The sequence below is a fragment of the Symphalangus syndactylus genome, chromosome 8, assembly GCF_028878055.3.
Source record: "Symphalangus syndactylus isolate Jambi chromosome 8, NHGRI_mSymSyn1-v2.1_pri, whole genome shotgun sequence".
NCBI lineage: Eukaryota > Metazoa > Chordata > Mammalia > Primates > Hylobatidae > Symphalangus > Symphalangus syndactylus.
The window spans coordinates 117,291,439-117,352,386 of NC_072430.2; the positions used below are offsets into that span (position 1 = coordinate 117,291,439).

Consider the following 60,948-nt stretch of genomic DNA (forward strand, 5'->3'; position numbering starts at 1 on the left):
GGTTCAAGTGATTCTCCTGCCTCAGCCTCCAGGGTAGCTGGGATTATAAGCACGCACCACCACGCCTGGCTAATCTTTTTGTATTTTTAGTAGAGACTGGGTTTCATCATGTTGCCCAGACTGAACTCCTGACATCAAGTGATCTGCCCACCTCAGCCTCCCAAATTGCTGGGAATACAGGTGTGAACCACTGCGCCCAGCCCCTATACTGAAAAATTTTAAATATCAAAAATTAGCTATAACCATTTTAATTTTTAAAAATTACAAAATATATAAAAGGTATATACCTTATATGAAGATATATGAGAAGATACATGAGGGCTTTATGTGATACCTCCCCTAAATGACACCAACATATCCAGATATATATATATGAGAAGTATATCTTAATACTTAACATACACAAATAATTTCAAAATTTTCTAATCAATTTATATATCTAAATTTTACCAGTTTGAAAATACCTTTTGTACATTTTTGTTATACAAGCCAAATGCAAATGTTAGCAATTTGTCCCATAAATAAGAAAAATTCGGTTTAAAAAGAAAAATATATTGATAATTCAATAGGTTTTATACCCCATCCCCAATTTTAAAACAATTTCTATTTGCATTTCTTTTGAGATTTAAATTTTCTACCTGTTTCCTTTCCCTTTTCCTAAAGAATCATAAATGACTAAAGGCAGGCACAGAATTTGTCATTCGTAACATCAGTTCTTCCAAGGAAACTAGAGAATCTTTTTCTAAGTTCAGATAGAAATTATAAGATACTTGATTTATCCACTAAATATCAGCTGTAGTTTTACTGTTATAGAACTGAGTTTTCAGTGTATCATGCACACAGCAGTAAAGAGTTCAAAAGTTATGTGCAAATAAGCATCTCTTTAGAATTTGCCTGACTTTTTGTAATGTAAGTGATACAACTTTTTTTCTTTCCTTGTCAGGAAACTAGGCACTAGTATTAAGTGCCACATAAATAGCTAATTGGGTGGAATGATCAGAAGATTACATAAACCACTTCTCAGGTAGAAACCTCTGAGACAAGCTACAGAAGAATGTGGGTCAAATGTTTCATTGCCTTCCTCTGTGCATATACAATTAATATCTCTTAACGAATTTCAGATTGTCAGCTTTCAGCTTTCTCATTAAACCACAAATTAAGCCATGATTACAAAACCTGTTACAAGGTTGAGATCACTCTGGTCCCCTTCCTCATGTTGCAGATAAGAAACTAAAATTTAAAAAGGTTAAATGACTTGCTCAAGGTCACATAGTGAAGATCTAGATCTTATGACACCTCATCTGGAACTTTTATCACTGCAGTACATGGGGTGGAGGGGAGGGGCACATGACTTACCAAAGAAGCTCTGGGCACTGTTTATTACTGTTTCTAGGAATGGTACTTGGTAGATTAAAGCATATTCTTATATCCACATAGTATGTCCTAAATTTGATAATGATTTTTATTTGACCCACAATAGAGTAGCTATAATTGCATAAAATAATTTTCCTACAATGAGACATTTTAATTATATAGAAGGTTTCAGAATATTTTCAGATATGGAAGAAGTAAGCCAATGAAGTTTCAGCATTATTAAAATTGTTCTTATAACTTACAATTTTAGAGCAGTTTTGTCTTACATTTTTCTTATATAATTTATCAAATCCAAAAAATTGAAGTTGAACTATGCATATAGATGCTTCTTGATTTATGCTCGGGTTATATCCTGATAAACACGTTGTAAGTTGAAAATACCCTACATTAAAAATGCATTTAGTGCCACTGCACTCCAGCCTGGGCAAAGTGCGAAGACTCCGTCTCAAAAAAAAAAAAAAAAAAACAAACTGCATTTAGTTAAAAATGCGTTTAATACACCTAACCTAGAGAACATCATAGCTTAGCCTAGCCTACCTTAAACATGCTCAAACATTTATGTTAGCCTACAGTTGCACAAAAACATCAAACACAAAGCCTGTTTTATAATAAAATGTTGAACATCTCACGGAACTTATTAAATACATTACTGACAGTGAAAAATAGAATAGTCATATGAGTACTCAAAGGATATTTCTACTGCATGCACATGGCTCTTCCACCATCATAAATTTGAAAAATCCGTAAACGAATCTATCATCATGTCAGGAAGTATCTGTACTGTATATGAACCATTTCTTTTTTTCTCAAAATGTAAAGCCTTCTATAACATAATATATGGAATAGTTGAAGATATATATGAAAATATAATAATAAGAACATAAGTAACAGTCATAAAATACATTGAAAAGGTTTTTAGAGAATATTCTATAACTTTTAACACAGTTATGGTGCTTCTACTAGTGCATTATTTTTCTACAGTTATTAGTAAGGTCTAAATAGTATTTTTAAAGACAGCTCTTTAGTTGCAATTAGTTCAGAATTGAGTTAAGGTATGCTATGCTCAGAATTAATGTTTAATTATTCCTTTAGACCAATACTATTTTCCCATATAGCAGTCACTGATATCTACTGGAATGATTACTTATATAGTAATTAGGTATCTCTATTCTATTCCTATTCTCAAGACTGTACTTTAACAATCACTCTGAGATTTGATAAAATATCCAAGGTAAGACACCTATAATATACTGCCAACAAATTATTAAACTATTAATGAAAACATACGCTGGCTGTGGTTGAGGGTTGTTTTTCTGTACAATGATTATAAACACCATTGTTGTAGTAATTGCACCTCTAGAAATACATATTATGGAAATCAAGAAGTAGTCAAAGATTTGTGAAAAAATTGTTTATTATGGCATTATCTAAAGTAACTGACACATAAAAAAAATCATTGACATTAGAAAATTGTTAGCAAGTAAATCGTGGCAAATAGTTCTACTTTATTCCTTCTGTGTATTTTTCAAGTTTTTTTTAAATGAATACCTATTACTTTTATCATCCTAAATAAAAGCTTTAGAAACGCTTTTTAAATGTCTGAAATTAAAGCTGAAATTAAAGAGATTCACAATGATACATTTGCATTGCCAGAAGCTATGTTGTATTGAATGTATGCTGAGACATTGTAATTTCCAAAGAGGGCCACTGCAATAGAACTCATCTCATAGACTTTTCTTACAATGTGACAGCTAATGGTGAGGTCTAAGTCTCCTCCCTTTGAATTTCAGCTGACATTTGTGAGCACATCCCCTAAAAGAGTATGTTGAAATGATTGCCATGATCAGATCATAAAAATGCCATGCATTTCCATCTTGGTTTTTTGTTTGTTTATTTGTGTTTTGTTTGGTTGGTTGGTTGGTTGGTTAGTATTTTTGAAACATTATTTCTTTGAACACTGCCACTACAGTGTGAAGAGGTCCAATCTTACCCATGTTGGGGTTACCTCATCTCGTTCTGACAAACACTACCAGCTATAGTCCTCCAAATAGTCAACATCAACCCCCAGAAATGTGAGTAAAGAAGTCTAAAAATTAATCCATTCCCCAGCTATCGAATCTTCTCTGAATTTTCTCATTTGAAGCCCCAAACAAGCCATACTTATAGCTACAGTTTGATTGTCTCCTACATAATTCATGTTGAAATTTAATTACAATTGTAACAGTACTAAAAGGTAGGGTCTTTAAGAGGTGATTAGGTCATGAGGCCTCTGCCCTCATGAATGGATTAATGCCATTATCTCTAGAGTGGCTTAAAAGGATGAGTTTGGCCTGATTTCCTCTTTCTGTCTACAATGCTCACTTCCCCTTCTGCCATGTTATGACATAACAAGAAGGCCCTTACCAGCTATGGGCCCTTGATCTTAGACTTCCCAGCCTTCAGAATCATGAGCCAAATACATTTCTTTTTTTAAAAAAAAATTTATCCAGTTTGTGGTACTCTATTATGGCAGCATAGGACCTATTAAGACACTCACTGTACCCTTTCTGAATTTCTGAAACATGTAATCTGTGACCATAAAATGATTATTGTTTATACCACTAAGATGGAGTGGTTTCTTTTACATCAATAAATATTTGGAACACATGCCTCCCCAAGAGAGAAACAGTCACTTTCCACCAGAAGAGAAGAAATAAAAAATCAGTAAGATAATCGGCTGTCCCAATGCCAAAGAAAGCAAATAAAAAGTTTGCAAAAATAATTGAGTTAATAAAAATAAAACTGTGTTAAAAGAGAATCAAATCATCTTGCCTTAAATGCTTAGAATCAAAACTGAATTTTTAGAAAATATTGAATATGTAGCAAATTCTTTACTGCAAAAGGGAAATCACCCAATTTCACTCTAATGGTTGAAAACCTTGATGTCAGCCTCAGTTATCCAAAGCAAAGACTAACAAAATAGGAGAAAGTGGAAAAGATACATTTTTACTTTGAGAATATGTATAGCAGTACAAAAGAAATTGCTACCATGGAATAAAACAAAAATTTTTGAGGCTGGAAATCAATTTTAAAAAGGAAAACAAAACACTTTTGAATATAACTTTAAGCTACATTTCTGATAAGTCACCAGAGTCACAAGGTGGATAAAATGCAACGTTTTTTAGTACTACTGTAGTAAGGAATTGTTTTAACTAATAACTTAGCATCCATCAGATTAATACAGAACAAGCATATCCTTTGCTATGAATGTGTGCCATTTTATACTGTCTGATATGATCTGAGTGTAATTTACTTGTTCCTTTGGGTTTGTGGTTGTTGTCACACCTAGACACATAAACATCACAGGTAGTAGATGAGACTAATTAAATAATTATTTTCTGCATAGAGTTTTAAGCTAAAAAGGTAATTAAATCATTCATTCACACAGTAGGATATTTACTAAAGAGTAAATATAGGGTGCTAAGACACATCTAACAAAGCCTTAGGTTAGGAGTAGGAGGGAAAGGTTTAAGTTAGGTTCCCAAAAAAGGTGGCTGGCTCCTGAATAGCAAATAAAACTGCATCAGATAGAGACAAGTGGTAAGATGTTCTAGGCAGAGTTGCAACCTACACAAAAGCTTAGAGGAGAAGAAGAGTATGACATATTTAGGGAACTCCAAGTAATTCAGTTTGAATGGAGCTGAGGCTATTAGGTGGAGAGTGGCAGTAGATGAGAGTAAAGAGACTAAACAGGGAAGTAGGGACAGAATGTGATGTACCCCACACATGATTTTCTATTCAGGTTTCATGCTATGACTTTGAAGTGTTTTGCATAAGAGAGTGTTATGATGAGATTTCTTTCGTAAAGATCTCTCTCAATGGAAGCAAAAGGATAAAAAGGAGCAAAATAATCAATTAGAAGTTACTTTCTATTAATCAAAGGAAAAGACAGTAGAGGCCTCAAATAAATAGGGACAAAGGAATTGGAGATAAGTGGACAGATAGATTTGAGTGATGTTAAGGTAGCACCATCAATGAAATTTGTTGATTTATTGTTCATAAACCTGAGAAAACGTATTGGAATTGAGAATGTACCAGAATGTCTGACTTGAACAACTAAGATCATGGTGATGCCAATTTTGGAAACAAGAAATATAAGCAGAATGTTTGATTACGATGAGGTTAAGAGAGACATCGATTGATGTTGACTTTCAGATGCCAATGGAACACCCAGGTGGAGAGCTAAAGAGACTCATCTGGAACTCAGGGAAACGATTCATTTTAGAGCTAACGGTTGAAGAACAATAGTTTCTAGATGGTGAGGAAGTGAAATTAACTTCAGAGAGTGTATCAAGTGAGATATACAGAGGATATATAGAGGATTAACTATGTGAAACCAATGTTATTTATAGGTAAAGAAAGAAAGGAAAACATTGAGAAAGTGGCTAAAAAAGAAAAATCATATAGGTAAGAGGAAGTTCAAAAGGGAGTGGAATCACAGAAGCAAAGAAAATAGAAGTGTTTATTTAAAAAGAAGAATGTGTCAACAGTTCAAATGCTGCAGAGAAGTAAGCAAAATGAACACTAGAAAATTTCCATTAAATTTAGACTTTATTTTTGCTAGTCACAAACGTTCAATATGATTTGCCCCATCTATGTCCCCAGGTTTCCAGTAATTTCTGTTTGAGAACCTGTTAAACTATAGGAATCATAAATACAGGGACATTTGAGACAAGTAGGGTTTTTTAAAGAATTATATTTATGCCATTCAAAACCTTTCTATTAGAACAGCACTATGTAACACAAATTTTTTCTAAAATTGCTTCTGTAATTATTATCAAAACACATTTAGTTTAGTAATTATTAATTTGTCACAAGTTCCTACTTTGAAAATAGTTAAACTGAAGCACAGAGACATTTAGTGATCTCCCAAGGTGTCTTAAAGGATAGGAAATCTACAGGGTTTTACGTATTCTGAAACAAAGGAATACATTCTTACGTATTCCTATGTACAAAACTCTAAAATCCATGCAGACAAAGAAAATAATCTTGTTAATTTCCTTTAGAACATTTAAAAAATATCATATTATTCAGCTTTTATTTTTAAATAGAAAGAAACAACTTTATCATTTCATATAATTTTCTCCTCATGTGCGATTCTTTAAAGCCTTAATCAGTTTGTCAATTAACAAATTAAAAACCTTATTTATTCTAGTTATGCCTGGAAGCTGATGTTCCTAATAAAATTCCTCTTACATAAATAAAAGTAAATACCTTAAAGAATTGTCTTTTCCCCAACTCTCAGAATTATAAACTAGTTATTATACATCCTGAGGGCTTTTGATACTTTCTAAGTACAAAGCAGAGAGGGAATTTCCTAATTCCTTCTGCACTATAATATCACTGTGTTTAACCACACTGTACTCTTTCAGTGGGTGGATAGCAATGGTAGACATGCCAACCAAATTGACTCCCACAACTGCTGCGGATATTGGCTATATGTTGTCAAAGGCTTACTCACCACATCCAGCGGAAGATAAATACAAGGCATAGTCAACAAAGTGCTCTCATATGCCACATTTAGGCCTGAGCAACTAGAAGAAATCTGTACATAAGGGAAGGTAGATTTTATTGCTTAAAAGTCCACATGTTTTATTCAACTGAATACAGAAATAAAATAAATCTTATCATCCTACCATCAGTATATGAAATGAGTAGGTAGATGAACCATATAAGTCCACAGCTAAGGATAACTTAAAAATCAATAGTCATCACCACAACAAAAAAGGCAAGAGACAATGATTTAAGAAATTGTTAGTTGCTCATTATTTCAATGGATATGTGCTAAGAGTCTAATCTTAGTGCTAGGCACTAGGAGAAATAGTCATGGTCCTGCCCATGAGAACATTATAAGAACACCAAGTGGGAGAACTGAATTTAAAAAGAAAGAAAGAAAGTTGAAAAGGACTTTGGCATAATACAACACATCAGGAGGCATGGTGTGGCCGCCTACCCAATTGTTACCACCTTTTAAACCCGCCCACCTTTTCTCCCCTGAGATATCTGTTCTCCTATTTCTTGCCACAACTTTAAGGGGTATGAGGCTTAGCCCCAATTACAAAGTGAATAATGATTGGTAGATGTCAGTCATTACATACTGGTTTCCAAATGGGCATGTAATACAATTTTATCCATTAAAATAGAAAAATTCTGCTACGGTCTTTGGGAAAATGCTTCCTCCACAATAATAATGATAGAAACAGAGGAAGTTCCCCTATTCCATTGCATGTTGTATGTCATGATAGGATATCTGGTTCTGCTCTTGCCATTTTATGGTTATTAAGGCTGCTAGCCTAGGAACTAGTAGATGTGTAAACATGCTGAGAATGGTAGGGAAAGGAAAATACACACACACATACACACACACACCAGCTCCTAATGATGTCTTTAAAACACTAACTTCTTGGTGTGATAGATAAGGAATTGTCTATATGGTTAATATGAGTCAGAGTTGTCTGCTCATTACAGCCAAATGCATCCTAACAAATACAAACACTTTTAATTTACAGATGAAGTACTAATAGAGACCCTGAGAGTCACAGAGGTCTGTCATATGTTAAACAATTAGCTATACCTAGTAATCTTAGTAGCCAATCTCCTGATCAATGATCATCAGATTTGAGATGGCTGCTCTGCACCCATGCTAACCTGACCGTGCTGCATTGAGGAAGCAACCCTGTATTCCTGATCCTTTGTCATGGTTTGGAAAGTACCATTCCCACGTTTCCATTATGGCCTACTAGAGTGCTTACAGATTAACCAGAAGTGCATATGATTATTATGTACTAAAACCAAGATATAAGTTGCCATAGAATAATTTCTGATGCATATTGCATGTAACCCGGTGAAGCCATGTGCTGCTTTTTATCACGTCAGCCAGCAAAGGTAATTCCTTGAACTCTAATAATTTGGAGATTTGAAAGCAAGTTTATTTTAATTCTAAAAAATTTTCAGAGTGATTCTTGATCCTTCTAATGTACTATCCCTCTAATGAAAACCATGTTTTCATAGATTTCTTGTACGGTTTGATACACATCAATTGATGCTTAAAAATCACAGTCAATATTCAAGAGTATTTTAAAGTAAACAAAATGTTCCAATAGGTGTAAATTGCAAAGCAAAATTTATTACATGGATGGACTGGCATGTGGTGTCAAAATCTGAGTAGAGTGAGTGGGATGTTAATGTGGAACGATGCTTATTGGGAATCACAGACCAAATATGATGCAAAAGACATGCAAGGGGGGATGGGCATAACTGGCCATAGGAGACTAATTACATACAGGAAAATTGATCAGATAAGTAATATGTTAAAGATAATGGGTATCAGGCTTCTAGCAGGAGGAGAAGAGAATTACAAACCTGGAAAAGGAGAAAACAAGAAAAAACCTTGTGGCAATGTTAGATTGGAATTGGAGCTATTGGTTTTTAGTATACACATAGGTAGAAATGAAAACAGGTATACATGTAAATGTATGTAAACACATATGTTTGTATACATATTTACATACACACATAAATACACACACATATACATAAGTGTGCATAACCATATGGCATACCTCCTAGCTCATCTACTGAGAGGGTCTGGAGCAGTCACACCCCAATTGCACTGAGTACACCTAGCACCCAGATCATAGAAGCAGGACTCCTTGAAGAAATGGTTGATATCAGTGCTGGGCCAAGGAAAGTATAAGATAAACCTGGAATATCTTATTGTGCCAAAAAGTAAGAAAATGCTCAGAGAACTATGAGGACGTCAAAAAGGCCTAAGGACTGGTTTTAGGGCATCCCACTAGTCAATCCTTGGAAATTTGAGCATCAAAATAAATAACTGAATAAACAAGAAACTTATTCCATATTGATATTAATAAATAAGGAAGAAATGGAAAATTTGATGAGGAACATAATATTTACATAGTTACATTGTACTATCCCACAAAAGACTTAACAATTACAAATAAGAAACAAATAACTTCACATTGGAGAACACTGGAAGACATCAACTTAATCAAGCAAAGTCAACATCATCAATAATGGAACAAATCAAAATTGTGCCCCAACTGATAAAATGCAATGAGAATAACAGTGTTATTCCTGTCACATGCCTATGAAAAATGCATAACCTGAATCTAAATATGAGGAGACTGTTTTTAAATTTAAGTTCCATAATTACAGCCATACCTCATTTAATTGCACCTTGCTTTACTGTACTTTGCAGATATTGCAATGTTTTACAAACTGAAGGTTTGCAGCAAGCCTGCATCAAGCAATTCTTTTGGTGCCATTTTTCCAACAGCATGTGCTCACTTCCTGTCTCTGTGTCACATTTTGATAATTCTTGCAATATTTCAAAAATTTATTATTATTATATCTGTTGTGATAATCTGTGATCAGTGATCTTTGACTTTATTATTGTAATTGTCATGGGGCATCACAGCAGTTGCAAGTCAGCAAACTTCAGTGAAAAATATTATGTGTTCTGACCGTTCCACCCACCAGCCATTCCCTTTTCTCTCTCTCTCTCTTTAGGTCTCCCTATCCTTGCGGCACAACAATATTGAAATATGTGCCAAATATGTGCCAATTAATAACCATACAATGGCCTCACATGCTCAAGTAGAATAAAAGAGACGCACATGTCTCACTTTCAATTAAAAGCTAGAAATGATTAAGCTTTGTGAGAAAGTCATGTCAAAAGCCAGCATAGGTGAAAAATTAGGCCTTTCATGCCAGTTAATGAAGTTATGAATGCAAACGAAAAGTTTTTGAGGGAAATTAAAAGTGCTACTACAGGGAGCACACAAATGACAAGAAAACAAAAAAAATCAGCTTTATTGCTGACATGGAGAAAGTGGATAGAACCTCAAATTAGCCACAGCATTCCTTAAGCCAAAACCTAATCCAAAGCAAGGCCCAAAGTCTTCCAATTTTTTGAAAGCTGAGAGGTGAGGAAGCTGCAGAAGAAAAGTTGGAAGCTAGCAACGACTAGTTTGGGAGGTTTAAGGAAAAAATACATCTCCATAAAATAAAATTACAGGGTAAATCAGTAAGTACTGATGTAGAAGCTAAAACAAGTTATCCAGAAGATCTAGCTAAGATTATTGATGAAGGCAACTACACTAAACAACAGATTTTCAATGTAGATGGAAGAGCCTTATGTTGGAAGAAGATGCCATCTATGACTTTCATAGATAGAGGAAGTCAATGCCTAGCTTCAAAGGAAAGGCTGACTCTCAGGAGATAATGTACCTGGTGACTTGAAGTTGAAGCCAATGCTCATTTATCATTCCAAAAATGCTAGAGCACTTAAAAATTATCCTAAATTGGGCTGGGCATGGTGGCTCACACCTGTAATCCCAGCACTTTGGGAGGCCGAGGCAGGCGGATCACCTGAGGTCAGGAGTTCAAGACTTGCCTGGCCAACATGATGAAACCCCATCTCTACTAAAAATACAAAAAATTAGCTGGGCGTGGTGGTGGGCATCTGTAATCCCAGCTACTTGGGAGGCTGAGGCAGGAGAATCACTTGAACCCGGGAGGCAGAGGTTGCAGTGAGTGGAGATCACCGTGCCATTGCACTCCAGCTGGGCAATAAGAGTGAAACTCCATCTCAAAAAAAAAAAAATTATCCTAAATCTACTCTGCCTGTGATCCATAAATGGAACAAAAAAACCTGGATGATAGTACATCTGGTTATAGCATGGTTTACTGAAATTTTGAGCCCACTATTGAGACCCATTGCTCAGAAAAACAGATTTCTTTAATAATATGACTGCTTGTTGACAGTGCACTTGGTTATCCAAAAGCTATAATGGACATGTACAAGCAGATTAATGTTGTTTCATGCCTGCAGCCCAGAGATCAAGGATTAATTTCAACCTTCAACTCTTATTATTTAAGAAATATATTTCATAAGGCTAGAGCTGCCATACATAGGGATTCCTCTGATGGATCTGGGCAAAGGAAATTGAGAACCTTCTGTAAAGGATTCACCAGTCTAGAAACCATTGAGAACATTCTTTATTCATGGGAGGACATCAAAATATCAATATTAACAGGAGTTTGAAAGAAGTTGATCTCATCTTTCATGGATGACTTTGAGGAGTTCAAGACTTTAATATAGAAAGTTATTGCAGATGTGGCAGAGACAAAAAGAGACCCAGAATTAGAAGTGATGCCTGAAGATGTGACTGAATTGCTGTAATCTCATGATAAAATATTAATGAATAGTGAATTGCGTCTTATGGATGAGCAAATACAGTCGGATTTTTGGGAATGAAATCTACCCCTGGTAAAGATGCTATGAACATTCTTGAAATGACAAGAAAAGATATAGAATATTTCATAAACTTAGTTGATAAAACAGCAGCAGGGTTTGATAAGATGGCTCCAATTTTGAAAGAAGTTCATATGATGTGAAAAATGCTATCAAATAGCATCAGATGCTACAGAAAAACCTTTCATGAAAGGAAGAGTCAATTGATATGGCACACTTTATTGTCTTTTTTAAGAAACTGCTGCAGCCACCCCAACTTTCAGCAACCACCATCCTGATCCATCAGCAGCCATGGACATCAAGGCCAGATTCTCCACCAGCAAAACAATTAGGATTAACTAAAGGCTCAGATGGTCATCAGTACTTTTTAGCAATTATGTTTTTTTTTTTTTTTTTTTTTTTTTTTGAGACGGAGTCTCGCTCTGTCACCCAGGCTGGAGTGCAGTGGCGTGATCTCAGCTCACTGCAAGCTCCGCCTCCCGGGTTCACGCCATTCTCCTGCCTCAGCCTCTCCAAGTAGCTGGCACTACAGGCGCCCGCCACTACGCCCGGCTAATTTTTTGTATTTTTAGTAGAGACGGGGTTTCACCGTGGTCTCGATCTCCTGACCTTGTGATCCGCCCGCCTCGGCCTCCCAAAGTGCTGGGATTACAAGCGTGAGCCACTGCGCCCGGCCGCAATTATGTATTTTTAAATTAAGGTATATACTTTTTTAAAAATACATAATGCTATCACACAATAGACTACAGTACAGTGTAAACATTACTTTTATATGCACTGGGAAACCAAAAAAATCATGTGAATTGCTTTATTGTGATATTTGCTTTATTGTGGTTGTCTGGACCAAATCCACAATATCTCTGTGGTACACCTGTATTTAGGTATGGTGAGGCCAACAGATTAAGAGACAAATCATCATTGAATACACAGTTTATTACAGTTCCCAAGAGGAAGGAGCACACCATGTTTTGCAGGGCCACACCAGGGTTGATCAAGAGAGAGAAAGAGCAAGGGAAAAGCATGAGCAGGAGCCTTTATTGTAGTTTCCTTGGAAGAGGCAAAGCAAGGCAGAGTAGGCAGGTTTAGGATTGGCTAATTTGAAGAATTTCAGTAGGCTCAGAGACATAGGGGCATCTCTAGTTTTCTGATACCTGGCCCTGGCATGATTCCTGCAAAGGAATATTGCTTCCTGGCATGTAAGAGCAGAGAAAGGAGGTGCCTGAGGGTCTTTGTTCTGGATAGGCTTATTTGCATATGAAATGCATTCTCTTGCTCTCTAGATTCCTCCTTTCTGGGCAAAGCATCTCTGAAAGAAAGGCAACAGCCCCAGTCAGGGGCTTATAGATAAAACTCCCATCTCCCTGGGACAGAGCACCTGAGGGAAGGGGCGGCTGTGGGCACAGCTTCAGCAGACTTAAACGTTCCTGCCTGCCAGCTCTGAAGAGAGCAGTGGCTGTCCCAGCACAGTGCTCGAGCTCTGATAAGGGACAGACTGCCTCCTCAAGTGGGTCCCTGACTCCCGTGCCTCCTGACTGGGAGACACCTCTCAATAGGGGTCAACAGACACCTCATACAGGAGAGCTCCAGCTGGCATCTAGCGGGTGTCCTTCTGGAACAAAGCTTCTACAGGAAGGAATAGGCAGCAATCGTTGCTGTTCTGCAGCCTCCGCTGGGGTTACCCACTCAAGCAAGGTCTGGAGTGGACCTCCAGCAAACTCCAGCAGACCTGCAGCAGAGGGGCCTGACTGTTAGAAGGAAAACTAACAAACAGAAAGGAATGGCATCGACATCAACAAAAAGGATGTCCACACAGAAACCCCATTTGAAGGTCACCTACATCAAAGACCAAAGGTAGATAAATCCACGAAAATGAGGAAAAACCAGCGCGAAAAGGCTGAAAATTCCAAAAAACAGAACGACTCTTCTCCAAAGGATCACAACTCATCACCAGCAAGGGAATAAAACTGGACAGAGAATTGAGTTTGACGAATTGACAGAAGAAGGCTTCAGAAGGTGGGTAATAACAAACTCCTCCAGGCTAAAGTAGCATGTTCTAACCCAATGCAAAAATAGCTAAGAACCTTGAAAAAAGGTTAGATGAATTGCTAACTAGAATAACCAGTTTAGAGAAGAACATAAATGACCTGATGAAGCTGAAAAACACAGCATGAGAACTTCGTGAAGCATACACAAGTATCAATAGCTGAATTGATCAGTGGAGGAAAGGAGATCAGAGATTGAAGAGCAACTTAATGAAATAAAGCTTGAAGACAAGATTAGAGAAAAAAGAATGAAAAGGAATGAACAAAGCCTCCAAGATATATGGGACTATATGAAAAGACCAAACAAACCTATGTTTGATCGGTGTACCTGAAAGTGACAGACAGAATGGAACCAAGTTGGAAAACACTCTTCAGGATATTATCCAGGAGAACTTCCCCAACCTAGCAAGACAGGCCAACATTCAAATTCAGGAAATACAGAGAACACCACAAAGATACTCCTCGAGAAGAGCAACCCCAAGACACATAATCATCAGATTCACCAAGGTTGAAATGAAGGAAAAAATGTTAAGGGCAACCAGAGAGAAAGGTCAGATTACCCTGTGGGAAGCCCATCAGACTAACAGCAGATCACTCTGCAGAAACTCCATAAGCCAGAAGAGAGTGGGGGGCAATATTCAACATTCTGAAAGAAAATAATTTTCAATCCAGGATTTCATATCCAGCCAAACTAAGCTTCATAAGCAAAGGAGAAATAAAATCCTTTACGGACAAGCAAATGCTGAGAGATTTTGTCACCACCAGGCCTGCCTTACAAGAGCTCCTGAAAGAAGCACTAAATATGGAATGGAAAAACCAGTACCAGCCACTGCAAAAACATAGCAAATTGTAAAGACCATTGACACTATGAAAAAACTGCATCAACTAATGGGCAAAATAACCAGCTAACATCATAATGACGAGATCAAATTCACACATAACAATGCTAACCTTAAATGTAAACAGGCTAAATGCCCCAATTAAAAGACACAGACTGGCAAATTGGATAAAGAGTCAAGACCGGTTGATGTGCTGTATTCAGGAGACCCATCTCACATGCAAAAACACACATAGACTCAAAATAAAGGGATGGAGGAATATTTATCAAGCAAATGGAAGGCAAAAAAAGCAGGAGTTGCAATCCTAGTCTCTGATAAAACAGACTTTAAACCAACAAAGATCAAAAAAGACAAAGAAGGGCATCACATGATGGTAAAGGGATCAATGCAACAAGAAGAGCTAACTATCCTAAATATATATTCATCCAATACAGGGACACCCAGATTAATAAAGCAAGTTCTTAGAGACTTACAAAGAGACTTAGACTCCCACACAATAATAGTGGGGAACTTTAACACCCGACTGTCAATATTAGGTCAAAGACACTGAAAATTAACATGGATATTCAGGATTTCAACTCAGCTCTGGAATGAGTGGACCTAATAGATATCTGCAGAACTCTCCACCCCAAATCAACAGAATGTACATTCTTCTCAGCACCGCATCACACTTATTCTAAACTTGACCACATAATTGGAAGCAAAACACTCCTCAGAAAATGCAAAAGAACAGAAACCATAACAAACAGTCTCTCAGACCATAGTGCAATCAAATTAGAACTCAGAATTAAGAAACTTACTCAAAACCACAGAACTACATGGAAACTGAACAACCTGCTCCTGAATGACTACTGGGTAAATAACAAAATTAAGGCAGAAATAAATAAGTTCTTTGAAACCAATGAGAACAAACACACAATGTACCAGAATCTCTGTGAGACCACTAAAGCAGAGTTAAGAGAGAAATTTATAGCACTAAGTGCCCACAAGAGAAAGCAGGAAAGATCTAAAATTGACACCCTAACATCACAATTAAAAAAACTAGGGAAGCAAGAGCAAACAAATTCAAAAGCTAGCAGAAGACAAGAAATAATTAAGATCAGAGCAGAACTGAAGGAGATAGAGACATGAAAAACCCTTCAAAAAATCAATGAATCTAGGAACAGGTTTTTTGAAAACATTAACAAAATAGATAGACCACTAGCCAGACTAATAAAGAAGAAAAGAGAGAAGAATAAAATAGGGAGAATAAAAAATGATAAAGGGGGTATCCCCACTGATCCCACAGAAATACACACTACCATCACAGAATACTATAAACACCTCTACAAAAATAAACTAGAAAATCTAGAAGAAATGGATAAATTCCTGGACAAATACATCCTCCAAAGACTAAACCAGGAATAAATCGAATCCATGAATAGACCAATAATAAGTTCTGAAATTGAGGCAGTAATTAATAGCCTACCAACCAAAAAAAGCCCAGGACCAGATGGATTCACAGCCGAATTCTACCAGAGGTACAAAGAGGAGCTGGTACCATTCCTTCTGAAACTATTCCAAACTACAGAAAAACAGCAACTTCTCCCTAACTCATTTTATGAGGCCAGCATTTTTCTGATACCACAACCTGGCAGAGACACACACACACACACAAATTTCAGGCCAATATCCCTGATAAACATCGATGCAAAAATCCTCAGTAAGATACTGGCAAACCAAATCTAGCAGCACATCGAAAAGTTTATCCACCACGATCAAGTCAGCTTCATCACTGGGGTGCAAGGCTGGTTCAAGATAGGCATATCAATAAACATAATCCATCACATAAACAGAATCAATGACAAAAAACCACATGATTATCTCAATAGATGCAGAAAAGGCCTTCGATAAAATTCAACACCCTTTCATGCTAAAAACTCTCAATGAACTAGGTATTGATGGGATGTATCTCAAAATAATAAGAGCTATTTCTGACAGTCCCACAGCAAATATCACACTGACTGGGCAAAAGCTGGAAGCATTCCCTTTGCAAACTGGCACAAGACAAGGATGTCCTCTCTCATCACTCCTATTCAACATAGTATTGGAAGTTCTGGCCAGGGCAATCAGACAAGAGAAAGAAATAAAGGGTATTCAAATAGGAAAAGAGGAAGTCAAATTGTCTCTGTTTGCAGATGATGTGATTGTATATTTGGAAAGCCCCATTGTCTCAGCCCAAAATCTCCTTAAGCTGAAAAGCAACTTCAGCAAAGTCTCAGGATACAAAATCAATGTGCAAAAATCACAAGCATTCCTATACACCAATAATAGACAAACCGAGAGCCAAATCATGAGTGAACTGCCATTCACAATTGCTACAAAGATAATAAAATACCTAGGAATACAACTTACAAGAGATATGAAGCACCTCTTCAAGAAGAACTACAAACCACTGTTGAAGGAATTAAGAGAGAACATAAACAAATGAAAAAACATTCCACCTTCATGGATAGGAAGAATCAGTATCGTGAAAATGGCCATACTGCCCAAAGTAATGTATAGATTAAATGCTATCCCCATCAATCTACCATTGACTTTCTTCACAGATTTAGAAAAAACTACCTTAGATTTCATATGGAACCAAAAAAGAGCCTGTATAGCCAAGAGAATCTTAAGCAAAAAGATCAAAGTTGGAGGCATCACACTACCTCACTTCAAACTATACTACAAGTCTACAGTAACCAAAACAGCATGGTACTGGTACTCAAACAGATATATAGACCAATGGAACAGAACAGAGGCCTCAGAAATAATGCCACACATCTACAACCATTTGATCTTTGACAAACCTGACAAAAACAAGCAATGGGAAGAGGATTCCCTATTTAATAAATGGTGTTGGGAAAACAGGCTAGCCATATGCAGAAAACTGAAACTGGACCCCTTCCTAACACCTTATACAAAAATTAACTCAAGATGGATTAAAGACTTAAATGTAAGACCTAAAACCATAAAAACCCTAGAAGAAAACCTGGGCAATAACATTCAGGACATAAGCATGGGCAAAGACTTCATGACTAAAATACCAAAACCAATGGCAACAAAAGCCAAAATTGACAAATGGTATCTAATTAAACTAAAGAGCTTCTGTACACCAAAAGAAACTATCATCAGAGTGAACAGGCAACCTACAGAATGGGAGAAAATTTTTTGCAATCTATCCATCTGACAAAGGGCTAATATCCAGAATCTACGAAGAACTTAAACAAATTTACAAGAAAAAAAATCAACCCCATCAAAAAGTAGGCGAAGGATATGAACAGACACTTCTTGAAAGAAGACATTTATGTGGCCAACAAACATATGAAAAAAAGCTCATCATCACTGTTCATTAGAGAAATGCAAATCAAAACCACAATGAGATACCATCTCATGCCAGTTAGAATGGTGATCATTAAAAAGTCAGGAAACAACAGGTGTTGGAGAGGATGTGGAGAAATAGGAATGCTTTTACACTGTTGGTGGGAGTGTAAATTAGTTCAACCATTGTGGAAGACAGTGTGGCCATTTCTCAAGGATCTAGAACCAGAAATACCATTTGACCCAGCAATCCCATTACTGGGTATATACCCAAAGGATTATAAATTATGCTACTATAAAGACACATGCACATGTACGTTTACTGCAGCACTGTTCATAATAGCAAAGACTTGGAACCAACCCAAATGCCCAACAATGACAGACTGGATTAAAAAAAATAACGTGGCACAGATACATCATGGGATACTATGCAGCCCTAAAAAAGGATGAGTTCATGTCCTTTGCTGGGACATGGATGAAGCTGGAAATCATCATTCTCAGCAAACTAACACAGGAACAGAAAACCAAACACTGCATGTTCTCACTCATAAGTGGGAGCTGAACAATGAGAACACATGGACACAGGGAGGGGAACATCACACACCGGGCCTGTCAGTGGGTTAGGGGCTATGGGAGGGATAGCGCTAGAAGAAATACCTAATGTAGATGACGGGTGCAGCAAACCACCATGGCACGTGTATACCTATGTAACAAACGTGCACGTTCTGCACATGTATCCCAGAACTTAAAGTAAAATTTTTTTTAAAAAAAGCAAGAAATAAATGCATTCTCTCAGGGAGAGTAGCTTGCTATGTCTAAGAATTGGCCAGTTTTGAGACAGGCAGTTTCTGCCCAGTCAGCAAGGCCCCAGATGCCAGAGCATCAAGAATACACAAAATAAGAAAATATTGTTAACACAGAGATTCAGACAAACTGGAATTGAGAAACATTTTTAAAAATACTCAAATTGTTAAGATTATGAAGGTCACAGGAATATGTAGAAACTGTTCCAGATTGAAGGGAAAAAAAAAAACTGACAATTAAATGCAATGTGTGAAGTAGATCCTTTTTGTAAAGGACATACTGGAAAAATTGATGACATCTGAATGGGGTGTGAGCATTATATGGTAGCAGGTTATCAGTTTCTGATTTTTATGGCTGTATTGTGCTTATATAGAAGAATACCCTTGTTTTCAGGAGATTAAATTGTTTATGGGGGCTGGGCGCAGTGGCTCACGCCTGTAATCCCAACACTTTGGGAGGCCGAGGTGGGTGGATCACCTGAGGTCAGGATTTTGAGAGACCAGCCTGGCCAACATGGCAAAACCCTGTCTCTACTAAAATTACAAAAATTAGCTGGGCATGGTGGCTCATGCTTGTAATACCAGCTACTCAGGAGGCTGAGGAAAGCATCTCTTGAACCCGGAAGGCAGAGTTTGCAGTGAGCCAAAATTGCACCACTGCACTCCAGCCTGGGTGACAAAGTGAGATTCCATCTCAAAAAATTAAAAATATAAAAAAAAAATCGTCCCAGGGGATTTTTTTGTAATGTGCTTGCAACTCTTCTGCAAGTGTTAAAAATTTTCAAAAGAAAATATGAGTAAAGAAATATTAAACCAGTATATAAATTTAGTAAATATTCTTATAAGTCATATCTTGAACCTTGAGTTTTTATTATTTACCACTGCTTCACACATATTATCACATTTGTTTTATAGCATGACTACAGGTGCTTCAGTTTCCAGTGTGCAATGACAGGGAAACAAGTTAAGAGAGTGTGGATGGCTGGATCTCAGCCAGGTAGAAATGCTAACCAAGACTCAGGCTGCTCAGGATAAACACCTCAAAAGTTAGTAGCCCAAAATAGGATAAACTGCTTCATTCCACCCAAAAGTAGGCAAAAGAAAGGGACAAAGTGAGAAGCAGGTGTAAACCTCAAGGAAGTTTAGGAATACAGACAAGATCCCACCACTTCCTTGTCACCATGAGATTCTTCTTTTCTTATGTGGACAGAGCCAATCTCTCTTTCACCATCCCAGCCCTGTATTTCCAGGGTTGCAAATTAGCTGTGACTACAGTCTGGCTATGAATTTCCCACCAATCTTCCCACTGCTTTTCCCTTAGTTGGATCATTAAAAAGTACTGGAAAAAGATTTGCCAGTAGGCTGATTTTCACCGATTCCTGAACTGAGGAAGGCCTGGCATCTCTCTGGGCTTTGATATTTGAGACAAGCCTACATTTAGATTGTTTTGCTCTTGGTTTTATCTGAACAAGGTAACAAGCTCCTGTACTAGTTTTCTAGAATGCGTTTCTCTGTATCACCATCCCTTCCTATACCTTATATGCCTGACGATCAGCAAAAATCTTAACTCTTTCCAGAGATATTAAAATATTATAAGCCAGGCCTTCTACTCCAATGGCCTGGACTTAATTTTCGGAGCAGATGGAATTGATCAAGGTAAAGGAATTTCTGCACAGCAATTAATATCATATATTAATTGTGACAGCATAATGCTTTCACTGTTACACATACCCACTTCCTGTAACATAGCACAACACATATCCACTCCTGGAGACCACAGCATTCATTTCTTCAGCAACAATTTCCTGAGCACCTACTACAAGCTCAGCAATACACTAAGGACTTAGGATGTACCAGTGAGCAACAACAGGAATAATAACTGCCCACTTGGTGTCTATATCTAGCATAAGAAACAATTAATAATCAATGAACACAATTAACAAGCAATTATGCAGGAAGGTGATACATGCTATAGCAAAAAAAGAAAAAAAACGGTCAGGCTAAGGGGAATTGGAATTACTGGGTTTGAGACATGCAAATTACCACTTAAAAATCAAACTAATAACAAAAGTGAGTTTTATTTTGTCATGAAAATACAGAGACCAATAGACATATTTTCAAATTATAGTAATATATGACATTGTAAAAAGAAATAGTAGATTTAAATATAAAAGTTGGTTTGTACTCCATCCCCAGAGCCTCCCTAGGCCCAGGGAGGGAAAAATGAAAGGAACTGAGCCAGGGCTAGAGCAAAGCAATCAGTAAAACCTTGCAGAGATAGCACAGGGTTAAGGAGGCTTAGGGAATTGTAGACGAGGAAGAGATGAGGAAGAGACATCCTTGGAGGAGGAATTCCCTCCTGCCATCCAAGGTGAACTCAGAATTGCTTGGTATCCCAAGAGAGAAACGACAGACTTCTTTGGCACCATTCCCTAGAATCCAACAGCCTGCTTGATTGCCTACTAGTAAGATTTTTCTGGAAAAGAACCATGTCATCTTTTCTTACCTTATTTGTCAAGGTGCCTAATGACCTCCAAGTCACCACATCTAATGGCCAATTCTCAGCTCCCATCTCGCCTGACTTCTCTGAAGCATTTGTGTAGGTAATCACTCCCTACCATTAAATACCCTCTACTTACTTGACCTCTAAGTCCCTACTCATTCTCTGCTGCTCTCCAGCTTTTCTGGGCCAAATTCTTTATTGATTCTGCCATACATTCTCAAGCTCAACATGTTACAGTGACCCAGTCCTCCTCTATATCTATACTCACTCCCAAAGAAATTATATCCAGACTCACAGTTTTAAATATCATCTTAGTGATGGTAGTTGACAAGTTCATATCTTTAGCCCAGAACTTGCACTGTCACTCAACATTTGCACTTGGATATCTAATGGATATTTTAAATGGAACTTATCCAAAACTAAACTCTTGATTTTTCCCCCCACACACCAGTCCTCCTCCAGGCTTTCCCATCATAAGGAACTAGATGAACTTTACTCATCTAGTTGCTTAGTCTAAAAACCTTGGAGTCATCCTTGATTCTCCTTAAACATACTAAGAATACTGTCTTCTCAGGAACTTGGCCAGTGCTGACCCCTCTCCTCTCTGTGATATAGTTTATATTCCCTAAATATTTTTGAAATTAATGAACAAGAGAAATGTGATTATATCACATAGATATAAGATGTTTACAGAGTCAGGCTATGTTTCTTTACTGAGATCAACATGGTCCCTGTATGTTGCTATCTAGAAGCTAAACTACTTGAGACTTGTGGGAGATTGAAACAAAAACCATAAATAAAGCTTAAAGAAAGTTGGTGAGCTTTGAGAAAGCTTCTGACTGTAGATCTGTACTGTCCAATATGGTAGCCTTTAACCATTTAATTGAAATTAAATAAAAAATTTAAAATTCAGTTTCTCAGTTACACTCGACACATTTCAAGTGCTCAATAATCACAGGTCTAGGACTACTGTTTGGACATTTTCATCACTGGAAAGTTCCACTGGTCAGCACTGCTATAGATTAACACAACTTTTACCATACCTAAAGTTTACAATAACTTACCTCTTTTCCTTCCTTGCAATTTGCAAATTGTTAAAAAGTCTACTGTTTAGGTATTTCATGGTTTTATTTCTTAGCTGTCACTACCTTTCAAGGAATCCACTTTCATAAGAGTGTGTATGTGTACACAGAAACACACACACGAGTTTTTATTTTGCTCACTTCAATCTGCTACTACCATATATTCTATACAATTTTACTGTTTCACATCAGTAAAACAGTAAAATCGGATGCCTCCTATATTAAGAGCCTTATGTTGGCATTATGGGATAAAGAGTACACAAATAACAATTGAATGTGTATAAATGAATAAAAAAAACAAAAAGGAAAACATCAAATATGAGGATTTTTTTCTTTTCGTGGGCATCAGTACCTTCAAATATTGTCGGTCTATAATTATATCCTCTTCACTTCCCCCAGCCCCATCCCTGGTCAATGTTTGGCCAATTTGCACCAGGTCTCTCTTCCAAGCTTTCATTGTAAATAAACTTTTTATTCATAAGGCTATGGTAGTGAATTCACATAATTTGTCAACTTCTTTTTACAATCTCCTAATTACTCTGACGAACAGAAAAGTATTTTTATACTGTGGAAATGTACATGCAAAGTTTGTCTATTTTGGAACATAGCCCAGTTAAACTGTAGTAACATAACCCATATAACCCATTAATATATAGTTGTTTACATACATTTTAGGCAATTAAGAGTGTCTTTCAGGTTTAACGAGTACTACAAAAGCAACTGAGACTTTGTAGCATACACTCTTGGACTGATGGTTGCTTTTGATGTTGAACCTGAGGAGCATAGCATTTTAAGAAAGATAAGAAAGGTAAAGGGCTCTGTTTTTGCTAAAGGCAAATGAGATCTACATATTTCTGTGACGTTGTGCCAGGATGATTTAAATTATTATACTGCTCTATGTTTAATGCATACTTATATGTGCATTTTTACATTTAGCATAACTTCATTTTAATTAAGGACCCAGCTCAACAGTACCATAAATGAAATGGATCTGGGTGGCCATGGTCTACTCTATTTATTTTATTTTTATTATTATTATTATTTTTTGAGACAGAGTCTCGCTTTGTTGCCCAGGCTGGAGTGCAATGGCACGATCTCGGCTCACTACAACTTCTGCCTCCCAGGTTCAAGCAATTCTCCTGCCCCAGCCTCCCGAGTAGCTGGGATTACAGGCGCCCACCACCATGCCCAGCTAATTTTGTACTTTTAGAGATGGGGTTTCACCACGTTGGCCAGGCTGGTCTCAAACTCCTGAACTCAAGCGATCCGCCCACCTCCGCCTCCCAAAGTGCCGGGATTACAGGCTTGAGCCACCATGCTCGGCCGGTCTACTTTCAAGAAAAGCAAAACAATATAGAAACAAGCATAAAAAACAAACCTTTAGAAAATTTAGAGGCTATGTGGGAAAACCATTGATTATATTCATTCATTATTTGACAAATAAAAAAATTTTAGAATAAAAACATAGGGTGAGAAGGGCTACACACAAAGGAAGCTTAGTCTTGTCTAGGAAATCAAACAAGGCACCGCCCCAGAAAGTGACTTTTCAGCTGAGTTCTATAGGATGAGTGGGAGCAATTCAGAGAAAGAGGAAGAAGGAAGCAGAATGAGTAGGTGCAGGAGATAGATATTATTCCCACAATCTTCCATTCTTTTAAAAAAAGATGTATTATAAATATAAAATATATAGTTCCATTAATTAAAATAATATTGTAAAACTTAAAATCTTCAAATAATCTTGAATGTGTGAGACACATGAGAATAAACTAACCAGTCCAAAAATTGGGGGAAATTATTTCAAAAGGAAGAAATGTTTTGATGGCCCTTTGAAAATGATACTAATCACCTGGAGAATTTTCTTCTTTACACTTGGTCACTTTTCTCACCCAAAGACTAAAATCATCCCCAAATGACAAGAAAAAGAATAGGATAAAACTACTATCTTCACCCAAGGAAAATGTTTCCAGTGACTTCTAATATTCATAGCCTCTGGCTTAATGAACACAATTCTAAAGCTCTGGGAAGAATTGACAGACATTTCTATATACCATCAAAAGTAAACAGCAGCTAGGAATTCTAGAATTTTAGTGTGATTTCAGTTGCTTTTATATGGTTCAGGTCACTATACAAAAGGATTCTAGACCATCCAAAAGCCTTTTGAGTTGCTGTCTGTTCTGAATGACATCTATATATGTGTCTCTATAATGTACAATGTTAAGGTACAACCTACATTAACAAATGTGAATCTGATATTTTTGCCCAAGGAAGAAGACCTTAATTATTAGAAAATAAATCATTTAAAATTTTGCCACATTATAACACTTACAATCATTATAACTACAAAATTAGGAAAAACATAAAGTGAAATGTAATTTAAAAATATTCAGCCCTTGTTGTTAATATAAATTAACAAACAATATATGTATAAATATGAACAAGCTTACAATTAATGATAAATAAAAATAAACACAATCAATCTAATACAACCAAATCATTTTAACAAAACACTGGCTATGGATTGAGAGATAATTGGCTTTGAATCTCTGCTACACCTATCTTTGGAATGTTGGGCAAGTTTCCTGAACTCTTTGGATTTTTGTTACTTAATCTGTAATATGAAGGAAATAATCTCTAACCTGTAAGATTTTCTTTTAGTATTAGACAATGGGCGCGGTGGCTTACGCCTGTAATCCCAGCACTTTGGGAGGCCGAGGCAGGTGGATCGCGAGGTCAGGAGATCGAGACCATCCTGGCTAACATGGTGAAACCCCGTCTCTATTAAAAATACAAAAAATTAGCCGGGCACGGTGGCGGGTGCCTGTAGTCCCAGCTACTCAGGAGGCTGAGGCAGGAGAATGGCGTGAACCCAGGAGGCAGAGCTTGCAGCGAGCCGAGATCGCGCCACTGCACTCCAGCCTGGGCAACAGAGCGAGACTTCGTCTCAAAAAAAAAAAAAAAAAAATTACACAAAGCACCTGTACAACTTTGGGCAATAAACATTAATTCTTTTTCCTCTCCCTTTACCTAAAATGTTAGGTAGAATTAATTTAATGAAAGCAAAATCTACTACCGAGATGGTGAAATTAACATATTTCTAAGAACCACATTATAAAAATACTTAATCCCTTCCTAATTGAATTAATCCCAATTATTAATTTTAAAATCTTATTATTTCATGAAACCTATCCTTCATTGACTCTGTTCAAACCAACATTTATTAGGAGACAGTTGATAAATTGAAGGAGTACTTGACATTTTTGTGAGCATTCAAATTTTGCTTTTTTTTTCAATTCAGCATATGAAGGATGATGAGTTTTCTAAGATCAAATTTTAGGATTAAAACAACAGAGTCATTATATTTTCCTCAAATATTTTCACAGAGATATAACTTTAAATATACTTACATTTAGCTACACAGAAATCCCTTTTCTACACACATAGGCTTAATTGGATTCTGGAACTTCAAAAGTACACTTTGCTGTAATCACCATTGCCTTCTATTGGTGGCTGTTATTTGTGTCAGGGTTACCTGAGGCTACAGCTTTACTGGTATTCACCAAAAGTTTAATAGTTGAAAATCTGTAGAGGATTACTATGTATACCACCAAAGAGTATCATGATAATCTACTAAAAAAAAATACTTGTAAAGATTTGTGACTTTGTTGGAAGTCACAAATGTTTTATTTGTTTTTTACTTCATTTGGATCTAACTAAGATCCCTCATACCCATAGGGAGATTTTAATATAAAAGTGAACCCATAAAATTACCTATATTTATAAACTTTATGATAATTTCATAGAAGAAACTTGAGTTTAAATCATAAGGAGATGAGAAAAATAATTTTTATTGAAGTGTTTTTTTCTTATAAACCTAAAATAAAAATAAACATTTGCATATTAGAGATCATGAAATATTAGCTGCAGTCCAAAAGATCTATTGACTTCCAAAGATTGCTATTTATTATATCCCTTATATGACTGCTATAGTTTGGTTTGTTTGACCTCTCCGAATCTCATGTTTAAATTTGATCTCCAATGTTAGGGATAGGGCCTAGGGGGAGGTGTTTGGGTCATGGAGTTGAATTCCTCATGAATAGATTTATGTCCTCCCTCAGGTGGAGTTGGGGAGGAAGAGTGAGTCCTTGCTCTGTTAGTTTCCGTGAAAGCTGGTTGTGACCCGGCACCTCCCACCCTGCCTCTCTTGCTTCTGCACTGACCATATGATCTCTGCATGTAGCAGCTTCCCTTCATCTTCTGCCATGAGCCTGAAGCCTTCGCCAGAAGCAGATGCTGGCATCATGCTTCTTGTACATCCTGAAGAACCATGAGCCAAATAAACCTCTTTTCTTTATAAATTACCCAGCCTCAGGCATTCCTTTATAGCAATACTAAATGGACTAAGACAATATCCTCATTTTACAGATAAACTGAAACTCAAGGAGTTTAAGAAATTTGTGTGAGATCACACAGCTAGTAACAGATGAAATCAAGTATAAATTCAGATTTTTCTAATTCCAAAATTCAAGCTTTTTCTGCCTCCAGGATAAGGACCAGAGTCATAATTTTTCAGTGTTTTGGTAAATAAGATCTTAAGTTATGGCCACAAAATCATAACTATGAAAGAATTAAGTATACTGTGGCATCACAGGAAAATTCTATATTGTAATGAAATGAAAAGTAGACTCTGAATCCAGAAACTGGTTCTAATAAAAAATGTACGAGGTCATGAAATTATTGTCATATTTATTATTGACTGTGTAAATTTCAGCAAGGCAATTAACTTGAGAAGAAAACTTAATAATAACAATCTAGTTCCATCTATCTAAGTGTTAAGTTCTATCACATACAAGTGATTTCCTAGATATCTTTTCACAGATTTAACTGTTTTTTTTTTTTTTTAATTAGAGACAGCATTTCGCCATGTTGCTCAGGCTGGTCTCGAACTCCTGGGCTCGAGTGATTCTCCCACCTCAGCCTCCCAAAGTGCTGGGACTGCACCCGGCCAATTTTAACTTTTTAATGTCAAAAAATTATACAAACAATGTATGCTAAATGGACCTATGGATAACAATTATACAAACAATATATGCTAAATGTATATATGGATAATAATAAATAATAAAGAAGTTATAAAGTAAAAACTTAGATTTCTTCTCTCCAAATACATAGTCCTACTCATCAAGAAAACAGTAAAGTGTTTAATGTGTGTGTCCAGAAAAGTTCAATTTGCCATGGTATGTTTAGAAAGCTTTTATTGAACTATATGAGAATATATTAAGTACACAATTAGTAAATAGATTGCTGATGAATTATAAATTGAACACACCCATGTAATTATCACTAAGATTCAGAAATTAAATATTATCAGCTTATGATAGCATTGGGAAGGGCTTTTAATATAAGCCTTTTTCCTGCCCTCTCCCAATCACCACTCTCTCCTTCCTCCCCAGAGATATAACTCTTATCCTGAATCCTAAAACCATAAATTAGTTTGCCTGGATAAGTAGGATTGTACCAACTGTGTTCTTCTGTGTCAAACTGCTTACTCTCAACATTATGTTTGCAAAATTTATCCATGGTAGAAGGTGTTTGTTTTCTTGCTTTATTACCATGAAACTTCTAATAAGAGGAACATAGAAGTGACATGCATATAGAATATAATATTCTAATATATAAAAATCACGGTTGATCCATTCTACTGTTGAAAGATATTTGCGTTGTTTCCAGTTTGGGGCTATTGTGAATAATGCTGCAATAAACATTTGGTTCAAATGTTTTCCTGCACATATGTTTGAATTACCATTAGGTATTCATATAGGGGTGTAATTGTTAGGTTATATTTGTTATGCTCAACTTTAATAAACAGTGCCAGTTTTTCAAATGTTGTCTCCCCTCAGCTATGAATGTGAAAGTTCCAGTTGTTTTACTCCCTTACAGTATTATCATGGTTGTTTTTTTAAAAATTGGCCCATTTGGGTGGGTTTATAGTGGTATTTCATTGTGATTTTTATGTTTACTTCTCTAATGACTAATTTTTAAATGTTTATTGACCCTTTGTATATCTTCTCGGGAAATACCAGTTCATGTATTTTGCCCATTTTAAAAAAATGTGTTGTCTATCGTTTTGTTCTTGTTTTGCAGGATTGTGTATACATTTTTATTGTTACATGTAAGAAATGATGTGGCTTTTCTTATTGTTCTTTTAATGGTGTCTTTTGATGATCAGAAATTTCTCCATAAATTGGTAAAGAATGGCTTAATTGAACTACATTAAAACAATATCATTTATAAATTGCATCAATGATATAAGCTAACCAGGAATAAGTCTAATGAAAACTATACAAGATCCATTCTCAGAAAACTCTAAAATAGTATTGAAAGAAATTTTTAAAGACCTAAATAAATACAAAGACATGCTGCACTCATCGTACTTGAAGGTTCAATATTGTTAAAGTGTCACTTCCCCCAATTGTCACATAAATTAGTGCAATCTAAATTTTAAAATGAGTAAGTCTTATGTATGAGGTTGAAATTGGCTGATTTAGAAACTGGTATGGAAATACAAAGAGCCAAGAACATCCAGGGTAAACTTGAAGGAATAGAGAAAAGTTGAGACTGTATATCGAGACTTATCCATAAAGCTAAAATATTTAATATAATACAGCATTGGCACAGGGATAGACAAATAGTCCAATGGAGAGAGAGAGAGAGCCTTGATTACGACAAAGGTAGCACTGTAGAGTATCTGAGACAGGAATGTTTTTTCAATAAATAATGCCTGTTCAACTGGTTATCCAAATGCGTACTCGTTCTTCTGAATTTTCCTTTCTTTCTATTTAACAGTGTACTTTAGCAGACTTTCCATATCAACACATGTAAATCAAATTTATCTTTGTTTTCACTGTCCCCTCTGTCTTCAACAAATAACTCATTTTTAACAGCCATAGAATAGGTCACAGGATAAATATATCTCAACACATTCACTCATTCCTGTCTTGGTTAATATTTAGCTTTTTTCCAGTTTTTTGCCCCTGTGGATACTTTTGGAAGTATATCTATCATATAATATTCTAGAAATAGAATGCTACATCAAAAGTTGTGTGTGAATTTAAAGTAATTAACATATTTCCCTTCAAAAAAGGCCACTGCTAAGTATGCTTTTACCAAGAGTTCATGAAAAGTGCCCAGAGTGCAACATAAATGACAGATGTTCCATATTTATTCCACTTTTTTATTTTTTATTTTTATGAGATGGAGTTTCACTCTTGTTTCCAAGGCTGGAGTGCAATGGCGTGATCTTGCAACCTCCTCCTCCCAGGCTCAAGAGTTTCTCCTGCCTCAGCCTCCCAAGTAGCTGGGATTACAGGTGCACGCCACCACGCCCAGCTGATTTTTTCATATTTTTAATAGACATGGGTTTCACCACGTTGGCCAGGCTGGTCTCGAACTGACCTCAAGTGATCTGCCTGCCTCGGCCTCCCAAAGTACTGGGATTACAGGCACGAGCCACCATGCCAGGCCTATTCGTTCTCCTTTTACCGTTCATGATTTGCAAAGGCCTTTGAGAACAAATTTAATCACACTAACCACCAATAAGTTACAATGAAAGTAATGCCTCTTCTGCAGAGATTAAAGTAAGGGCTCATGGAGCAAACAGGGTAAGCCACTCTATGATCTGCATGCAAAAGTGTCTCAGAGTAGGAACAGTGAAAGCACAGAAACACTCTTCGGGTAAAGAAGAAGGCCACTGGACCAGAAGCCAGACTTGGGCTCCGCGGAAAATGCTAACTCAAGAGGCAATATGCTGACTAGGAGTAAAATGTTCTCAATTTCTATGCTGATTAAATTATACCCAATTGCCAGAGACTGACTAAATTGTCATGTGATCAAGGAATTCTGTAGTATTGGATATTGCATGGTATTTAAATAAGTGCGTCATCTGCTGGGGTACAGAAATCTCATTAAAGCTTTTCACTGGAATGGTATTTTTGTAACTGGATTGGACTTTTATTACACCCAAGCAGTTCAGCTAGCATTGTCTCCCTTGTATCAAATAACTCCCTTTCTCAAACTATACAAATTCTCTTCCTCATCTTTCAAAGTTCATCTCCAGTTCCATTTTCTCCTCAAATACTCCCCTTGAAATTCCATTCCATATTGTCAGAATTGTTCTTACAATTCATGGTTGCACTTTCAGTACAGTTTTCTTCCACTTTTTCCACATCTAATTGTGACATGTACATGCACATGTAGTTTTCAAAAATTTGCTATGAGAGAGGGATGAGATGGGAACCTCCCTTGCACTTTTTATGTGCTATGCACTTTTGCATCATATTTAATCTTCACAGGTATTCCCTATAGTATGTATTCTTATTTCCATTTTTCAGATGAGAAAATAGAATTCCAGAGATATTATATGCCTTGCTTTATTACACAGCTACTTAAGTGGTATCCTGGGATTCAAGCTCAAGTTAATTTTATTTCGAAGTTACTCATCATAGTATCTTTCCAAAGACTGCTCTGTGTGCATTTTGTGTTACAGAAATTGCAATTAGGCATTTGAATCTGTGATATCAGCACCATTGTCACCACTAAAGCAGAAGGAAAGATCATGGGCTTCAGGGAAAGAAAACTAGAGCTCTAATCCTGGTTCCACCACACTAAACACCAGTCTCTTCTCTTTTTTGCGGAATACATACAAAGCCTATCCAACAACCAAAAGAGGCACCAGTCTGGAAGAAGCGCATTAATGCATGCATTTGCAGAAGTGCTCTTAACATAGTACTCACGTTGGGCTTTAGAGTAAAATCTGGTTTTGAAGATAGGATCTGCAACTCCTGGGCCATGCTAACATCAGCAAGTTATTTAATTTCTCTAAAACACATATCCCCAGCTGTAAAATGTGTTTAATAATCACCACCTCAATGGATCATTAGAAGGATTAAATGAGGCTAAATATGAAAAGCTTTTAGCACATTTCTGGTCCATAGTAAGTGCTTCATCAAACTATCATTTGTACTCATTCCCACTGGATTAATAGAAATTAGGCATATATGCTAAAAGTACACTAATAATTGTGAATAAACATAAAAACTGATTAAATCAAAACCAAAAGTTTAGAAAATATAAAAATATTACTTTAATGTCCTTTAGTCTTGGTATCTGATATTCAGCAGGTCCAATGCCAGAGTACTATTAGGTGATACTATAATACACAGCTATGCAGCCAAAAATATTTTTGAAAGTTTAAAAGAAAAAAAATCACCTTTTCCTGAATTGACTAGAAATATGTTTACCTTATAAAGTTATCTCAGTCACTTGTTTTTGTTTCATCACAAAATTTAGTAAAATTATTTGTAAGGGGCACTGAAACTCAAGTAATAAACACACACACATTTTAAGATTTCTGTATATTAGTCAAAATAATAAAAACACAATTATGATGATTTATTTTCTCTTTTGTCTGCATTTAAGCAATAATAATAAAGTTAGACAGATCTAATCTCAGTAGAACTGACTCAGGTAAAAATGATGAACATAGACTTTATCTGTCTTGAAAAGAATATTTTTAAAAAATTATTTATATTTGTGCATAATTATTTATATTGTGTGCATAATTGTTTATGCACAATTATTAGCGAACTTACAGCATAGATCCCTGTTTTCTACTAATCCAGTAAGAATGAGTATAGATGATAGTTTTATAAAGCACTTACTGTGGGCCAGCAGTATGCTAAAAGAAAACACATTATTTTTAGAGATGTTCCCATGTCAACATGTGCTCTAACATTTCTACAGAGATTTACAGTTGAAGTTGTCAGAGCCCTTGCATATGACATTGTATTGTGGACTCTTCTCCAGGAAAGAAATACATCAATATTTTTAAAGATTGCTTAAACAAATCAGAAGTACCTAAAGGATGCAAATTCGACTGACTTAAATCTCATCCCAAAAGCTTGTATACTTTTTTGCAAGAACCTCATTTGAATGCTGGCCTATCAAGTCAAGCACAGCTATTTCGAGGGAAAATAAAAAGGACAGCAGGAGTTAAATCTGCTGTTCATTAACATGAAAGGAAATTTCTTGCCCCATTTAACTAATATTTTAGTTGGTACAGTGTGACAAACAAATTTTAGTTGTTAAAATCTATTATACCTGCTTTAAATTGCATCTTCCTGTAGCCAGAGGCTCAATAGTTGGTTAAATTCAATTTGAGTTGCCACAGGCTGTTAATGGGTAGGTTTTCTATTTATTCTCTTAATTGTTCTTTATCTAAATTATCACTGATGATGAAATCTTATGTGCACTACATTCCCACATGATCAGAAGGTCTAAATAATTTTTCCCCTTCAGGATAATGATATGGAACTAAAGGCTCATAAAAATCTTTAGGGATAGTTCGTGTTTTTATATGTGCAACATTTAATTGCAAATTAAACAATTCCACTTGAACCTTGGCAGCATTAACAAAATATGGAAATAATAAATGAACAGAAAGTTATAATTACTAAGCCTATAGTAGGTGCCTAATAAATATATAAATATGTGCTGATTGACTACATAGTTGATTTCTAGCATTAGAAAGCCCTGCACAACTTTTAAAACTCATAAGTTTTCTGTCTTAAGTACGTCTTTGTAGATAATGTGTTATGTATATGACATAATGTTGGAATTTCATTCTTAAATTAGTTACTGAGTTTATGATATAATAGCCACAGTAAAAATGCAAACAATGAATTAGGAGGGAAAATAGAATGTTCATCTATACCTATCACTTCCAGCAGAGGTCTCTAGAGAGCAACTAAAGTTATGGAAATAAGGGATATATGTTCAGTAATTTAAATAGAAAATTTAACTCTTCAGCTTTATGTGAGCCCTTTCTTTTCACACACGCCCCTTTCTCTTTTGATGTCTGTGCTCCTTCATCAGATAAAAGACTGTCTAAAAAACTGATCAGAAGTAGACACAAGAGAACAGGTTAATCCCAAGTGCACCGGTGTAATGTGTCACAAAACAGACAATGTAATTATCTCAGCAGCCTGTTTAACCAGCTAATTCGGCAGCTTGGCATACCAGGGGTGAGCTCATCTGTTCACTATATAACCAGCCAGGACATTTTTCACCAAGATCACTACAGTTTTACAAAAGCTTGTAAAAGCCTAAGGATTTAGTGTTTCATTGAATGTGATTTAAGAGTTTTTTGCAATCTTTTATTTATAGGGAAGCAATAGACTAACAAAAAGAGGAAAATGCAGATTAGTATTGTACAAGGCTCAAAAGATGAAGTCAGTGATGTAAATATCCATATGTGTTCACTGAAAATGAAATATCTCTCTCTTTACTGGGAATCTCGACTTAACAGAAACGTGATTTTGAAGGCAAAGACTTCTAAGCCCAGTTTTGCTTTTCTTAGAAGTAAATTTCTTTGCCATTGAACACATTCTTCATTTTGCTACGACAACACTCTTTTGGGGAACCACTGTGAGCATTAGAGTCACACTGACTCAGACTTGAATTCTGGTTCTTCATCCTTTTTGTCTTCTTGATCTTGGGCAAGTTAGCTCCACAATTTCCTAATCTTTAAAATATTAATAATACATATTGCATGGTTACTGAGGGGCTTAAGTCATGTTGGGAAAATGCTTGGTACAAAGAGGTAGCTAAATAAATAGTAAATATTATTACGTGAGACAGACACATATAGGTATATATACAAAATATTGTATATACACACATGCAGGCTATATATATATGTTCATATATATGTTCATATATATATGTTCATATATATGTTCATATATATATGTTCATATATATATGTTCATATATATGTTCATATATATGTTCATATATATATGTTCATATATATGTTCACATATATATGTTCATATATACAAGTCAGTAAAAAAAATTAACCAAAAACTCAGGAAACATATATTGTTACAAATTTTTTCCTTAAAATGACTATCCACTGATCTCAGTAACAAAACCATGTCCAGCAGCTAACACAGGGCCCCAAGTGCTTAATAATATTTGTTGAATGAAATAAACATAACAGACTAGGGGAAGAAAATCACTGAATATATAAAATTAGCCAAAAATATTGACAATATTTTAAAGTAGTGTGTTTTTCTATTCAATATTTTCAATAAATTAAACTTTGAAACCAAAGAACAGTAATTTCTATGTATAATAGCTTAGATGGAGCTTACACCTGTGATGTCACATGTCTCATCATTTGACATAGTTAAATGGCAATAGTGGCAGGAAAGTTCAAGTCTTAGACAATAATAAAAATAGCCTTGAAGATGAGGGAAAAATAAAGGAAGGTTCTGATTGAAAGTCAAGTCTGTGGAAGGGCCTGTTATTATATCAAAGTGGCAAGAAAAGCACAAAGGAATTACATCTGAGGTGCAATATGCCAAAGGAGATGGGATGGGAAAACCCCATAGCCAGGGGGATGGCCGGGAAATAGATTTAAGAAAAAGCCAGCCACCATCTCCTAGGTTTATGTGAAATAGCTTCAACAGCAAGTTCAAAGCCAGGGAAAAACAAAGGCTCTCTGCCTTTAGCTTCCATTTGACTACCCATAGAGACTGTTCACACATCAGCCAAAATGCAACTTGGATTTTGTTGCTCCCCTTCTCTAAAACCTCCTGTAACCCTGCTATGATTGACCTCTCTACTTCTCTTAATTTATTTCAAAGCACTCTTCCCTTGACACGCTCCACTGAGACCATATTGGCCTCACTGCCATCTTTTGACAATAGCCTGAAGCATTTCTACCTACTATTAGCTGTCAGGAAGTCTATTCCTCTGACATCTACAAGGCTTGCTTCCTCACCCCACTTCCTTCAGGTCCCTGCTCATATTTTACCCCTCACAAAGGCCTTTGCTGACCGCCCTTTCTAAAACTCCAACTCCAGTCACTCTCTGGTTTTTAATGCTGCTTTATTTTTTTCGTAGCCCTCATTGGACCTCCGTTTACATTATTTATTTGCTCATAAATATACTCTCTGTTATCCCACTGGAATTTTAGCTCAGGGAGGCCAGGAGTTTATTTTCTTCCCTGTTCTATCCCCAGTGCCCAGAAGTCTCTGGCACATAACAGTGACTTGGTACACCTATTTGTTGAATGAATGGTGGGAAGGTAGCTGAATGTCTGTGTTGCCACCACATTTTATTCGATCTAGTTTCATATTGTATAGTAATTATGAATTTCTATGACCTGGTGCCACCCTTAGTTTGTCAATTCCTTTAAGTAGTAAGGGGTCTTCATCTTTGACTAAAGCATCTGGCACCCTATGGGTCTTAAGAAAATATTTGTCTAGCAAACAAAAATGTTAAAAATGAACAAAAATTACTAAATAGTGACCTTTGGAAGTTTTTTTAAAAATTGAGAATCATAGTGTATTTCCAAAAGTAAACACATTACGGTAATGCTATGATGTAAGAAGTCCAGTAACAGATATCTTTGTCTCAGCCATTAATGAAAAGTATCAAGCACTGACTTTATATTGTGCAATTTTCAATATACATCAAGAAGTGTCCCATTATTATTATTCTTAACTTACAGGTGGGAAACCTGAGGAAAACACTTGTTAAGAATCTGGCCCAGAATTACAAAGCTAATAAGTGCCAGGACTTCAACCCCAGTCAGAGTAACCACTCTCTCTTGGAGTCCTACTCTTTAGACTGACCTTCTTGTATTTCAAATATAATTTTCCCCATTGCCTTTTATCATTAATATCATTGCCCATTTCTCTCTTTTAACAATCAAGTTAATATCACTAAATTTAAAACTTAATATATTGCAAAGTTTTGTTTGGATACCAAACTCTTAAAATATTTTAAATAATAAATGTGTACCTCCCCAAAAGGGGGAATAGATTAACAAAGGTTAATGTTGTCCTTGGGGTGGTAGAATTTAAATTTCATGAGTCTCCTATGCCTATTTAAAAGACAAAATAAATGTTACCATACTTTAGTAAAACCTGCATTTCAAGGCACTTCTATGATTTATGAATTTCTCTCCTGTAAAGAACAAGTGATATATAGCTAGAGTTTAATTCATTCCAACTCATCACATGTATTTTGTTACTCTATATCACCTTTCTAAATCAATAGGCAGCTGACATTGAGTAGATGTATTTGAATTTGAAAAGGGACAAAAATTAGACTGTGAACTATTCCTTGTACAGGATTCTGTTAACATATTGTTATAGAGTATCAGGTCAAACACCTTAACTCATTTTTTAAGACTCATTGCCCAATGTTCTTCAGCTCCGGTATAATTTAGTCTCATACTGTGCTTGCAGGCAATATTAATTTGCATGGGTTAGAAAGGGTCATTAGTTTATTACTTAATATCTGTATGGTCTTTGGCAAAGATAAAGTGTTATATAAATAGTGGCTATATGTCAAATTAAAAGTCCCTTCCTCAGAATCTTTATTTTTGAAGTTTTCTTAACTTTTTGTTATCAGGTTGATATGGTTTGGCTGTGTCCCCACCCAAATCTCATCTTGAATTCCCACGAGTTGTGGGAGGGATCCAGTGGGAAGTAATTGAATCATGAGGGCAGGTCTTTCCCGTGCTGTTCTCGTGACAGTGAATAAGTCTCACAAGATCTGATGGTTTTGAAAAATGAGAGTCTCCCTGCACAAGCTCTCTCTTTGCCTGCCGCCATCCACGTAAGATGTCTCCTTGTCTTCCGCCATGATTGTGAGGCCTTCCCAGCCATGTGGAAATGTAAGTCCAACTAAACCTCCTTCCTTTGTAAAAGTCTAGTCTCCGGTATGTCTTTATCAGCAGTGTGTAAATGGACTAATACACAGGTCATTTATATAGTTTTATTCATAGAACTTGTCATTGTGAGGTACTTTCATTCACATATTTATTCATTTACTAAACAAATATTTACTGAGAGTCTATTATATTCAAGCTTTGTGCATGCACTGGGAGTACAGTGGAAAAAACACAGATACAGAAAAACAATTTGCAAAGGCATTTTTGAATGCCATCATTATAAACTTGAATGAATAGTCAAGACTTCTTTGTATATATTACACACAAGGCCAGGTCCTACAGTTAAAGGAAATGATGTAGTGCTTTGAAGGTTAAATCAATTCTCTCCATTAACTAGAGTGCCACTTAAAAATATATAAAATGCATATACATTAGCTATTCAAATACCTGTGCCTATGAATGATAAAAACAGTAACTATTGTTGAAAAAACAATAACTATGCTAATATAGGATATATTATACAGGATATATATATAGGTTGCTCAATATTTTGCTAAATTACTGAAGCAAATTGGAAATTTATTTCTATGGTGTTTTTTAAAAAGAAATTCTTTTCATCTTTTGGGCCATGGTTTAGATATGTTTGGGATGAAAGGCAGAGAGGTGGGTTGATTTTTGAACCAAAAATCATGGTATTCCAGGCAGAAGGAACCATAAGAGCTGTGGCAAGGAGTCCAGATGCCCAGCAGAGAAGCTAATTCCAATTGGTTAGGGCATAATGGTAGTGAAGAAGAAAAGTGGGAGATAATACTGAAATCACAGCATGGCAGGAGTGTTGACAGCAGTGCCAGGAAGGTCAAGGAGTTTACAGTTATTAAAAAAAAAAAACTCATTTCAATCTTTTTCAACTTCATTGAGGTAAAACTGATATACCAAAAACTGAAAATATTTAACATACACAATTTGATGAGTTTGGACAGATGCATACACCCATGAAACCAACATCACAATCAAGGTAATATATATATATCCATCTCTCCCAACAATTTCCTGTGTCCATTTGGTGTTTTGGTTTGTTTGCTTTATTTTGGGATAAGAACACTTAACATGAGATCTACTTTCTTAACAGATGTTTTAAGTGCACAATACTATATTGTTAACGATAGGCATGATGTTGTACAGCAGATCTTTAGAATTTATTCATCTTGCATACCTGAAACTTTATACTCATTGAACCTCTCCCCATTTCCCCCTTGTCTCAGTCCCTAGAAGCCACCACTCTACTCTCTGCTTTGCTTAATTTGACTATTCTAGACTCCATGTATAAGTGAAATCATGCACTATTTGTCTTTCTGTGCTTAATTTATTTCACTTAGCACGATGTCTTCCAGTTTCATTCATGATGTCACAAATGACAAGATTTCCTTTGTTTTTAAGACTAAATAGTGTTTCATTGTATGTATATAACACATTTTCTTTATTCTTTCATCTGTCAATAGACATTCAGATTCCTTCTATACCTTGGCTATTGTGAATGATGCTGCAATAAACATAGGAATGTAAATATTTCTTTGAGATCCTGATTTCAATTTATTTTGGATATAGATCCAAAAGTGAGATTGCTGAATCTTATGGTAGTTCTATCTTTAAGTTTTTGAGGAGTCCCATACCATTATTCATAGTGGCTGCACCATTTTACATTCCCATCAATAGCTTACAAAGGTTCCAATTTCTCCAAATCCTTACCAATACTTGTTATCTTTTGTATTTTTAATAACAATTAAAATTTGGTACATATACACCATGAAATACTACACAGTCATACAAGGAATGAAATCATATCCTTTGTAGCAATATGGATGCTGCTGGAGGCCATTATGCTAAGCAAATTAATGCAGAAACAGAAAATAAAGTCCTGCATGTTCTCATTTGTAAGTAGGGGCTAAACCTGTACATGTAATCCCTGAATGTAAAATAAAGTTGAAAAAAACAATAACTATCCTAACAGGTATGAGGTGATATCTCATTGTGGTATTGATTAGCATTTCTCTGATGGTTAGTAATGTTGAGTGCCTTTTCATATACCTGTCGGCCATTTCTATGTCTTTTTTCCTTTGTCCCTTTAAAAATTGTTTTTGTTTCTTTTTTAAAACTATTGAGTTGTAGCAGTTCCTTTATATTTTGGATATGAACCCCTTATCAGACATACGGTTTACAAATATTTTTCCCAAAATATAACTTGCATTTTCATTCTGTTGATTATTTCCTTTGCTGGGCAGAAGTCTTTTGGTTTGATATAGTCTCACTTGTCTATTTTTGTTTTTGTTGTTTGTGCTTTCTGTGTCACATCCAAAAAATCATTGCTAAGACCAAAATTAGAAACTATGAGTTTTAGTTCCTGGTCTTATGTATCATACACTATGACCAAGTGGGATAAATCCCACTCGGATTCAAGGATAGTTAAACATGTACACATCAATAAATGTAATACACCACATGAACAGAAGGATAAAAATTACATGGTCTTCTCAATAGATGCAGAAAAAAGCATTTGACAAAACTCATATCTGTTCATGATAAAAACTATCAACAAATTAGTTATAGAAGTAATTTACCTTAACATAATAAAGGCTATATATGATAAGCCCACAGCTAACATCATACTCAATGATGAAAATCTGAAAGCTTTTTCTCTAAGATAAAAAAAGAGACAAGGATATCCACTCTCACCACTTCTAATCAACATAGTACTGGAAATCCTAGACAAAGCAATTAGGCAATAAAAATAAAAAGCAAACAAATAAGAAAGGAAGAAGTAAAATTATCAGTGTTTACAGATGAGAGGATCTTATGTAGAAAACCTTACAGACTCCACCAAAACCTGACAGAACTAATAAGTGAATTCAGTAAAATTGCAGGATACAAAGAAAATATACAAAAAACAGTTGAACTTCTATACTCTAACACCAAACTATCAAAAAAGGAAATAAATGAAACCATTCTATTTACAAGAGCATCAAAATTATAAAATGCTTAGGAATAAACTTAACTGAAGGTGAAAGACATATGCACTCAAAACTATAAAGCATTCATGAAAGAAACTAAAAAAGACACAAATAAGTGGAAAGATACCAGTGTTTCTGGATTAGAAGACTTACTACTGTTAAAATGTCCATACACCCAATATGACCTGCAGATTCAATGCTATCTCCATCAAAATCCCAACAGCAGTTTTTACAGAAACAGAAAAAAAAATCCTAAAATTAATGTGAAACCAGAAAGATCACAAATAGACCTAACAATCTGGAGAGGGAAGAATAAAGCTGGAAGATTCACACTTTCTGATTTTAACATATATTAAAAAACTACAGTAATCAAAAAAGTATGGCACCAACATAAATACACTATATAGACCAATGGAACAGAATACAGAGCTCAGAAAAAAAACGCATGCATATACAGCCAACTTGTCTTTGGCAAAGGTGCCAAGAAGACACAATGGAGAAATTATAGTCTCTTCAACAAATTCCAGGAGTCTACATTTCATATGAAGAAGAATAACACAATGAAAATTGGGTTGTTGAAAGATTAATCTGTCAATGAAATAGAGAATGCATTGAGGGAAGGGAAGAAGAGGCAGAAAATGAGAGAGGCTAAAGAAGGGGATAAATGTTAAATCCAACGAAGCCTTGAACTAGAGGGATGGAAATAATAATGCTCAGGTCAGAGAAGATGCTGCAAAAAGAGAATCAACAGCACTGGGAAACAGAATGAATTTGAGCTCAAAAGAAATTGCTAACAAACATATTTTTTTAGAATTGATCTCACTAAAGTTTCTGATATGATGAATCAATACAAGATTTTGAAAAATTTCCTCACCTAAGACAGTCTCTAGATAGAGTTGCATCTCTTGGAAATGTTAATATTTATTCTTACTAATAAAATATTATAAACTAATCTGCCAAACAATACATATATATTTCTTGCAGTTATTTGAATAATAAACTAACATTTATTGAGCACTTACCAGATAACATGTTAAAGAGTTTATGTATTACATTTATTATCTAATTAAAACCTATAAAAAATCTATAGATATGTATAGTTATTATCCCCCTTTTACAAGTGAGAAAATTGAAAATTAGATCACTTAAGCAGTATTAAGCCAGAATTTGAACTCAACTTTGCAGCATGTCAGAGTTTGTAGCATGACTAGTCAAAATCACATGTGAAATAATCATAATTACTTCATCCTGAAGACCACCTACCTACTTATCCAAATGAAATCTTCAAATCTTTTATTCAGATATGATTAATATCTACTGAGCATCTACCACGTGCCAACCTCTGCGTTAGATGCTTAGACACTGGATTTTTAGGTATGAAATTCTACAGGACAGAGACAAAGAAAAACATATAAACATCCAGAGAAATTTTTCATTCCTACTGCTCAGCTACTTAGACTCTTTGTGCTGATTAGGGGAAGCGGGTAGAGAGAAGAATTGGACAGCACTGAGGCAAACTCATTCTACACAGGAAGTGGCATGGAGCTGCCCACTGAAGAAGAAACAGGTCTCTGAGGGCTGGAATGGAGAAGTGAGTAAGGACTGAGAACAGAGTTGATACATGCTGGAACCTTCGCAAGAAGAGAGGACAGATCAGGCCATTTATGCTGATGGAGAAGAGGCACTTTGCGGAAGGAGAGACGCTCAGGAGAAAAATTTAAAGAAATTTTGCTCTGTGATGTGCTGTGTAATCCCACCTTTAATGTTCTCAAGAAACATTTAGGGAAGGAACACATTACATTTAAAGACTTTGGGAAATTGAATTTTTCTTAACTACAGATGCACTGCCTTGCTAGTTAGGATATGCTTAGACAAATCAGCCTCAATGTTTTATATACATGCTGAAGTATATGTCATGCCAATTCTGAGATATGGTCCATTCAGTCTGTTTCTATTAATCATTAAAATACTAAAGTTTAAAAATAAATTTCCTTTTATTTGCAAATTATATCAGATTCATGAATATCCTTATAATAATACTCATTCAAGTTCTGCAATCCTAATTTTTAAGGGGGGGACAATGTGGTGGAGGTATAATTAGCAGGAACGCAGTTGAATCTAACTTTCATGGAGCATGCCACAAGCATTTAGAATAATCTACCATGATGGTTTTTAAACAATATAAATAATCCACAGAGGAGGAAAATTGTAGAAATGGGAAATTGAGGATTGAGAATGGCAGTCTCAGAAAAAGTTGCCTGCCTCAGGTTCCATAGTCTTACTTTCAATCTCCCTCCCCACCATCCCCCAAATTTTAGTTCTAAGTCTGCCCTTATTTAGAATGCATGTAAGAAATACTAGATCTATGGCTCTAGGGAAAAACCAAAGTTGTTTCTGATTCTCCTCTGCCTTCATATTTTAGGAACCAAATTTTATTTCTTTACGTCTCATTTCCTAAGGAGCTAGCTTTCTTCTCTTTGCTCGGGTTTTGCCATAATTACCATCAACAATGGATTCAGATTCTTAGACTAGAACCTATACTCTAGCAAAGGTTTAAGAAAAGGCATGTAAGATAAAATCTCTAACAAATATTACTAAACATAATAATATCCTGATCTCCCTTTTCCCATGGATTAATCTCTAAGCATAAACTCATTATAGATGTGAGCTCCTGAGTAATTTCTTAGATAACCTCTCCCTGACCTTACTCTCCTTTTTGGGCACTGTCTTGACTATCAGGCTGAGATTTGCCTGGTTTTGTTCATCCATCTCTTGGCTAGTTATGGCTCCCTTCCTTTAGACTTCAGAACAATCTTACTCTATTTCTAATGTTCCATTCCCCAAACCAACCCCTCCCTCAACTCTCCTGTCACTTCACTGCTGAGTCACAAAAGAAGTGAGGAAGGCTAGGCTACAGGTTGTGAGGGCAAATGTGGCATAAGAGGTCATGTCCTGAGAGGTCCACATAGACAGGAGCCATTATATACAAAGATGCTCGCATGCATTAATTCCATTAATTCATTCAGGAAGAATCTGAGGGCCTTAGATCCAGCCAGAAGAGACTCATATATGAAAGAGTTTAAGTCAGCAGGCTGAGGTTAACTATGGACACAGATGCAAGTAAGGCATGTTGAAAAAGGCTAGAAGTGGTCAGAGATCCAGATTAAAATACATAGTATGGGCAGGATGGAGTGCTGGATAGGATGTAGAGCAAGAAAACAAAGATAAAATGAAATAAAGTAAAAATCTAAAAAGTCATATTTGTATGGTATAAACAAAAAACCCAAAGAGAAATAAACTGAATATGTGAATGATCCTAGGGCAAGAACAGGGTATCTCATATGCCAGTTTAAATGTCCTTCTTGATGAAGGTAACCTTGACTGCTTTGCAAAATTAATCCACATTATAAAGACATTTTTGTCAATAGTTATAACAGGCAGAGAGCTACAAACTTTTACTTAACACTCACCATTAACTTTCACAACCATTATGTCCTTAAATATATAATGTATTTGCCTTGGCCGGGCATGGTGGTTCATACCTGTAATACCAGCACTTTGGGAGGCTGAGGCAGGTGGAACACCTGAGGTCAGGAGTTCAAGAACCCCCTGGCCAACATGGTGAAACCCCGTCTCTACTAAAAATACAAAAAAATTAGCTGGGCCTGGTAGCAGGCACCTGTAATCCCAGCTACTCAGGAGGCTGAGACGTGAAAATTGCTTGAACACAGGAGGCAGAGGCTACCGTGAACCAAGATCACACCATTGCACACCAGCCTGGGAAACAGGGACAAAACTTCATCTCAAAAAAATAAAATATATATATATTTATATATATATACACACTATATATACTATATATAAATATATATATTTATATATAGAATATGTAGTCTATAAATATATATGTTCTATATATAAATATATATGTTCTATATATAAATATATATAGAATGAATATTGCTGCCTCTCTCTCTATATATATATAGTATTTGCCTTATTTCCCTGCTAAAAGTTTCTCCCCCTAAAGCATGCGAGCATCTTTGTATATAAATGTCTTCTCACTTAGAAATCATCCATAATCCAGTATGAACTGAATAGTAATTATTTCCTCTACAACAAAGAACTTTGTCAGTTAAATTTTTCTGAGTAATTTTTCACAAAGCAAAGCATTGAATGCTATCATCTGCCACAAGAAATGCCTATTTTATAACCTAGTGTTGGGGTCAGGGATGAGTAGGTAGGAGGGTTAAGGGAAAGAAATGATTGACTCCACTATTGCACCACAGTTAGAGTGAAGAATGCAGATTTTTTTCCCTCATTTTTGCTAGCATTGTTGCTTCCGAGTATGTTAGATGACCTTATTTTGTCACTCTGCCCTAATGTTGACTCTTCTATACTACATAACCATGCAGGAGCTAATCATGAGATTGTGGATTAAGCTACATGAGAGCCTCTTAAAAACATATCTATGGAAGCACAGCATATTATAATTAAGATAATTTTCACAGCCTTGAAATCCTCTAAAGGCCTCAGGGTTGGTTTGGTTTGGTGCCAGAATATGTCAGGTTGACAGCCAACAATCATTGCTTGTTTCATTTTTTGTTTTAACAAAGAGGAGCCTTCTGGCATATTACTCCTGCATGTTACATCACCACACTACCACAGGAGTTTGATGAGTTTCAATTGATTTAAGTTGGCACTCAATATAAAATGATAGATGCTGGGCTGACACAAGATAAGACAGTCATTTCTACGTTGGCAAAATAAAAAAAAAAAAAGCTGGGGGAAGGATAGCTTTTCTTGCTTCAACAATTTAGTTCTATCCCCTTATCTTGCTCTATTAACTTTAACAGACGGTTTTCTCTATCATATTAAGTAAAAAATAATTTTTAAGGGATTTAGGATCAGAAACTTCAGAAACATCACAGGGTGAGCTAAGGAAGAGGGGCTCACAAAGGCATAGAGAAAGGTTGGTCTGAAACGCTCAGAGAGAGCCATAGAGAGCCTTGTCATGGAAGCCAAAGGGTTGTGGATTTTTCCCTTATAAAGTATATTAAATAAGGTTGAGAGAACTTGCTCAATAAAGAAGTTGAATATGAAAAAGGCCTGAAAGTGACCATTGGCATTGACAATTAGGATGACATTAATTACTTCACAGAGCAACTATGACAGAGTTGTGAAGGTAGATAAAGTACATTGTGAGGCAGTATGGATAATGAAAATATGAATTCTAAGTAGAAACGGGGGTATGAGTAGCCAGGATATTGATAGGGGCAGTCAAGAGAAGAATTCTACTGAAATAAGGTAAAGAAAGATTTTTTTAAGGGTTGGAGAAAGGAGCATATTCATTGTCTGAAAGGAAGGAACCAGTAGAAGAAAACAGATTGAAGGCATAGCTGAGAGAGCTGAGTGCTGGGTCCATTTTGGATCCTGTCTATATGTTCAGTTATCACCCTAGATTCTTCGACTAATTCTTTGTCTGAAGAAAATGCTAAAAGCTCTAGGCTACTGTTGGAGCCTCAAGTCACCCTCATTGCTTTCTGCTACTTGCTGACTTTGTTACAGGTCCTAGTTCTTGGGTTGTGGCTCTATTCCTTGTGGCCAAGCCCTTGACTTAAGCCTCAATTCATTCCAACTATTCTATTTCAAGTTCTCACTTTGATTCATTTCTGAGAATTCTTGTTGATCTCTCTAGAAATGAGGTTTTTGCCTCACACTTCACTTTCCTCTTAGGTATGGTATTATACACTTATAACTGCCTACGTCACCGCCATTTCCTACCTTCTTCTTCCTGGTTAATATAACCCCAATTCTGTTCAGATCTCCAGTGACAATATACTTTAAGGGATGGTCAGCTCCTTCCCACCCTAGGAGGGGAATTTACTTAGTCAAAGCTAGTTATATAAATTCTATTTCACTGGACAGTGATTGGTTCTGGAAAAGGATGTGTCAAAATTCTTATCTGATGGCAGTCTAAAGTCCTGGAAGAAAGATTTCCACTTTTTCTACTGGATATAGCTGTGTCTACATGGAATACCTGGCAAATGGACTCATCCAGCAACCACGAAAGAACAAGACAGAGCTGCTGAGCAAAAAGGAGAGAACCTGGGTGCATGGAATATTGTCGAACCACTGTGTTAGTTAGTGGCACCCAGAATTGCCTACCTTTGGTTTTCTTGTCATGTAAGTTGTTTTCTCAAATATGTTTCACTGGGCTTTCTGTTTCTTAAAATAAAAAAGATTCTAAGTGACATATTGTAGAAGAAAAGGCTGAGAAAAACTGACTTTATTGAGGTCATACTACATATCAAATATTTTGCATCCATTATTTGGCTTAATGTTTATAATCACCTTATGAAGTTCATATTTGAGCTCCATTTAAAGAGGAGTAGAACTCAAAAAGCCTGAATTTTCCCCCATGAGGTCGGAAGCCTTGACCCAAAATTTTCATATGTATCATCAAGCGTTGCATCTAGTTTTGACTGATACCTGTTTCCCAGACTTCGAACTTTTACGAATTTCAAAGTTCTGCAGTAGAACATGGGAGTATGAGTAAAAATTGCAAAATAAGGCAGATTGTTCAAACCTTAGCCCATTTATTAGTTTGGTGAACTAAGATTACTCAGATCCTAAATTCTGTATTAGTATTTGTAAAAGGCAATAATAGTACCTATTCACAAATTGTACAAAATTTAACAAATACCAACACAGCTTAGTCATATAACAACTGTGTTTTATTTATATTAATGATGCTAGTGCAAAATATACAGTCAAGCTTTAAAAATCATATCACAGAATTTTAGGACTATAAGAGATTGCAGAAATGAAATTTTGTAATACACCTGCCATTGAGCATAGAAAACCTGCAATTCAAAAAAATAGCTCAGAGCTAAATATATAAGTGACCTTCTTATGAGTTACTTTTAAAAAGCTAAATATAATAACTTTATGTCATTAAATTTATGATAACCATCATTTGGAATTAATGACCAGCTAAGTAAACACAGCTACATGGAGAAAGAAAGGAAAACATATCTAGTTAGAATTTAAGAACATGGTCATCTCACTGCATTTTACCATATCTGGTTGACAACTCTGTAGTGTTGTATAATTGAGAAAACATTAAATTTGGAATCAAAAGATGTAGCTGAGATCAAGCCCCTTCTCCATTATTCATTATGTCTGTACTTTGTGCAAGTCATTTACTGCCTCTAAATCTCAATCTTTTTATCTTTAAAATGGGAGTGATAATTTAGCCCTTTGCGTATCTCACAGATTAATCCTAAAGTCAGACTATATACAAAAGCCTTTTATGCATTGAAATATGCAGCATACATGAAAGGAAAATAATAAAAATTTCAGTGAACACAAATGGTGGAAACTTCAGACTGCATATTCTGTAACACGTTCTTTATTTTTCCTTAGGATATTTACTCATTACCTATTCTGAAGAATCAGCAGCCTTTCTGAAACTGCACACTACTAACATAGCATAGTGCCATGGATGGCCATAGATTCAACCTGAGCCTTTTGATGATGATGAGCTTTGAAGGATTCCCATCTCTAGAGCTGTGCTCACTTTGCTCACTGTACTTGATAGAATCAAGCTACAGGCTTAGCATATGATAGTTAGTTTGAGTCAAGTTCAGAAGTCACTCAATCAAGAAACCACTCAATCACCCTGTCTAGAAAACAAATGAATTAGAGAAGAAAAAACCAAGATGACTCAGACCCAATTCTGAAAGTGTTTTTAATGGGACATTGATTCGGCCTATACTGAATTTTATTTACTAAAAATAAAAAATAATGTTGGCAATACTCTTTGTGGAGTCTCTTCCAGACAGCTGTAACATCTGAGAAACACTTGGAATGCTGCCTATAAAGTTCTATAAATAACAGCATCATCCTTATCTAGGATTATTTTTCTAATTCCATAAGGCCTTAAATAAACTGAGCTATTTTCTAGGAATGTCAGAAAGCTCTAGAAATCAGTAAATTGGGCCTCACTACTCACTATTCTATTATTGCAATTGTCAGTTGCTATGAAAGTCCAGAATTCCTGTTATCCATAGAAACTACACTTTCTATGCTGATCAGATTCTAGGGCTGGCCCAAAAACTGACCGCAAATTCAATATGAGACAAATAGGAAGGGGCTGCTCAGAAAGCCAAGGTAATTACTGACTGCATTGACAATGAACACTATACAAGAGTGAAAATAAACTGGGAGCAAGAGAGCCATGTACCAATTCTGGGGTCATGGTTGAAAAGGAATATGTTCAAGAAAGACCAGAGAAATACAACTAGAAACCCACAAGTTATCTATTTCTTTCCCTTCATACTTAAGCATTTAAAAGGCATAGTTTACATTGGTCGACAATCCTCCTATTCACTGAAAAATGTATTACAACATTAGGTACGTATAAAAGGAAATTATCAGTTTGGAAATACCACAAACCAGAGTATACATTGAAAACCGCAATTGTTTCATTATAAGAAATGCAGGCCGGGCATGGAGGCTCACGCCTGTAATCTCAGCACTTTGGGAGGCCGAGGCGGGTGGATCACCTGAGGTCAGGCATTCGAAACCAGCCTGGCCAACATGGTGAAATCCCGTCTCTGCTAAAAACAAAAAAATTGGCCAGGCGTGGTGGTCGCCACCTGTAATCCCAGCTACTCAGGAGGCTGAGGCAGGGGAATTGCTTGAACCCGGGAGGTGGAGGTTGCAGTGAGCAGAGATCATGCTGTTGCACTCCAGCCTGGGTGATAAAGTGAGAGTCTGTCTCAGAAAAAAAGAAGAAAGAAAGAAGGAAAGAGAGAAAGAAGGGAAGGAAGGAAGGAAGGAAGGAAGGAAGGAAGGAAGGAAGGAAGGAAGGAAGGAAGGAAGGAAGGAAACAAAAAAGAACAGAAAGAAATGCAAATGCCCAACTTTTCAAGGAAATGTCAAATTGTCTTCTGAAGTTATTGTACAAATTTATCACCCCACCGGCAATGTATAAACTTTAACATAGTTCCTCATCTTTCTCTACACTTGATATAGTCAGATTTCTTGATTTTTGTGGCTATAAAATTATATGAAATTATGCTTTTAATCTACATTTTTCTGATTATTAAAGAGATTAAATACCTTTTCTTCCCCATTTATTTCTCATTTGGTTTTATGTGTATTCATGTTATTTGTTTATTTTTCTATTTTGTTACTTGTTTTTCTTAATGATTTATAAGGGTTTTAAAAGTGTGTGTGTGTGTGTGTTTGTGTGTGTGTGTTTATGAAACTAACCCTTTATTAGTTAAATGTGTTGCAAATTTTGTCTCAGTTACTTGGAAACTTTTAACTTTATTTATGTACCTTTTGATGAACAGAAGCTTTTCAATCCAAAGTAGTTAAATTTAAGACTTTTGTTCTATGTTAACACTATTCATTTCTTTTTTGAAGGAGTTCTTCATTACCCAAAAGACCTGAGATAGTCTCCTATATTTTTTTTCTAAAAGTTTTAAAGATTTCACATTTAATCCCTTAATACATCTGGAATTGATTTCTGAGCACAATATGGTCCTCCTATCACTTTTCAATCTACGCATTTTTAATTGTGTTGCAGTTCTCAAAATTTGTTCTGCTTCAGGTCATGACTGAGCTTCATGTTATCAAATTCAATGAGCGATTTCATGATTTTTTTTGGCAGTATTTGAGAATCTACACAACTCTTCCCTTCTTGAAACTGTCTTTCATTTCATCTGTGACATTACTCTCTTGATTTTCCTTTTACCTTTTGCTCTGATCTCTCTAGCTTTCATTGCCTCCTCCATCTGTCCCCATAATGCTGATGTGACCCAGTGCTTCATCTTCAACCACTCCTCTTCTCGTATACTTAGTCTTACCCAGTATCCTTCCCATACCCATTGTTTAGTAGACATCTATATGCTAACGATTTGTACATCCATTAACTCAAACCCACATCTCTAGCTATAATACTAGATCTCTGGAGCCAAATGACTACTTGGCATTGTTGGCAAGATTTCCTAAGGGCATCTCAAAATCAACAACTTTAGAAGAGAATCTTCCTTCTACTCCCTCCCTTCCAAAATCTGCTCCCCTTGCTTCATGACTTACCCCAGATGTTGACACCATGCTCTACTTGGTCAGCAAGTCAGAAATAGCCATCCTACACTCCTCCCTTGCCATCACTGCCCTTCATCCTCTGCATCTCATCAGCCAGTTTGTCATAGAGATTACTTTATATGAGTATCTCTCATGTGTGCAGATTCCTCTTCACTCCCTCTGCTGCTGCCTTAGTTCAAGGACCCGTTATTTTTTTGTTGGGCATTTGCAGTAGCCTTTTAAATTGTCCCCCTGAAGCCAGGATGCACCTCCAGAATCTATCATCTGCACCTTTCAGAATAATCTTTATAAAATGCAAATATCATCATAAGACAGGTAGGGTGCTATCCTCATGTACACAATATTCCTACACTTCTCAACCCTCATACTGCTCCAGGCCACAGTGCCAGGCCCATTACTCTACTCAGAGATGGTCGCCAATCCTCCTGCAGTTACCAATGCAGAATTTCCACTGAGCCGCCACCTTTAGATTAAGGGGAATGCTTTGCCACCCACCAGTTGTTACTTTAGTTAGTTCTTAGTCCACCCAGCTACCACCAGAGTATGAATTCTTACCTCAACCCCTTTTTCCTTCATCCAAATGACCACATTTGAAATCCCTTCTTGGCCTTCAGCTATGATGTCTGAATATCTCTTTCCACAACAAAATATTTTGGAAATTCTAAATTCTTTACCAAATAATATTTATTTGTCGCAGTGTTTCAAGACAAAACATGCAAATCTTGGCTGCTCATTGCTTGACCTAATCCCTAGTAACCTCCAAGTTAGATCTCCTACTCCTCCCACTACATTTTACTTCCAAGCCATCTCGTGCTCTTACATGACCCCAAGTACTTTCTATCTTATACTTCCTACCAAAACTCTGTCTCCAGCTAAACTCATATCTTGAGCTCCGCATCTAACTCCTACTAGACATCTCCATTTGAATGTGTCCTAAACACTTTGAACTCAAAACTAAATTCATTATATGCATCTATCTCCAATTATCCTTCTCTTCCTCAAATTACGTAATATCTCATGAAATAGCACTAGTATCTACCCAGTTGCCAAAGGAGCCATTATTTCCTCCTATTTGCTTCAAATTAAATCAATCATTGAGTCACCACCTCCCAAATATATCTCAAAACGCCACCCTTACTTTTGTCCTCATGCCACCATCCTAAATCAAACCATTATACTTCCTTGCCTGATCTATAGTGACAGCCTTCGGATGAATTTCCCTTTCTCCATTTTTTCTTTCTTTTTTTAACATAGTGTCACAAGGCATGGTAGCAAGGAGTCATTTTCCAGACATGCAAATCTGTTCATGTCCCCTGTTGGAATCCCTTGGTAACCTCAGTACTACTTCCCTAATATGAAATAAAATGGGAGTGGGAAGGAGGAGTAGACTTCATGATCCCCAAAGCTCTTATTTTTCTGGGTCAAGAACACAAAAGGATCCAGGAGCCTTTATAAAACAGTCTTTTACTTCAGGCTAAAGTTGTAGTTACTCAAAAGCATTAGAAGGTCCACAAGGGAGGTGTGGAAATTCAAGAGAAGCCCCTTTATTCCATTCTACTAGCCTCTTCACCATCAAAATAGCCAGCCTCAGGAATGTTTAGCTCTTTAATATTGCGTCCTCTTTTCCCTTAACAAGTATTTTTTTGCCCCTTTTTCCTCATTCTCAGGGTCATACCTCTTCTCATGTTAGTTGTCAGTTCTGTTAAGTTTTTTCTAGATGGAGATGGAGAAGAGATACAGGGGAAGGCAATCTCACACTGGCCAATTCTCCTTGAACGGTACCTGCAAAATCATCAGAATTTTCATAGTACTGTGGACTTTCATTATCTTTTATTATTTTAAGAGTGTCTGTCTCTTTTCTTTGTCCTAGTTGGAATATACTTGATTCCAGAAAAAGGAGAAGAAAACACTTATGTTCTTTAAAAACATTAAAAAGTATCCATTTTTAAAATAGTTTATAACTGGCCTTGTGTAACTATTAATATTTACCTATTCTGTCTCATCTTTCCCCATACTGCTACTAACATTTGATGCATTATAGCAGATGCTTGCTCCTCTTCCATGTCTGGTCAGTTTTCACCATTTCTGTACAGGCTGACATATTCATAGTGTAAACACCTGTGACTATGCCCAATCACCTTCTCTAGTTACAAGAGTATGCCTGGCTAGCGTGTAGGGCAGGCCAGACATGCTGGGGGGTTAGCATACTCAGGAGCAGCAATTGACAAACTATGAATGGGAATTTGTAAATAAACTTCCAGTTTCCTCAAACTTTGAGGGGAACAATTTTGAAGAATGCTTTGCACAGTCTTTCAGAGGTCTCTGGTGGGATTAGGCACTAGTTTCCTAAGTTGTAATTTGCTCTGTTAATGTACCCAGTGTTGACTTTGTTATCTTCTGTCTTTCTTCCTCCCTTACCTACAAAAGTTTTTTCAGACCCACCTCTCAATTTGCTTTCACTCAAATCTTTTATCTCAAGTTCTGCTTTTGAAAGAACTGAACTTAAGACAATTAGTGCTAAAATAGACCTAAAAAACAAAACTTCGGACTGTATTGTTGAATTGATTATTCACCAGTCAGATAGCAACAAGGTCCCATTGCTGGCAACACATGGGCTGGTGATAAGTTGTAGCATGCTGTAGGTAATAGCATCACTATTACTAAGCAAATTCTTAGATTTCATCTTTGATGAACTGGGATCAGGTAGAAGTAAGAAGGCAACACATGATCTTAAAGTCCGTGAAATTGGTTGGGTATGGTTAACAGCCATAAAACCCCTGAAGGAAGAAAATGACACTCTTAGGTCAACAATTGTCAACAGGGCTCAGGGTGACAGCCAGAATGTCTTCATGGCAACATTAAAAAAAATCTTTATCATTTTTTGCCAGGGAGCACACATTGCTTTAAATCAGCCCCAAAATTTGATTGGAGGGGTGAAAGAGTTACAAAGGAGGCTGAATTAAAAGCCTCTGTCAGGAAAGGAATTCGATTATATGATGTAGGATGCAGACATCTGAGTAAATATGTTTGAGAATTTTGAGCCTCTAGAATCCTGTGGGATGGCAAAAGTGACTTCACTTGTTATAGGAGGGAAGGTTCCTATTACCTGAAGTCTATGAAAAACTCTTCCCTGCTGTAAGGCAAAGGATTTGCAAGAGAATGCTCATTTCTCAGGAGCTATATTTGCCTCAACTCACCATTTCTGGACAAGCAATTAGAGTCACATCTCAGTATCATCAGAGCAGGGAAATACTGTTCCTACCACAGGAACAAAGCAAGTATTCACCAAAAGAATGGGAGGATCTGGCTAAAGCAGGAACTAGGAGAACATACCTGGATGGATATTGAGGGTAATGATGGGAATTGGGGGAAGGATAAGCTGAATAATAGAGAACCCTTCTGTGCCTCTAGTTTAATATCCTGATAAGAGTGCCTGAAGACAGTGTAAATATTGCACCACAATGTCTGTTTGAAGCTAAGAAATAACAATGGACTATAGTAAATGAAGTAGAGTTGCTAAAACAGCCTTGATAAAGTACTGAGGAGGATGTCAAAGGTCTTAAAGATGTGCATGTGCTGGGATGAATTTACTGCATAACATGAGAAAGCCCAGCAGTTTTCTGTGTTCCCCACTGAGGGCAGAAGTAGAGCAGAAGACACTCTTTTCATTGAAACAGTAGTGAATAGGAAATGCGGTAGTGAATGGGGCACCAGCATCATTGAAAAGCTCACGGATGGCTGTTCTCTATAGTGCAGTGTTTATAAAGGAAGGAGATATTGCAATGGAGCTGGACTGAGTGTCCATGGAGACGTTAGGATTCTGTAATAGCAAGTCAGATATTGACAGTTACAGTGAATAACACCAAGGCTGTTTTCATGCTGCTGATAAAGACATACCCAGGACTGGGCAATTTACAAACGAAAGATGTTTAACGGAAAACTCACAGTTCCACATGGCTAGGGAAGCCTCACAATCATGGGGGAAGGCAAGGAGGGGCAAGTTACATCTTACCTGGGTGGTGGCAGGCAAAGAGAGAGCTTGTGCAGGCAAACTCCCATTTTTAAAGCCATCAGATGTTGTGAGATGTATTCACTATCACAGAACAGCACAGAAAAGACCCACTCCCATGATTCAATTATCTCCCACTGGGCCCCTCTGACATGTGGGAATTATGGGTGCTACAAGATGAGATTTGGGTGGGGACACGGAGTCAAATCATATCAACAACCATGGGGCTTGACCTACAGATATTTGAGGTAATGGCAAATAGATTATTGGTGTTTCTAGGGAGGACATTAATGGTTAGCCAATGAGTATGTAACATGATCACAACAACAACAAAAAGATCTAGAACTCATAAGGGAAAAGCTAATATCAATTACTGCAATGGAAGATTATAATCTCTCATGCAGTTTCTATGATTGAGTCAGTTTTCAGACACAGCACTCCTTAAATGAATGACATGATTGTTGCCTTGAAGAAGGACTCCAGAAGGTTACAGCAAATATATACAATAGCCATCACCCTAATTCTTTCTCACAATGACCTAAGGCCATTTACCAAAGCCTCTGTATGTTTGGGAAAGGAAAATACTTAAATTTTATGAGAGCCACTGAATATCAGGTCTAAACTGATACTGATATGAGGTAACCTGACATGGTTTGTCTGTGTCCCCACCCAAATCTCATCTTGAACTGTAGTTCCCATAATCCCCATGTGTCGCAGGAGGAACCCAGTGGGAGATAACTGAATCGTGGGGGTGGTTACCCTCATACTGTTCTCATGAAAGTGAGTTCTCACAAGATCTGACAGTTTTATAAGGGGATTTTCCTCCTTTGCTTGGCCCTTCTCCTTGATGCTGCCATGTGAAGAAGGATGTGTTTGCTTCCCTTCTCACCATGATTGTAAGTTTCCTGAGGCCTTTCCAGCCATGCTGAATTAAACCCCTTTCCTTTATAAATTACCCAATCTTGAGTATGTCTTTATTAGCAGCATGAAAATAGACTAATACAGGACCCAACATGCCTTCATGGTCCCCTGTTAACGTGAAAGCATACAGAGGTCAGGCAATAAGTAGAGTCCTGGTCAAAGTCCATCTCACTGTGAGCCCATTGACCCTGTGATCATTTACTAGAATCTTGTGTGCATAATCTTTTTGGATATATTTGATTGCTGGCAGAATCCTCACAATAGTTCCCTGACATATGGAGTTAGAGCTATTTTGGATAATAAAGGCCTAGGGAAAACCCTTGAAACTATTCATGCTCCAGGTCAAGATAGTAAATTAAAAGCAATATTACATTCTGGACAGAATAGCAAAGAATTGTAGCACTCTCAAAGATTAAACAATGCAGACATAATGGTGCTCACCTTATCTCCATTTAATTCACTGGCATTAGCCTACACAACCAGATGGACGTAAGAAGGTCTGAAGGTAAAAGACTGAACTGCAGACATTTGGTCAGATGAAGTATCTTAACTAGAACAGATCAGCATGGGCTCTAGAACTTAATATGAGATTACTCATCTAGAGATAGCATTCTTTTCCATCTCCATCAAAAAAAGAGGGATTAAGAGCAGTTTGCTTTTACCTGGGATGGACATCAGTACATATTTACAGTTTTGCTTCTAGCTAAGAGAATTCTTCTGCCCTCTGTCATAATATAGTTCTGGATAATCTTAAAATTTTCACAAACATCACACTTCTGCATCATATTGATATTGTTGGAGAGCACGAAATGCAAACACATGTGCCACTAGTAATATCCATATGTACACTGGTGACAAATAACCCCAAAAATAAATCAAAATCCTGCCATATTGGTAAAGTTTTAGAGGTTTATTGCCTGGAGGAATGCTTGGATATACCCTCAAAGTTACAGGACAAATTCACATACCTTGCCCCTTCTGCCACTAAGAAAAAAAGCATAGCCCTTAATAGACCTCCTTATAGTTTAGATATAGCATATACTATACTTGGAACTACTGCTTTTACACATTTATAGGATAATACTGACAGCTCCCAAATTTGTTAGAGACTAGATAAAGAGAGGACTCTGCAGCAGATTAAAGATCTGCCATTTGGCCATCTGACCCATCAAATTTCATTTAGGTAGAGATACATAAGGCAGATTAAAATGCTTGGCGGAATCTAAGATTTCTGAGCAAGGCCATCTCACGTGCAGAAGAAAATAAATAAAAGAGAAATTCTAGCAAGCTACCAGTAGAAACTAGTTGCATGGGCCCTGGTAGATGCTAAATGCAAGGCCATGAGATATCAAATGACAATGAAACTGAAAATGCCCATCAGGAAATAGCCACCTTCAGATCCTCTCTACCCTAAAACAGTAAAAATTCAGAGTACAGTGGAAATGGGGATTGTGTTCTAAAATGTCCAGATCAGATAAGTTAATGTGAAGAGGTGGCCCAGACCCCCAAGTCATCAACCTTTCTTCTTCAGGTCACACATATAGTCCCATGGTGCATTTCTTATATCCTGATAGGTTTGTTCTATATGTTGGGGCAAGCCGTTAATCAGGTGACTGCTCTTTCACTACAGCCCAACTCATGGGTGGCCATGAAAGATGATGGCAAGGGCAAACTGAACAGTGCACCTGGTCATCAGCTTCCTGTGAAGGGAGAACTAAAAGTTCAGACCACTCAGGGATGAAAAGATGATGTTCTGAGTAATCTCACCAGGCAAACAATTTAGATCAGTGAAAGTGTTGACAAAGTGAGGGAAATCCAGAATGATTGGTAGAAAACACAAATGATATGTTTCAAATTTGGCCTTGGAACCACTTAGAGCAACAGAGATAATAGCTCATCTCATTATCAATCTCATTATATTTTATTAGATTGTAACCAACAACCTAGCCATTGACAAAACAAAAGACTCTGTAGGGGACACTATACCTGAATACATTTTACTGCAAGCACCATGACTCTGCATGAGAGCTTTCTCTGGCTATAGGAGCTTGCAAACCTACACTCATCCTACGTGCTGGCAAACCTGGAAATGTTGGGGAGTTGACATCTTTAAGAACGATCTTCAATCAATTATAGTTTGGATTTGATAGATAAATATCCTGGCTTCTTCACCCCTCAGATACAAAAATTCTGAGGCATGCTCTACACAGTCTTCCAGAGTTCCACAGTGGGACTGATCCCCCATTGTTCAAATAAGTGACCTGGTCATTAATGCATTCCATATTGGGTTCCCTACTTTCTTAATCTTTTTTTCCACTCTTCCCTAATCACCTTCCAAATTAACTACTTTCACTCCCTTAGGAAGAGGGATCCTTATCCCAGGACAAATTAGATTCTGGAAATGTATATTCTTATCGCTTTCTATATGTCCCTTGTCATAGCACCAAATTTATTGTTATCACTTGTCATTTTCCAATTGACTATAAGTATTAAGAAGACAGGGATGATTTCTATCCTGCTCATAACAAATACCAAATGTCTAGCACAGCTTAAATATAGTATAAACCCAACAAATATTTGTTGAATGAAATCACTTGCAAACTAAACTTACCACAATGGCTTCCTTCCATCTCAGTTTAGAATAGAAAACCCAGTTGTCCTCTCATCTCCAGCCATCTCCCTAGATGTACATTTTATTTTATTTATTAAACTGCCGTTCTCTGCACAAATCATATTGTCATATTGCCAAGGCTTTTCCCATTTGTTTCTTCTGCTGTTATAGTATTTCCCTCCTATCTTATTCCTACCAATCCTTCAAGTCTCAATTAAAGTATAACCATCTCTGGAAATCCTTCCTTAATACCTCAGTAATATTCAGAGGTCTTTCTGTTCCCAAAGAACCTTGAGCATAATTCTATTACAATTCTTTTCAACATTTTAAAACAATTGAAACTTATTTTTCCTTTCTCCCAAACCCATAAGCTGTTCAAGAAATGAATTCGCAGGTGTTTTATTTTTATATAGTGCCTAGTACAGTGTCTGGGGGAAAATTATGTGCTCAACAAGTATTTTCTGGCTGAAGATGAACATGAAGTATGAAGTATTAATATTATTAAGAACTAGTGACGTTTAGCCTGGAAAGAAGTCTTAAGAAATGCAGGGCATTTGTCTCAAGTATTCAAGGGCTACCTACAGGAATAAGCATTAAAAACTTTGGTGCTTTTCTCAACGTATTATGGTTAATTGCTTTCTGAGTTTGCAGAATTAGATGCTTGGGAATGTAAAACAAAATGCTTATTGGTTGCAACAGCTGCTGATGTGTGTAGTTTCTTATATCAATTACTAAATATTGCTGTTGGCAGTTATTAGCAGTTTGATATGTATCTGTACTTGTTAATAGCAAAGGCTTTGGGATCTAGCTGCCTGGGTTCAAATACCAATCCTGCTTTTTAATAGCTACACAACCTTGGGAAATTCAAAGTAATATTTCAATGCCTCAGTTTTCACATCCATAAAGTGGGTTTAATAAAAGTATCTACCTTACAGGGTTGTGAGGGTTAAATAAATTATCATATGTAAAACATTTAAAACAATACGTGCTACACAGATGATCATTATAATACAGCCGTTTTATTCAACCCACTAGGCCAAAGCAGGTCCAACGAATGAAAGTGTTAGCATATTTTGATTCAATATGAAAATTACTTTTGACAATTTATGCTATCCAACAGTGAAACTAGCTGTCTCACAATAGTAAACATTATACTACTAGAAGTCAAACCATCCAACCAAGCAGTGGTTATCTACACTGGAATGTAGTCGAGATTTTTTAAAAATTCTAATATATTCTGATTCCATGACTACTCCAGCACCACATTGTGGTAGCACATGCCAATATGTATATCATGTCTTTATTTAACAACATCAAATCCCTTAAAATTTAACCTTTTTTCCCTTCCAGAAGTAGGAAACTAAATGAAATGAAAGAGAATGAAAACTTTTATCTTTAACGCTTTCTTTAGTCTCTCCTCCAACTAGATAACAAACAATTATTCAGCTGAAGAAGACATTAGTAAAGGCTGGCTAGCACCATAACAGTTAGAACACACGCACAAACTTTCTTACTGCCAATATTATTCCTCAGCTGAGACCATTCCTGAGCTTCATGATCTAGATCAGGGGTCCACAACCCCCAGGCCATGGTACCGGTACTGGTCAGTGGCCTGTTAGGAACTGGGCCACACAGCAGGAGGTAAGTGGCAGGCAAGCAAGCATTATCATCTGGCTCTGCCTCCTATCAGATCAGCAGTGGTATTAGATTCTCATAGGAGTGCAAACCCTATTGTGAACTGTGCACATGAGGGATATAGGTTGTGTGCTCCTTATGAGAATCTAACTAATGCCTGATGATCTGAAGTGGAATAATTTTATCCTGAAACCATCCCCCAACCCTGGCCATGGAAAAATTGAACAAAACCAGTCCCTGGTGTCAAAAAGGTTGGGGACCGCTGGTCTAGATAACACATACTGGAGGGTCATAATATTGCCATTTAGACTTCCATGGGCACAGGTGGAGAGATGCTAGAGAAAAGGAAGTTTTAAAGCCATAAGAAGGCATAGCAAAGTTCTAAATTCTCATTCATTTCACAAGAGCCTGTCTGCCCCATAAAGAAAAACTAAACATTTCACTAAGGCTAACCGCTGAAGTTTGGTCTGGAAACAAGCACTATTTTTTCCAATTCTCCATGTTATCCAGCACCCCAGCCCCCCTGCCCATCACTCTCTTTCCCAGATAATAATGTATCTAACTATGGACACATAGGAACTCTCACAGAAACAACCTGTATTTTTTTCCCTGACAAAACCATTATATTAGATTGTATTCCTTGTTTCACCACCATTTTTATTCCTTCCAGCAGTGTTTTAGGTTGCATAAATCCAAGATTTAGAAAAAGAAATTGATACAGATATGAATTGAATCACTCAAACAGAAGGGTCACATTGAAAAGTTCTCTAATGACATTAGTCCAATAACTGGAATTCACCAATGAAGTTTCTAAAAACAAAAGTATATGTCTTAGCATGTTTTTCTCAAGTATTCTTTAAACGGAAACTGCGTAGAAATGTAAAGCCTCAATCACCACAGAATTAGTCTCTCCCAAAAGCACTGAGACAAGTTGTAGCCCTAAAACGACAGCTTTATTAATTGTACTTTTTAAAAATTGTCATCATACTCTCCTCTCTTTTGTCATGTACTAATTAAAAGTGACTCCTTAAAAAACACTATTTAGAGTTTCTGTTTGGAACTTTTAAGCACTATTATTGCCCTGTTGGAAAACTGCCCTAAAACCTCCAGGTAAGAAAGCCAATCTACCCTACTGAAGAAGCAGAAGACATGGAGACCTGATGTGACCTAGCTGACAGCCAACACCAACACGATAATGAGACCACCTTGGACAGTCCAGCTGACCAGCTAGTAGAATGCGGCTGCCTGAATGAGCCAAGAAGGCAAAGCAGCAGACAAACCACCCTGCCAACCCACGGAACCATGATAAATAATAAATTTGTTTGTTTTCACAAAGCAAGTGTGGGGATGATTTGTCACACAGCTGTAGATAACTGGTATATCTTACATGAAAGTCCCGTTTCCTCCAGGTGGTTCTGGTTTTCTGCTATATCTGGAATAGTAGCTTATGCTTCTCACCTCTCTAGTTCTGGAGAAAATGAGAATACAAGAGTCTGAACCTGGATTGATCCATAGTTGTTAACTTTTACGGGCCTACCCTATGCTACCAAGACATGTACTCTGTATTTTGAGTTTTGAATCTTGAATGTGAATCAT

General features: G+C 36.5%; 1 long non-coding RNA gene across 2 annotated transcripts; it reads left to right on the forward strand.

Moving 5' to 3' along the window:
- Nucleotides 1-45,275: 45,275 nt before the first annotated feature.
- Nucleotides 45,276-60,653, forward strand: LOC129488378 (uncharacterized). 2 transcript variants are annotated; one of them, XR_010122301.1, is made up of 3 exons: nucleotides 45,276-45,361; nucleotides 46,030-46,240; nucleotides 60,463-60,653. It is a non-coding gene; the product is annotated as an uncharacterized lncRNA (long non-coding RNA). The 2 variants fall into 2 exon arrangements; XR_010122302.1 differs by having other exon boundaries at nucleotides 45,303-45,361; nucleotides 45,983-46,240.
- Nucleotides 60,654-60,948: the final 295 nt, after the last annotated feature.